This window comes from Anser cygnoides, chromosome Z, assembly GCF_040182565.1.
Source record: "Anser cygnoides isolate HZ-2024a breed goose chromosome Z, Taihu_goose_T2T_genome, whole genome shotgun sequence".
Classification (NCBI taxonomy): Eukaryota; Metazoa; Chordata; class Aves; order Anseriformes; family Anatidae; genus Anser; species Anser cygnoides.
In genome coordinates this window covers 34,697,580-34,767,265 of record NC_089912.1, presented here as the reverse complement: position 1 = coordinate 34,767,265, position 69,686 = coordinate 34,697,580, and the positions used below count along the sequence as shown (strand labels likewise).

Genomic DNA, 69,686 nt, shown 5'->3' with positions numbered 1-69,686 from the left:
TACAAATTGGCATATTATTTAAACACTATGAAGTGATTGGAAGATGATCTTCTGTTTCTTGTTTGACGGAGAAGTTTTGATAGGAAAATTCTTCATGAATAAATTTGGAATATGTGAAAGAAAGAAGTGACACAAATCGCAATAATCTTCTTACTTGAAAGTATTCTATTAAGTAACACTCAGGGAACAAAAAAATTGCACTTTTTCCACTCAGAAGCAACAAATCACGCATCATATTGTGCACTGAAGTTCTGCTGGTGTGAATTTACTTTGCGTTTACACCAAGTTGAATTTAACCCTAATTGTATAAAGTAATTTTGTAAGGCAAATTCTGCATGCATAATGAATGAGATCATTAGACACATTTTAGGGAGCAAGAACTTGTCTTGCATAATTATTAACAATCCTTTAAAGCTGCAGAATTTTCAGCTTGACAGGTGGATTTAGCGGTGTATGTAAACCCTGGCCTCTCTTTGTAGCACTGAGACTAGGGCTTTTTTTAAAAAAATGTAAAACACAGCCTACAGTGGTGACTGAACTGAATTTGGAATCTAAATACTAGACTTTATTCCTGGATGGCATTATCTATTTCCTCTTTGGTTTTTGCCCAAATCGTTTAAGAATTCTTTACTCTTAAAAGAGACATAACATTTATGTGGAGAGATATACATTTTTTTTTTTACAAAACTATGTCATTAACAAATTCTACTAGAATTAGCAATTGATACATAGCTTATTTGAATGTGTTTTTATGTGTTTGTTTGGTTTAGAAGTGTCTGTAGATGGTAATGCCACTATGTGCATTATTTTCCAAACTCTGCAGCAACTAATAATAAAAGGAACAGACAGCAAGAAGGATAATGATTTACATAATCTGGACAGATCAAGGTAATATGGGTATTCACCCACAGAACTTATTTAATGATCTGTTTTAGGGGAGAGAAAGTTTCGTACACCAAGACAAATCTGTTAACATGACTGAAGCTAGAATTGTCCAAATAATAGCATAAAGAAGCTATTTAGCAATATTTGCAACTTTCATAGGGGTAAAGGAATCAACCATCTACGTGATACTGTAACAACAGTTTTATTCAGACATAAAACTGCAGTTTCACAGCAAGAAACAATCAACTTGTGTCTAAAAAAGTCATGAACCTACAGGTCTGTAATCATTAGTCTGACGGTAAGGTCAGGAGTCGGTCATATGTTTGGTATCAGACACCTGCTTCTCTTCCAGAATAAAACAGGGAAAAATTCACAAAATTCTGAGGAAACGTGTATCAAACTGTGATTGCCTAATGTGTTTACTGCTTTGTTACCATCTTTTCAGAGTAACTCTGGACAGAAGACTGAAAACGCACATAAGCAGAGTGTTTCAGGTTAAAAGGAAACCTGCTGGCCATAGCCAGAGAAATACGGGAAGCCTAGCTGGGTCACAACACTGCCACACTAGGACTACCAAGATTTTAATGCCTACACATTTTCTGTATGTAAGATTTCTTCAAAATTCAGTTGCTACTTCTGCTTCTTTGGGAGATATCCCAAAAAGTTGCCCCATGAAAGAAATGTGAAGTCAGAGGTATTCTTATTTTATAAAACAAAAAAATGGGATGATACAGAATTCCCAAAGTAACAAGGAAAATGATAATTCAAATCAAGCTGCAAATCATCTGCACACAGATTAACATAATGACTTCAACCAGCTGGTCTGTGTTAGTTCAAGTTTCATTTCTGGTTTCAAGACAAGTCATTTAGGCAGAAGGCAGCAACCTGAAGCAACCAAAGAGAAAGTACAGTCTAGTTTAGCAATGTATTTACATTGCTACTCTAGGTTCTGTGCCACACAAGCAAGCACAGCAGAACTGACTGGTGAAGCGACTAGCAATGGTCTCCCAGACATTTTATTGAGGAAAAACAAATAAAAGACAATTAAAAGAATAACAAGAACGACGATGACACAGAAAAGACCCAGTCACACACCTACCCTTTCGCACTAAACTCATCAGAGGAAAAAAAAAAAGAAAAAAAAAAAGCACATTTGATGTTCCTCTTTTTATTTATTTATTTTTTTTCCCTGAAACACAAAAGATAGGTGACGTTAATCTCTTATTCCCACTTCTGTTCTTAAGTAAAGACTTGTAGACAGAAGGCTTCTTCTGACAAGTACTGCATTTTCTGCTATTAGCTGAGGCCATTGTTGCCACACCAGTTTTGAAATTGTAATCAAAATTCAGACTTGGATCATTACAGCAGCTTTTCTACAACAGCAGCAATATTGTTATAGAGAAGAAAATGCTTAAGAGCCAAAATTAATAGCAAGACGTAGCTACAGCTAGCAAAGCTCCTGGCAGTTCAATGATGTCTTTGTTATGCTATCTTTAAAAAGAATTTCCAGTTAAGCAAAAATAGAAGTTAACTAATGAAAGGTTAGAAGATTTTTTTTTTTTTAATAGTGTCATTCAATTTCCTTCTAAGCAACATTATGCTTTCTTCTCATGCAGGTGGCCTTGTATTTACATTCCTTTTCCATGTGAGAAATGACAGGCAACAGTATCCAAATCAGTATTATGAGATGAAAGTGATAAAATTCAACTTAAGTCATCCAAAAAAAAAAACAACTCTAAAGCTCAGACATAATTGTGTTTTGTTTCTTCTTTTCACTTCCTGTTTGCTGATGATAGAAAACTCCATCTAAAGTATTTAGAGTTAAGCTCAGTCCACTACAATTCAGAATAAATGATGACTGCAATGCAAGACGAAAATGTTGTTTCCCTTCTACTTAACCCTTTCCCTGCAGGCCTAGTCTATCACAAATATAAACAAACAGACATACAAAATAAGACAAAATTAAAGAGAGATTAAGCAGTAGTGTTTGATAAAATAACGATGCTGCAAAGGTAAGACATGCAACAGCAGGCAGCCCTGTGACTCCTTGCTTGTACTGAGGAGACTAAAACAGAGGTGCAGTATAAATCACCTTAGGAAGAAGGAGGGAGTACATTGAATTGGTAAAAGAGATTGATATGTATGTATAAACATACAATTCATATAAATGAAGTTTGAGAAATACCACAGCCTTCTCCTCAACCCGAAGGAAGTCACACTGTGAGTAGGATTAATGATCCCTCAGGTTCTTTACTCCATTCTATATAGTTGTGTCAGACTGAGACTTCAAACTCATTTACATTTTATTTATTAAAAAGAGCTTGCACCATTTTCACAGTAGGAAGTCATGAAGGGCAATTTGATAACTTCGCACATAATGGGCATCAGAGCCAGTACACATAACTGGCGTTTGATGCCAAAGAGGTATCACAGAGCTCATCAGAAAAAGATATGAAGAGTCACAAGGAGGACCACTTATGCACTGAGAGCTAAAAGAGCTTTACTCTGTCAAATGAAGGTAAGATTGAAAATTAACTGCTAACAATTAAGCTTTTCATCTGACATCGTTTATGAGACCAAGCTCCATTGAAAACACAGCTGCTTAATTAAACAAGAATTTTCTTTGCAACTAGAAGGAGTTGAGGGAACTGACTGATATAGTTGCCAAGCCTTTCTCCATCCTATTTGAAAAGTCTGGGCAGTGAGGTGAAGTCCCCAGTGACTGGAAAAAGAGAAACATCATTCGCATTTTAAAAAGGGTAGAAAGGAAGAACTGGGGAACTACAGACCAGTGAGCCTCACCTCTGTACCGGGCAAGATCAAGGAAAAGATCCTCCTGGAAGCAATGTCCAGGCCCATGCAGGACAACAAGGTGATCCGAGACTGCCAGCATGGCTTCACCAAGGGCAAATAGCCTGCTATGATGGAGTGACTGCATCAGTCAACAAGGAAAGACAAACTGATGACATCTACCTGGACTTCTGTAAGGTCTTCAACACGGTCCCACATGACATCCTGATGTCTGAATTGGAAAGATGCGGATTAGAAGGGTGGAGCATTCAGTGGATAAGGAATTGGCTTGAAGAATACACCCAGAGAGTGGTGGTCAATGGCTCTATGCCCAGGGGAAGCCTGGTGATGAGTGGTGTCCCTCGGGGGTCTGTCTTGGGCCCAGTGCTTCTTACTGTTGATAAATCAACACCACAGACAATGGGATCAATTGTACCCTCAGCACGTTTGCAGATGACACCAAGCTGAGTGGTGCAGTTGGTACCAAAAAAGGAAGGGATGCCATCCAAAGGGATCTGGACAGGCTGGGGAAGTGGGGCTGTATGAACCTCATGAGGTTCAATAAGGCCATGTGCAAGGTGCTGCACCTGGGCACAAGCAATTCCAGACAGGAGCACAGACTGGGAGAACTCATTGAGAGTAGCCCTGCAGAGAAGGACTTGGGGGTTCTGGTGGAAGAAAAACTTGACAGGAGCCAGCAGTGTGTGCTTGCAGCCCAGAAGGCCAACTGCATCCCGGGATGTATCAAGAGAGGTGTGACCAGCAGGTGGTGGGAGGGGATTGTCCCCTTCTGCTCTGCCCTCATGAGGCCCCACGTAGAGGGCTGTGTCCAGGTCTGGGACCCCCGGCACAGGAAGGTTGTGGGTCTGTTAGAATGGGCTCAGAGGAGGGCCACAAAGTTGATCAGAGGGCTGGAGCACCTCTCCTATGAAGAAAGGCTGAGAGACCTGGGGATGTGCAGACTAAAGAAGAGAAGTCTCGTGGGAGACCTCATTGCAGCTTTTCAGTCCTTAAAGGGCACATAAAAAAGATGGAGAATGACTTTTTGCTCAGGTAGACAATGACAGGACAAGAGGGAGTGATTTTAAACTAAAAGAGGGAAGATTTAGATTAGATGTTAGGAGGAAATTCTTCACTGTAAGGGTGATGAGGCTGTGGAATAGGTTGCCCAGAGAAGCTGTGGATGACCCATCCCTGGAGGTGTTGGACAAGGCCCTGCCAACCAGCATGGCATTCCTGCTCATGGCAGGGGATTTGGAACGAGGTGATCTTTATCTTTAAGGTCCCCTCCAACCCAAGCCATTCTGTGACAAACGTCAGAATTAAGTACTACCTATTTACGGCCTAATGGTGATTTGGGGCATTCAAAGTAATTCTAAAGCTCTTAGACAAACCAATATACGCAACAGAGGCCCCCACTTTTATAAACACCTAGTAGGCCTGTAAAACCAAGTCTACATTATAGATATGTAGTATGCCAATTCATTATTGTTATCCTCTCTCTATGTATATATATTATTTCTTTCCCACATGTAGCAGTAGGGGAATTAGCTTTTTCAAAATCAAGGGCTACATCCCAACAGCTGCCAAGTCTGTTAGCTCTTGTGACTGCTTTTAGTTCTCATCAAATTTTTACTGACTGCCTCTTACACCTCACAGTGGCAATGCTACAGAGCTTTTTTCCCTGCCTTTGATGTCACAAAGTTATAGAACTGATTACAACTTTTCCCTCAACTGTATCCTAAGTGTACAAGATAGTTTCACAGCAGAATTTAAGTATACATAGTGTTGATACACTCTCTACCAAACCCCATTACAAAGAGCAAAACACACCACCTTCTGGGAAAAAAAGATACTGCAGTTGCACAGAAAACTGATGTAACTTTTTTTTTTCAGGCTTAAAGAGAAAGTCAAGACTTTATTGGCAATAATCTTTCCTGTTCATAAATGCAAAAGTGAAATTAGCTTGAAAACTCACATCCAAAATTTAATTGGTAACTAAATGAAAATAACCTACCATACAATCAGTCTAAGCTGGAATGTACCCTTATTGATACCACTAAACGTAAGTTTTCTTTCTCCAGAGTTAAACTTACAGGGAACAAGTTCTGTATTTATGCAAACCCATACAAGGAAACCGGAGAGAAGCAGCAAAGAACTCAGAACAGTAACTATACACTAAGCAAAACCAGAGGTAAGTAGTAGCTAACTTTTGCTGTAATCCTGGGATGTATCTAGTTGAATATTACAAATTAAATGTCCCAATGTTTCCTTGATATTATCTGTCATAAAAAGGGAAAGCCTAAATAAGCATTGGAATCCCTTGTATACAGCCTGTTCCCTTTATAAAATCATCAGTTAGTACTAGCTGTTCTACTTCAGATAAGAGTTTTGTAAGTTTTTATTCCCATCAACAACTTACCTTTTTTGCCTGGAGAAAAGTACTCATAGTTGATTGTTGTAGCCTTTACTTCAAGAGAAAGTCATGTTTTCCATAAGAACCCCTTTTTCACTCCGGAAACACTCAAATTAGCATCAAAACAATACACTAGTTAAGACAGTTATATTTCTCTGTGAGATAACAACAGCATTAAAAATGCCTCTTTTACAAAGGTAGACAAATGAAACATTACCTTCTATTGAACAGAGTGCAGTCATATATGTTTACACAGCTATTAATTTTTCTTTTTGTATTTTACTGTGTGTTTGGACAAACATTTTGTTGGAGCATAGAACCATAGAACTATCAAGGACAAGGGGGAATGGTTTTAAACTAAACCTCGACAGGACAAGAGGGTATGGTTTTAAACTAAAAGAGGGGGGATTTAGATTAGAGGTTAGGAGGAAATTCTCCACTCAGAAGGTGGTGAGGCACTGGAACAGGTTACCCGGAGAGGTTGCGGATGCCCCATCCCTGGAGGTGTTCAAGAGGAGGTTAGACGAGACCCTGGGCAACCTGATCTAGTGGGTGGCATCCCTGCCCATGGCAGTGGCGTTGGAACTAGATGGTCTTTGAAGTCTCTTCCAACCCAAGCCGCTCTATGATTCTATGATCTTGGTTGGAAAAGACTTTAGAGATCGTCAAGTCCAACCATCAGCCTGACCTAGTGAGTCTCATCACCAAACCACGTCCCTTAGTGCCACAACCACGTCTCTTAAATACCTCCAGGGATGGGGACTTCACCACTTCCGTGGGTAGACCATTCCAATGCTTGACCACCCTCACTCTCCATGAAGAGCTTTCTAATACCCAATCTAAAGCTCCCCTGGTGCAACTTGAGACCATTTCCTCATCCTATCACATAGAGCAGGGATAAAGAAATCAGGTAAGATACAAAACAACTTGTAGCATACAGCTACAGTTGATTACACTGGGGTTTAGTAATGAACTTGCTTACTATAAACAAATAAAGCCATCTAAAATTGTGCTGCTTTTGCTAAGACCAGTCTGAAACTCAAACATCTATGGAAATAGAAACAAATGACAGGAATGAACACCTTGCCTCAGGAATGCTCACTGTTGTGTTGGGTTCACCTAGCAAGGTTTTGGTAGCTGGGGAGTTGCAGGGGTGGCCTCTATGAGCAGAGCCAGCTCCAGACAGCTCCAAAAGGGACCTGCTGCTGGCCAAAGCCGAGCCAGGGAGCGATGCTGGGTGGGCCTCTGGGAAAGCAGATTTAAGAAAAAAAAAAAATTTAAAGATTTAAAAAAAAAAAAAAAACCTGCTGTGAAGCAGCAGCTGGGAGAGCAAGGAGTAAGAACCATCCCTGCAGCCCCCCAGGTGAGTGCAGCAGCAGTTCCCCTGCGGCCTGTGGAGAGGCCCCTGGTGGAGCAGGCTGTGCCCCTGCAGCCCATGGGTCCCACACGGAGCAGATCTCCACGCTGCAGCCCCCCCGTGGAGGAGCCCCCGGTGGAGCAGGTGGATGTGGCCTGGAGGAGGCTGCGGCCCATGGAGAGCCCCCGCAAGAGCAGGCCCTGGGCCGGAGCTGCAGCCCGTGGAGAGGAGCCCATGCAGGAGCAGGGGGTCTGGGGGGAGCTGCCGCCCACCCGTGGGGGACCCGTGCTGGAGCAGTTTGCTCCTGGGGGATGGATGGACCCCGTGGTACGGAGCCGTGTGGGAGCAGGTCTTGAAGAGCTACTGCCTGCGGGCAGCCCCCGTAGGCTCAGTTCGGGAAGGACGGCATCCCGTGGGAGGGACCCCACGGGGAGCAGGGGCAGAGAGGGACCGTGAGGGAGCGGCGGAGATGAAGCGTCAGGGACTGACCGCAGCCCCCATTCCCCATTCCCCTGTGCTGCTTGGGGGGAAGAGGTGGGAGAGGGTGGATGGAGGGAAGGTGTTTGCAGTTTGCTTTGAGTTTCTCAGTTCTCTAACTTGTTAGTAATAGGTAATATATTTCATTAATCTCCCTATACTGAGTCTGTTTTGCCCATGACCATAATAATTGAGTGATCTCCCTGTCCTTGTCTCAACCCTTGAGATCTTTTAATCAGATTTTCTCCCCCTTTCCCTTTGAGAAGGCGGAGTGAGAGAGCAGTTGTGGTGGAGCTCAGCTGCCCAGCTGGGTAAAACCACCACAATCATACAACACTAGTGCTGTAAAAATGAAACTACTTGTTTCTTAAAATCTTCTTTTTCTGGTTTTCGCAGGAATTAATGCATTTTAGCAGATAGATTTCTAGCAAAGTTTTTCTAGTTGTATGCAGCAAATCCCTACCAGCTTTTATGTGCCAGGAAGATACAGTAAGTATGTCCTGTAAACTATAACTGATCAGTATCACATCTTGATATTTTGTATCTGTTATTAACTCTAGAAGAAACAATGTACATAAAAATATTCTTTAAGTAATGCTATAGAAGTAGTAATGAAGATGTCTATACAGCTAACTAGGACATTGCTTACTTTCTAAAGGTCATAAGCTAGCTAATGAGCCAGAGAATCATAGAATATCCCGAGTTGGAAGGGACCCATAAGGATCATCGAGTGCAACTTCTGGCACCACACGGGTCTAGCCAAAAATTCAGACCATGCGACTAAGCGTACAGTCCAAACACTTCTTAAACTCTGACAGGCTTGGTGCCGTGACTGCGTCCCGGGGGAGCCTGTTCCGGTGCATGACAACCCTCTTGGTGAAGAACCTCTTCCTGATGTCCAGCCTGAACCTCCCCTGTCGCAGCTTGACACCATTCCCTTGGGTCTTATCACTGGTGATTAAGGAGAATAGACTGGTGCCGGCCCCTCCACTCCCCCTCATGAGGAACCTGTAGACTGCGATGAGGTCTCCCCTTGGCCTCCTCTTCTCCAGGCTGAACAGGCCAAAGGACCTCAGCCACTCCTCGTACATCTTCCCCTTTAGGCCCTTCACCATCTTAGTAGCCCTCCTCTGGACACTCTCCAACAGTTTTACATCTTTTTTGCACTGTGGTGCCCAGAACTGCATACAGTACTCGAGGTGAGGCCGCACCAGCGCAGAGTAGAGCAGGAAGCACAAAGAACACAAATACAGTTTAGACAACAGCTAATAAAGCTATCATAAATAAATATGTAACAAAATAATAGAGCTAATAAGCTAATTTATGCTACCTTTACCAAATCTGTCAGTCTGCCTTCTCTCACCTGGGCTGGTGTAGATTATGGCAGTAACTACAATAGTCCAGGTAGCGTATTTTAACACAGTTCCAAACTAACATGAAAACTCTTGTTCCTAAGTGGGGCGGATGGGAATTAGTATTGACATAAAATCATATTTGCATTTACTACACATGCAGTACACCTCTTGAGTACACCTCAAGACAGACTCTGTAAAAAGCTAGAGCCAAAAACATTTATAGTGGCTGGTTCCTAGCATCAAATAAGATGGCAACCAATGGCTACATGCAAAATAATCTCTCTTATCAGTGGTGAAGAGCAGTAACAAACCTATGTAACTGACCCAGTTAAGTCTTTTCTGTAATCTACTGCTGCTAGACTTTACTATTACTTTTGAAAATGACATCCGAGGATTAGAATAAAGTTTCCCACAACTTAAGTGTTTATAGGAGCAATGCCCAGAGATACCCAAGACTAACGAATAGAAAGCCATTATTTCTAGAAATCAAATTTAGATGTATTCAGAATATTACAGGATATGAAAAATGATACTGAAAATATATGAAAATGTTTATACTATGTAAGAACATTTACATGTGAATAGGAAATTAAATCAACTTTTACTTTGAGGCTTAATGAAGTTGTTTAAGCCACCTTTACTGTCAAAACAAGCAGTCTCACTCCATACTGCACTACAGTCTCCATCCATATAACCCTTGTCCACCTTCATGTACTTGTACTGCCACAAATTTGAAATGCCATTATGTAGTTCACCAGAATAGGAAATGGATCTAACATGAAAGACGTTAAAAAAAATGTCTCAAGTCTGTCACAGAACTAACGATAGAAAAAAAACTCCAATGACAACGATTCTAGTCATGTTTTTAAAAATACTTCCAGATTAAGATGAAGATAACTGCATAAACAGTTATGCAGTCTGAATAAAGCTCTGAAGAATTCATTTTCCAAATGTCAAGTTATATTACCCATTATTTTAAAAGAAATCTTTACAAGTGCCACTATTCCATTCACATGGAAGTTTTTCCAGCTTCAAAGCTTATCAATTCTAAATATTCAGCAATCATTCAACTTTAGCTCAGTTCTATCACAAAACAAATTCCAAAAGCTTTATCAGAAGTGTCTATACAGAGATACTTTTTATTCAAAGCTTTCAGACATCAAATGAATGCAAAAAGGACAAAAACTTTCCACAATGACAAAATTACAATTGTTTTCCATACAAACGTAGACTACATCTCTAAAAGATTTGGTTTTGTTCCTAAAAACTGTAAACAAGCAAGGCATTCCATATTAAAACATACTTTTGTTAAAAAAATCACGTAAGCAAATTTAAGCTGGTTACACTATCTTAACAACACAACTAATGCATGTAACATGTATCCCCTTTCAGAATAAGAAATCTAAGCAAAGAGTACCAATAGGAAGTTGTACTGCATCCTTCATCAGCTGAGTGCTCACATGATCATCTGGGCTATGCTTTCTTTAAAATTTCTTTTAAAAAAAAACAAGCAACAACAACAAAAAGCTGTTCTTTTCTATAAGAAAGTTTCATAACCTTGATTGTGCTGTAGAAAAAGTCCAAGTCTTCAGTAAAAAAAGAGTTCATAGTATTGAAAATGCCTTTCCCTTCCCCAACAGCACCTAAATATAAAGAGGTCAACAGTACATGGCTAGAGGTGTATAGTCTAAGATCAATCCCCAATAAGCAGTGGTGTATTACCCTTCCAGCAAGGTTTCTATTACAAAAAACCTGGCATATAAAACTGGGTAAGAGTTTCATTTTTCAAACAGTACATTGTTCAGAATCAACAACTCACATCCTGCAAGAAAGTTACAGATAGTTTCTTTTACAAAACTTCCTTTTCAGTGACAAAGGAAATTAAGGCCATCACTCTCAGATTAAAAATTCACATAAAGGAAATACAAAAATATGTTGTGCTTCTGAGAAGGTTCTGTTCTGTAGACAAGAATTACCATTATTTGAGGAACCTGGCTGGCCGTAGGAGTTTACATGACCACACAGCTTCTGTTAGATGCCCTTGGGCCTCCCTGTTGTGAAGTCAGGTTTGAAAAAAAAAATCCATTAGTAAAAGGATTAGCAACTCAAAAAAATATACTGAATATTTTTAATATATGAAATTACTAGCCTGGTATGGTCTAGCCAAGAGTCAGAATGCCATAAAGCTGTAATACAACCTCTTACATTACGTTAAAATTAACAAAATTTTAAAAAATAACAAAATTTAAATTTAAAAATTTAACAAAAGAACACCCACCACACAAACATAACTTCAAAAATCCATTCCTTATATATCTGATTTTTACTGTCTAAATAACCTCTGTAGGACAACAGTTAACACATACCTGCTGGTGGAAAAGGTCTTCTTCCTCAACAATTACTTCTTCTTCACCTTCATCCTCCTCTTCCCCCTCATGTATAGTTGTTTTAAAGACAGTGCTTCTCTGAGCAACCTCCTGCAACAGAGTTACATTTTAAAGACTTGACTCCTCTAAAGATCTGATGCCAATCTACTTGTATTTTGAGAAATGGGAGTGCCATCTGGTTGGAAAGCTACTTGTACAGTTTGTCTATGCAGAGCAGTACATAAAGAGCACATAAACAGCATTCCTAGCACTTCGATTTTAAATCTCTGAAACATTAAAAAGTCTTTCTACCAAGACACGTGTCAAGTTTTTCCAAAATTTGTTACAAAAAATATATTGTAATTTACTTCAACTGCTACATGTCATAGTGACTTATCTACCCAAAATTAAAACTTTAATCTTACCAACTCCCCATGAACAGTTTTAATGAAAATCAAACTAAAAAAAGGAGAAAAGCTTACCTCGAAAATCTTTTACCTCAGAATACATTTTAAGGCACTGCCTAATTCTTGGCATCTGGGCAACACCTGAACAAGTCATTCTACTACTCCATACAGGGAGAGGGCAGGGAGAAAATAAAAGAATCCACAAGCTTCCAAACATCACATTCCTATACTGCAATTAAGTTTAAGACAGGTACAGTTTGCTGGGTTGAAAAGCAGCAGCAGAAAATCTTACTAGACACTCATGCGCACTAAAGCGCAAAGTTCTTACAATGGTTCTACCTTCATCTTTATAGGGGTAGATGCTGAGATGGCTAAACAGTCAAAGAAGTTTAAACGTATCTGAGGTACTTTACCTCTCCCTGAGAATTTTTCAGTACAACTTTCACGTCTTCACCAGTGCCCCAAGAATTCTGGTTCTTCCAGATGAGGTCAGTAGGTGGGCTAGCAGTTACTCCAGCATTTGCAGCCCAAATCTGTTAAAGGTGACAAATGAACATTACTTGCTAGTCTTATATAATACATTTCCATGCTATTGAGTTAATGAATTCCATTTAGGTGACACCAATGAATCTCCTCCTGTTAAAAAAAATACAAGTCTCTGCCTAGCCACTTCCAAAGATTATTTTTTTTTACTGTAAAATATATTTTTAATACAGACTTTTGAATACGTAAATGCATTTATTTATGGTCAGAATTATTGTTCCATAAAGAAAGCAAATTTCTGAAAAATGTAGTTCTCTTCACCAAGGAGTTATTTTTCCCAACAATTGATATAATGAATGCCAAATATAAATGGAAGTGATTGTTTTCTGAACATGTGTACGGTAAGAGCAAAGCTAAAGCCTTCATACTGATATATATACTGATACACACAAACTGGCCTAAAGCCTGTTTCAGATGAACAGCTGAAGCTCAACAACTTACCGTAACAGTTTGTCCTGCCTTCAGTACATATCTTGAGGTATATCTGTAACTAGCAGATGTGTCTCCTATTTTTCTGATCATCTCCCAACCTCCCATAGGTTGATCCTAACAAAAAGAAGAAAAAACGTTTTCATCAGCAGTCATTCTATTACACATGTTGGGTATGCTACATATAAAGACACAATGCATGTGGCACAAGTCATAGTAAAAAATTAAAGCACCAATCACCGGGAAGGGCCCTACCCTCTAATAACTCAGGGCCAAGGTTGTGCTTGTGTTTCAACAGGAACCAGTCCTACATGGGTGTCAGCACGATGGGTCCGTCCGGCCATCTCATCATCTGCCTTAACATGATCACAGCACTCTCCTCCATGGTTTGGATTCCAGCTCAAACAAAACACAGTGTAGGGGAGGGTCCCGCTGACATGCAGGACCCACAAACAAGGACTCCAGGAGTTGGAAGGGCAGCCAGAGCCACCCCCCGGCTGGGCAGCACTCAGTGCCTGCCTCTCCCAGGGATGTGGTTACAAAGTTTGTTGTTAAAGATAGAATTAGTATGCCTGGTAGTTTTTCCCTCTGTGTTTTAATTTGTGTTAATCGTGCTTTCTTAATTTGTGTTAAACAAACTTTTTTATGTTAATAAAGAAGAGGGAGATGTGGGAATGTGGCCATGGGGGTTGACAAGCCTCCTGGTTGGTGATAACATCGGACTCTTAACGATGAGTTTTGAGCAAACCGCTCAAAGAAGCTCATACTGAAAGTCGCTGGAAAGAAGCGCACCCGAGCTGGGAAGAAGCTCATACTGAGAGCTGCTGGAAATAGGCGCACCGGAGCTGGAAGGAAGCTCAAGCTGAGAGAAGCGGACCTGCGTACACAACTGCCCCTCACTGGCTGAAGGTAAGCAGTTGCACGCTATGGGGAATCATACGTCCTTAGAAACAAAAAATGTTCTGGCAACCTTCCAGCTTATTCCCTTTATTACGAATCAGACAGTTTACGATCCTGAAACACGGGACCAAATTGAGTTCAAGGTGTGAGACTCTGCTACTAAAAACGACAAGGTTGCGGTGGGATTCCTCAGCACCTGGCGAGCCTCTCTGAGGCCTTAAAGAGCCATGTGCGACCACAATCAGAAACGTGTGGTTTGCCAGATAGTGAGGGAGCTGCGGGCTCATTTACTGATCCGCCTGCTGTGACATTGGCCCCCCCGCCGCTACAGCCTTCGCAGGCCTTTGCTGTTACACCCCCTGGTGACCTGGACGTGCCTTTTGATCCTATAGGCCCTGAAAAGGAGCTGGATCTGTTTCCCTTCGATCCGGGAGGAATAGGATACACAGGGCCCGAAGGCCGAGTTGCTTAACAACTTAAAGCGAGACATATTGTTCCCACATCTAGTCCTGGACTCTCCGGTGTTTGTAATCAAGAAAATGAGTGGAAAATGGAGACTGTTATATGATCTGAGAAAAAATTAATTAAGTCACGGAAGATACGGGAGCACTTCAACCGGGATTGCCATCTCCAACTATGCTCCCCCAGTCATGGACATTAATAGTAATAGACTTAAAGGATTGTTTGTTAAACACTTGCTAGAATTCGGAAAACTTTGCTACGTTTATGTTTCAGTTGATACCTTTTCTGATTGTATTTTTGCATCTGCTCATGCAGGAGAAAAGGCAAAGGATGTGTGTAAACATCTTCTGTCAGCTTTTGCGAAATTAGGAGTTCCAAAGATGATAAAAACAGATAATGGCCCAGGATATGGGGCCCGTACAACCCACTTTGTTTTCAACAGTAGGGTATTCAACATCTGACAGGTATGCCTCATTCTCCCCCTGGGTCAAGCAATTATTGAACCCTTGGGAACCTATATGGTGCCCTAAAAGCTATGCTTCTAAAACAAAAAAGGGGGAGTAGGGGCATGACCCCCAGGAAAAGATAGCTAAAAGTATGCTATGTTCTTAAATTTTTAAATCGATGGGTAGAGGAAGGTCCTTCCATCTGTCCATGCAGGAGAAAAGGCAATGAACAGATCTGGGACACAGATCTGGTAGAAACTCAGTTAAAGAAAGGGCACAAGTCATGGTAAAAAATTAAAGCAGCAATCACTGGGAAGGGCACTTTAATAACTTGGGGCCGAGGTTGTGCTTGTGTGTTAACAGGAGCCGGTCCTACAAGGGTGTCAGCACGATGGGTCCGTCCGGCCATCTCATCATCTGCCTTAACATGATCACAGCACTCTCCTCCGTGGTTTGGATTCCAGCTCAAACAAAACACAGTGTAGGGGAGGGTCCCGCTGACATGCAGGACCCACAAACAAGGACTCCAGGAGTTGGAAGGGCAGCCAGAGCCCCCCCCCAGCTGGGCAGCACTCAGTGCCTGCCTCTCCCAGGGATGTGGTTACAAAGTTTGTTAAAAATAGAATTAGTATGCCTGGTAGTTTTTCCCTCTGTGTTTTAATTTGTGTTAATCGCACTTTTTTACGTTAATAAAGAAGGGGAAGACGTGGGAGCGTGGCTACGGGGGTCAACAAGCCCCATGGCTGGTGATAACATCGGACTCTTAACGAGGAGGCCATCAGGAATGTAAAGAGGGAACACAGAAGGGTGATTCAGGAGACACCTTGCCGTCCCGGGTTGCTTGTTCTCCAGCCGTTAAGGCAGGGTAGTTGCTGAGTGTCTGCTGTTGCCGGGGAAAGTTGTGGACCAATGAAGAGTTAGTGGAAAAGTACTGCTGTGGGGCAAATGGTATACGAAGGGAGCCTGTCCTCAATAAGGAAGGTGAAGTTATGCCCTCAGTAAGAGAGAGGGAGCTGAAGTTATGTCATCGAAGCAGTAGTGGTTACTGACCCTAAAAGAACCCTGGTGTCCGTGTGGTCATTACACCACAAATGAATATATAGAATTTTCAGTGAAAACATTTACTGCTGATTTACCTTCAGCATGTAAATAGCTACAGTTTCAGTCAAATTGATCTTACCTCTTATTTCAAGAGAAAGCTCAATACATCCTGCATTTTAATTCTGATGTTACTTTTTTTTAATTAATGTTTATCGTTTGCATCTTTTTTTTAACAGCTTGGTCTAAATAAATACTACAGAAATCTTACAAATACATAGTATGTTTTTGGAAGCACAATTTTAAGACAAGAAAATAATACGAGAAGATTTTCTAGAAAATAAATCATCCCTTTTGGTCTTCTTAAAAGATGTTTCTAAATATGCACACCTCTCACTATGTAATCGTTTTGTTAGACCTCCATTATTTTTTCCTTTCAATTATTTTTTGCCTACCAACTACATGATAAGCATATGGCCAATCTAATAGGAAAACATATACAGGTCATCAATGCGGGATGACAATTTCAAAACAGGTATAGATTTCTTAAATTCTCCCCCCTCCCAACCAACAGACACCTTCCAAATATTAAACGATGGAATCTGGAAAGTTAATAATTTAAAAATAAAGAATCTTATTTACCTTAACGGCTGCTGACATTCAGTTGGTCATTGCAATAAAAATATATAAAATCCTCTTTAAATGAGTATAGTATATTTTCTATCTATTTAGATACATACATTGCTCTGTCCAACACTTCTGAGCATCTCCAAGTACAACTTATAACACTGCTACAGACTATTGCTATACTGCTGCCAAAGTACAATAACCATGAATCAGCTGTTGCTACTTATAACTGAACCAATGGTCCACTCATGGAGCAATGAATGTGTAGTTAGATGTGGCCCACAATAGGAGGGAAATCCATGTGTTACACACAGGCATTGGGGGATTACTAAAAAACTCAGAAAGGGAAAAAATAACAGGTCCTGATTCATTAGAAGCAAGCTAAATTCAGGTAAATTAAAGACATCTAGACAACTGTCTTGGTCTAGACAGCTAAATGTTAAGGCTTTGTCCATTGAGTAAATAAGGATAGGCACACCCAGCCTGTAAGTCTTATCCCAGACAGGTAATTAAGATTAATTCATGTATTGACACCTGGGGGAGTGTATCTTCATTTATTAGAGGGAAAACTTAGATGCTGGGAACCAGATTAATCTTTGCCATTTAAAACATCAAGATAAGCTCCCTTTTGGTAAAGCTAAAGGATCTGACTACATTAGACAAAGCCTATGTAACACTGAAAACAAAGAACAGTTATCAATTCTGAACAAAGTTTAGGTGCAGGCAGCACATGAGAAAACATGAATTACTTAGACCTCTTCTGAAACTGAGGTTACAAGAAACCAGGTCCCATAATTCTGGCACACTACTGAAGCAATGTTCATTTTTTTTCTTCTCCCAAACTAAGGGAGGAAAAGAACCTCCCTCTGTCCAAAGGGATACCAAAGGTTTTCCAATACTCCAGTGTCCAGCCCTATCCTGTGATGATTTGTAGAATTTATCTGTGTCTTGGGAGGAAGCAAATTATTGAATGTAACAGTTAACATCCTTTGGATCAAAACATGAGTAACAAAACACTTCCTTCAATGAAATACCCTTTGATAAATAGATACAGTCTTGCTTCTCCAACTGATACGAACGTCAAACTACTCAGAGAAAAATAATCTGAAAGCTTTGGCACAGGCATTGAGGGCTCCTACTTCTAGAAACTGTGGATGCAACCAAGAAGGAAGGAAAACTATGACTCAGAGAAGTTATATGCAAATAGAAGGGACACTGACAATTACATTTAGACCTTAATTTTCCATCAGTATGTATTTCTTCTGGGACTTTTTAAAGCAGAGACAAACTTCAAAAGAGACTTCTGAGATACGAAACGGTGCAAGCAGACATTAGGCTGTCAGTGACAATGTTAACTGTGAAGCCAGATCACACTTGGCAAGGTAAACTCTGACGAGTAATACATCACTCAGGTGGGTGGGATACCTAGGGATAAAATAGTTGCCAAGAAAATTAAATCATAAAAACCAACCATCATCAACCCAGAATACTGTACTAGAGCTCATTTTGTGATACACTAACTTCTTCATGACATCTTTTATTGAGCCCAATTTAGCTCCAGAATTAACATGAAGCCTGGGATCTGACCACTGCGGAGGATGCCTTCCACCGCTAGTTGTCAGCCTACAGTAAAATCATGTCATGGGCATTTTCTAACCTGTTCAGAGGTGTTCTTCAAGCGGATGAATTTTCCATCAACATCTATCTCCTCAATAGAGACATTTCCAGTGGCAGAAGCTGAGTGGGAGATGCTGACACTACTGCTGGCTTCAGATTCCTCCACATCAATCCTCTTCCTCTTTCCTCTGGTTGTACGTACACTACGGCTTGATGAAGCCCGTGAAACTGTCACTCGAGAAGACGGACTTGGAGAAAGTTTGAGCCTAAATCAAAGGACACAAGACACACACAAACCACACTTGTTTTTACTTTTTTTTTTAACCTTGAATTATATAACATTTTTTCCTATCCCCTCCTCTTCCCAAAGATTTATATAGATAAAGGTAAAGGAATACTATAAACAAACAACATTACATCAAAAATTGAAGCTGTAGGTATTTTAACAAATTAAATAAAATGTTGTTGAATGGGTGATTAATGCTTTGGGAACATGGAATACTAAAGGACTATGTTAACATTATAAAGTATCTTTACGCCTTTGCTATTGACTGCATTCCTGGGTATCTGGAACAAGTGAAAAAAAGAAAAAGAAACTACCACCACCACAAAAAACAAAAACAGTCTTACAGGGGCTTATGCTTTTGTATGAAATTTATGCAAAAAGCCAATGGCACAACTCTTTGTATTTTATCCCTATACTTGAGAGGTATCAGCCCAGATGAGTGATGTCAGTCAAAAACACTGAAATATCAAACAATTTCAAATGACAACTGTGGCGTACCAAGCAAAATAATGCTCAATATTGCTGAAGCCTGGGATCACATGTGAAAACCATATCTATTTGATAAGCTGAGTAATCATAATAGCTATTACTGTATTAAAACTATTCTAGCAACGTCTCACATGTGGCTCACAATTAAATAACCCTGTAATTACCCCTGAAAAACAGTATTAGTAGTGGTGCCAAATAGACCCACAAATGACAATTCCCTATTTCCTCAGGGACAACTCTCGATAGTAGAATGATCTCTGTTCCCTGGGAGAACTGTTGGTCTGATACTCAAACAGGTTGCTCTCACAAAGACTTAAGGGTGTATCAGACACTTCATGAATGCATTCCCAGAACTGCCTCTTAAAAGAATTAGGCAAGTGAAGCATATAGAGACACCAACATCTGTTGCCATATTCTTTCATACCTCTCTTCTTCACCTTCCAGCAGTTTCCGGTACGCATTGATTTCCATATCAAGTGCCAGTTTAACATCCAGAAGTTGTTCGTAGTCATTCAACTGCTGCTGCATCTGATTTCTTATCTCTGCCATTTCCCTCTCTCTCTCAGATAGTATTTTGCGGCAGTTTTCCCGTTCCTTGACCAAGGTGTCCTCAAGCTCTTGTACTCTATCTTGCCATACTCTAGACTAGAAAGCAGTGAAAAGACATCAAAACATCAGTGGTCTAAAGGAAAGCTCAAATCTCCAAACATTCTGCTTTTCAGGTAACCTCAAACTCAAAAAAAAAATAGGTTAAGCATTTTCCCTCCCTTTCAGAATTCAAACTCACCCATATTCTTCCTCCTGTTCTCCACATTTTCTTCTAAAAATATAACACCTTAAGTTCCAGTGAAGTTTGCAACCTACTCTGGAAGAGAGCTACCTACTTAATTTCTCTGAAATCTGAAAGTGTTACCCACAGCTGAATTTACTCAGTTGAGAAAAACTGATCTAAAGAGTCAGACTGCATAAGACATGCTGGGCAGGACAACACAGAATGAAAATGCAGCTCAGTTAACTTCAGATCCTGTGATAAGTAAGTGTTCTTTCAGATGTCTCTTCCTTGCTTCAGCCTACTGCTTCCAATTCCAAATTCTATCAGAAAGTTTCTCTAAAGGAATAGGGTTTGTTCTATGAGAATGAGTGAATGAGAAAACTTGTCTGCCTACTTGCTGAAGTTAGTGGTAATTGGTCCACAAGGAAAGAGAATGTTACATACTTGAAAAAAAATACATCAAGCAAATAAAATTTATTATTTTACACACAGAACAGAATGCTTATCAAAGAATAACTCAATAATGACATCTTTAAGATTTACTTTCCCCAACCATGTTTTCTCTGTTTGATAGTCTCTGAAAATCTTTTAAAAGACAGACATAGAAACCAATCACAGAATCGTCTAGGTTGGAAGAGACCTCCAAGATCACCCAGTCCAACCTCTGACCTAACACTAACAAGTCCTCCACTAAACCATATCACTAAGCTCAACATCTAAATGTCTCTTAAAGACCTCCAGGGATGGTGACTCAACCACTTCCCTGGGCAGCCTATTCCAATGCCTAACAACCCTTTCGGTAAAGAAGTTCTTCCTAACGTCCAACCTAAACCTCCCCTGGTGCAACTTTAGCCCATTCCCCCTCATCCTGTCACCAGGCACGTGGGAGAATAGACCAACCCCTACCTCGCTACAGCCTCCTTCAAGGTACCTGTAGAGAGCGATAAGGTTGCCCCCGAGCCTCCTCTTCGCCAGGCTGAACAAGCCCAGCTCCCTCAGCCGCTCCTCGTAAGGCTTGTTCTCCAGACCCCTCACCAGCCTTATCACCCTTCTCTGGACTCTCTCAAGCACCTCCATTTCCTTCTTGTAGCGAGGGGCCCAAAACTGAACACAGTACTCAAGGTGCGGCCTCACCAGAGCCGAGTACAGGTGGATAATCACTTCCCTAGCCCTGCTGGCCACACTGCTTCTTATGCAAGCCAGGATGCTGCTGGCCTTCTTGGCCACCTGAGCACACTGCTGGCTCATATTCAGCCGACTATCAACCAGTACTCCCAGGTCCTTCTCTGCCAGGCAGCTTTCTAACCACTCATCTCCAAGCCTGTAGCTCTGCTTGGGGTTGTTATGCCCCAGGTGCAGGACCCAGCACTTGGCCTGTTGAACTTCATGCAGTTGACCTCAGCCCATCGGTCCAGCCTATCCAGATCCTCCTGCAGAGCCTTCCTACCCTCGAGCAGATTGACACATGCACCTAACTTGGTGTCGTCTGCAAACATACTGAGGGTGCAGTCAATCCCATCATCCAGATCATCAATAAAGATACTGAAGAGGACTGGCCCCAGCACTGCTGATCGCCTGCTTGCCCTGCAAGTGCCGCGTGATGACACTCAAGGTAATCTGCTCCATGAGCTTCCCTGGCACTGAGGTCAAACTAACAGGCCTGTAGTTCCCCAGGTCTACCCTCTGACCCTTCTTGTAGATGGGCGTCACATTTGCTAGCCGCCAGTCGACTGGGACCTCCCCTGATAGCCAGGACTGCCGATAAATAATGGAAAGCGGCTTGGCCAGCTCCTCCGCCAGTTCTCTCAGTACCCTCGCGTGGATCCCATCCGGCCCCATCGACTTGCGTACATCCAAGTGCTGTAGCAGGTCGCCAACCATTTGCTCGTGGATAGTGAGGGCCACATCCTGCTCCCCATCCCCTTCCACCAGCTCAGGGTACTAGGTATCCAGAGAACAACTGGTCTTACCACTAAAGACTGAGGCAAAGAAGGCATTAAGCACCTCAGCTTTTTCCTCATCTCTTGTCACTAAGTTTCCCCCTACATCCAGTAAAGGATGGAGATTCTCCTTAGTCCTCCTTTTGGTGTTGATGTATTTGTAAAAACATTTTTTGTTATCTTTAACAGCAGAAGCCAGATTGAGCTCCAGATGAGCTCTGGGGTTTCTAATTTTTTCCCTGCACAGCCTTGCAACAGCCTTATAGTCCTCGTGAATGGCCCGTCCTCTTTTCCAAAGATTATAAACCTTCTTTTTCCTCCTAAAAACCCTCTTTTTAATTCTAATGCCCCAGAATCACCTTGCCTGGTGTTACGTAGCCAAGTCTGCTATGCATGCATGCTGCTCAGGAAGTCATCATAGTTCAGAGACAATGAAAACAGGCAGTCTACGAGGCTGATGCAGAGGACCAATGTAATTAGTTACCAATCTTAAGACTCGATATTGAGTTTATGAAAATGAGTCCAGTGTCACATAGAAGACCCTAGTGGAAACAGCTGCAGTGTTCAATGCTAGTAATCCAAAATACAATCAGTGATAAGAGTTTTCTTCCAAGAGAAGAAAGCTAGCTGAAATCAGTGCTAGCAAACTGAAAAGAAACTTGTACTTGTTAACACCACTGGCACTACAAAAAGCACAGCAGCAAAATCTTTTTTAGGTGGACAGGTACAGTCAAACTTGCAGAGGGCGATTTTGTTAGTTTTGAAATTCCCAGCAAATAACCCTGCAAATTCAGAAGCAAGTTCTCTGAACCTAGCTGCCACTTAATGTAAGCAACAGAACATTGGTATTTAACTAAGAAAGAAGGAAAAAAAATCCCCTCAGAAACACATTGACTGAGCCACCAGAAGAAACACAATGGTATGTAAAGGCAGGAGTAAGAGCTAGGTAGACAGAAGTCTCAATCCACTTCTTGTGCAACTTCACACACACTGATTACATCACCTGATCTTTTCCAGAGACAAACTTGTCTACATAATAGGAAAACTGGTAGTGTTTGTACCCTTAAAGACAAATCCAAGTCGTGAAGTTGAACATAATTACAAGTTAAGGGAAAGAAGTTTTTTTATATTAAAGATCAAGAACTAATTAGCAGGACTGAAGAGTCACAAATAGCTTGTTACCTCTTTCTGAAGACTGTTGAGGAGGGAAGAGAGCGTTTCAATTCGTATGCGACTTTCATCAAGCTCTTCTCTGACTGAGTTGGCTGTACAATTGCTCATCTCAGAGGACAGTTTAGCATTGTCAAGCTGCAGTAGATCAAGTTAAGACATTTAAAAGAAAAATTATTCACCAAACAAAAACACACGCTACACTAAGCTGCAAAGTTCCTCTCTGCAGCTCTAACACAATGAAACATCTCTCTTTAAGGGTGAAACATGGCAATTCAATTACCATTTCATATTGCTCTATCTGAAATCAGAATCCTCTGAACATTTATACTAGGATAAATAAATACCCATTAATAAATACCCATTAGTAACATCTTCAATGGAAACTTTGAAAGTCGGACTGCTAAGTTCTGTTTTCATGCTGGTCAGTACTTATCTATTTAAATACTTTCTTAAGTATGCTTAAATAGAAGCTAAACTAAAATTGCTAGTTCTCTACAAAAAACTAGCAAACTGATGCTAATTATCAGCCAAGTTAAGCACATTGGGAACATGCCTTCAGATTTCAGTGCCAGTGCCACTGCTTCTTCATTTTAATCACTTCTTCACACAAATATTTTTATGTATTTAAGCTAGCTACAACATCCTGCTGATCACCACCTCATCTACTTGAGCAGCACCACAGACTCAGCATTGAACTTGTAGATCAGATGGTATGATTTCTTTCTAATTAAGATAAATCTGAAAGCACAGAAGCAGTACACCTGAGAAAAAGGAACAAAAACCACTCAATTATGAAAGGTTTTTCATATTAGAAAACAGGAAAAGATTTTTTTGCTAGATCTTATTTTAAATTACCTCCTTTGTCTAGTTTTCTCAAGTCAGATTGAAGCCCTGAGGATAGGCAACGGCATACTGTCACCCCACCTTGTTTTTAAAAACACTAACTGCAACAAGCAGCCACAGAAACCGGGTTCAGTTGAGACATCAGGATCCCTCCTTACAGAAATGCTGAATCATTTAGAGGAAGGAAATTATGAAGTATAACTGATTTCAGTTTGAATATGCTTTCACTCTTCTGTAGAAGTAGAAACCATTGGGTGTGGTAAAGTTTTCACACAAGAATTCTTATATAGGGTCTGAGGACTCAGGATGCTGTCTTCTCAGAAAGCTATTTTATGAAATAAGCTCTATACAAAACACAGGACACCTTACTGATCAAGATTGTTACAATATAGTTATAATGAACACATTAACTTCCTTGAATTTGTAGCAATCCCAGTACAAATCTTCTTCCACACAGTTCAGTCACTCTGTGCTTTCTACACTTACATTGTTGTGCTGCTTGAGTTTTAAATCTGCTTCTAAAATAAGACCTGAAAATTTACCTTCAAAAAACACTGTGATTTTAAACCAAGCTTCAGAATTAAACCCTTTGAAATGCAAGTAATTATGTTAGGATACTTCCATTTACCAAAGCAAAAATAAAGAATATCAGACTCACTTTGGCACGGTAAGTCTGTTCAAGCTCTTCTTTGTACAGCTTCACTTGTGCATCATGCTGCTCTCTTATTTCCTGAAGTGCTTGGGTCAGTTTATGTTCATACTCAATTTGGCGACCAGAGTCAACCTCAACTAAGCGAGTTTCATGTTTCCGTCTTGTCTCATTGATTTCCTAAAACCAGAAAAATAAAATAGCCATTCAATAAGTGAGGCAAAACAAACTACAGAAGACTACCTACTGAGTAGCTAGCAATACATTTTTTAGCTAGTCTTGTGGGTCTTCATTAGAGTAGTTTAACACCGTTTCTACTGCAGGTTTCTCACAGGGCCACTTTCCTGTCTGACCAGCATCCTGTCTGACCAGCAAAGCACCTTATTTTGCAATTGAAAACACTTAGGATACCATCAGCATGTGAAGTCACATTTCCTTCTGAGAGCTGCCTACATTTTCAACAAATATACCTCAATATGATTAGATTTTAGAAATAACCCCCAATTCTTATCTATCTTTCATGCTTGATCAAAATCAAAGTACTATGAAATTAAACAGTCACTTTCACTATCAACATTTTCCCGTTTATTTGTATGCTTGATCTTGGTGGCTAAAAAAAAAAAAGAGGATTCTAAACACTAACTAAGCTGAAAACAGAACTAGCAGGAAACGCGCACGTGGAATGAAATACAGTAGGGTTAGGTTATTTTTGTTACATTAGCTTTTCTCCTGAAAACCTTGAAGCACTAACAAGTGGAAGGAAGTGTGGCAAGAGGAGTTCTAAAAGACATACCCAGCAACTGTTTATACTCTTCAAAAGTATCCTATCAGAAAGTTCTGAAATTTAAAAAAAGTTCATAGCATGTGTTTGAGTGTCACTCACCACTTCTCATAGAAGCACAATGTGAGAAATGATTAATCTACTTACTTACACTATGAAGAGATTGCACATTGCAATACCGTTGGCAGAATTTAAACACAAAACAACGTAACATGTGAAGCTATTTTACCATTTATAATAGCTCTGAGTTCACATTTTTCTATACTAAAAAGATGGAAATCTTCCAGCTAGAATAGAAATAAATCCTGCTCTGAGTGGGAGTTTAAAATAGATGGGGTCCATCACAACCCAAATTATTCTACTACTCCAGAATTACCCCCCAAGTTTCTTCTTTCCGTTATAAATACAAATATTTCACACTAAGGTAATTTACCTCCTCGTACATATTTTTACGGAATTCCAAATCCTCAATGAGACTTTGACAACGATTTTCCAGATCCACCTTCAGTAAAGTTTCATCTGCAAGCTGTTTCTTGGCAGCAGCTAAAGAAGCTTCAAGCTTTAAGAAAGAAAAAATCTTTAGCACAACAAATAGAGCAAAACTCACATAACACAATAACCTCACCTACCTACATGTACAGTTAATTAGCTACATTTTAGGGTTCAACATGACAATCAAATCCAGTATTTGAAAGCACTCATGCATTTTTCCCCCCTTTGTGATTCCTTGCACAAGTGAATTCTAGATATTGCACATTGATAAATTGCATTTTAATAATAGTTATCAAATGTCCTTACAAACCTTCATTTTTTTCTGCTTGGCAAATACCAGCTTCCCGGTTTCAGATGTCTGCTAAACTCATTCTTATGAGGTAGTGTTGCTTAAAATTGCAAATCAGATGCTTCAAAGGGTCAACCAAACTAGCACACGAATTTCTTTGTTTTATCAGATGCCCAGGACCTAGACAGCCACAGGCAGAACCACATGGAGTGCACAGAGAATCACAAACTCAAAGGTAGGAGGCACGTTGAAGTATAAACCATACTGATACTTCTGCTTCCATGGAAAATGGACTCTATGTTCTTGGTACACGTGTCTTTCCCCATTATGAGGAACAACTACAGTGTCTTTTCTCCAGCACTCTCTCACTGCCTCACCAACTTTCCTATTGAACAACTATTCTTAACCTTTATATGGAATCTTGCTGCAATTTAAAACTGACACTTTTTGGTCTGCTTTTGACTTACACAGACAACTGACTGCAGTAGTCTTGAATATCAAGACTACAACCATGCCGTCCATGCAGTTTGTTGTCTACTGCAACTTCCAGATTCCTTTGGAAAACTGGCACTGAGCTAGTTATTCATTGCCTATGTTTGTGAAGTCTGTCTCTTCCCCACAACCCGTTCTCCAGTTTGTCAAGTTTATTTTGAGCTCTTGATCTGTTTGTCAATATAAGTGTTATTCCTTTCTATTTCACAGAGTCTGCAGTTTTAAAAGCACTATTTCACCATTCATGCTGTTCATAAACCAAACCATACTGGACACAGACACTGAATTCCACCTGTCTCCAATTCTGATACATAACTTTCTTCTAGTTTTGACCATATGACAGATTTGTATTCATATTTTGGCTACAGAGTTGCATTTTACCACAATGACATGCTGTTTATACTATAGATGTATTATACACAAATCACCTCATCTATTGACAGAAGCTTAATAGTTAAATATGCCTGCTCACCTGTACAATTTGGTCTCTTAAATCGTCAAGTTCTCCTTCCAAACTTTTCTTATCACCAAGAGCTGTGGCTAGTGCAGCTTCCTTAGAATTGAGTGCTGCTTCAAACTCTCGAAGTTTGACTTGGGCTCCATTAAAATCAGACTCCTTTTTTGCATAGCTGGAATAAAGGAGAGAAAGATGTAAGAAAATGTAGAAATGCCCCAAAATAGGCTGGTGACTAATAAAACAAGGTCTAATCTGAACATCAAACTTCAGACACTTAAGACAAACACTGTCTTGGCTTAAATTAATTCAGTTTATTTAAACTCATCAGATCTGTTTTGTCATCCTGTCCCTGGGGGTGTTTAAGGAAAGGCTGAATGTGGTACTTAGGGACGTGGTTCAGTAGGCGATATTGGTGGTAGGGAGGCAGTTGGACCCGATGATCTTGGAGGTCTTTTCCAACCTTAATGATTCTGTGATTCTACATAGCAACAGCTGAATACTTTGCTTGAGCTGTAGAGACCTTATTATAGGGGAAACACAGCATGTCAAGGGATCTTAAAAGTAAGACATATATGGAACGGGGAAGAAACTGTGTCTGTTAAAGGTTTTTCCACTTTCTCTTTAGCAAGCCTCTGCAAAAATGCCCTGTCCACACCAGTTTTAATAAGTTCCTACCAGAAATAAGTTCCCACATCAAGAGGCCCTTTCCATAGGGTGGAAATAAATAATCTTTGTTGTCTTTTATCCAGGTAGGAATTTGTGGAAATACACTGTCTGGGCTGCAAATAGCCCTCTTCCAAGCAACAGACCAATTTCTCAATTAAAATCAATGTTCACTATGAAAAAGCTGTAAGTAGAAGTTGCAGCATAGTGAGCTGTTTTGCAACACATAATGGTAAAGTCCACAGATCAGAGGAAAGATACCCATGTCCCGTCTATACGATAGTCCATGCCATCAGTGAAACTGCACTGGTGATGAGGTACAGATGTCTTTTTCTTTAAGACAAAACACTCAGGGTTTCCAAATTACCATTCAAATTGGTTTTCAGGTCAATGCAAGTGGTCAAACAGTGTCTCATGGGGTTACTCTGTAGAAGGATGTACGCAAATAAAGCAATCAAATAAGTAGTAAAATAATTCTAAAATGTTTATTCTTTTCTCTCTGGGATATCCAGATTTTTCTACTGAAGGAAGTAGCATATATAAATGCTTATAATCAAACGAACATTTTACAGGAATGGATAGATTAGGACAACAGCTAGCAGGTTCCTGTCCAGTTTTCACACTCCTCTGAAAAGAAATTAGTATTCACAACACTACACTGAGGAGACTAAAAATAGGTGAAGATTCTTAAGAACTAGATTCAAAGGGTTAAAGCATTAGTACATCTACTACTTTTCAAATCAAGGCACAGAACATACAAGAAACAAAAGCAAAGCTTCTCATCAAAATGAGACCAGTCAAATAAATCAACCTACAATTTTAAAAATGAGAGACTTCTATATTTAAAAAGAGGCTTTTCCAAAATAACATATAAGTCATGCAATTAATATCATGCTCAAGAGAAAAGTGTGCAAAAAGGCTTGCAAAAAAATCTTTACAAACGGAAGTAATTTGGGGATGATTTAGGCACTACAGCCACAAGATGGCAGGCTTTATGTAACAGACTTAGTACAAGCTAATCCCATCTCTGTTGGGTAACACAATACTCACTGCGGTCATACACAGCAAAAGCCGAGACACACAGGCTATTCTAAACTCCAACATATTTTCAAGCATTTATTGTCACTTCTGCTGCTCAGCACCACCCAGTACAACAATGCTATCTAGTTCCTCAATGGCACTTTACCCATCACTTCTTAGACCCACCAGTTCTTAACAGTTAGGTCCATAGGTCGGACCAGAGCACAGAATTTAGGTTTTGGCCATGTGGGCTCTTACTTACATCTCCATTACTCATTGGAGTAATGCCACCCTGTCATTCCTCTCCCCCCAGGCCTGCTAAGAACTTCAGCATTCAAGGATACTGTGTGGCAGAGGAGGAAAAACAGGGAAATATGTCTTACTGTGGTGTACGCCTACAGTAAAAATCTCTCAATCGTCTATTGGGATGGATGAGGGCCCACACCAGGTCCTCACTGTTTTATCACTGATGGATAACATTTATCCAAAAAATGCAGAAACTCTCACTCAACCTATCTCATAATGCTTCATGCTAAAGTCAAGCCTGTCAAGCTGGATCCTGAGACTAGAAGTCCTATATGAATAGACTGCTTTGAGAGCTGTAGTGTGGCCCTCTCTGAATTATTCTGGACTTCAAAATGGGAAGATTCTCTATACTCCTTAAATAAAGTAACTTTTTTTTTTTTAAGTTTTTATTCTCCCCCAGTGCAAATACCTCTATCACTTACAAACTGGTAGGCAGCTGAGAACAGAGTTCTTGCAACTGAGACAGAGAAAGGTATGTGATGTGGACTAGCAACAACAATTATTAAAACCTAATACACTACCTGTACTACTAAGTTAAGCACTGCCAGTTACATCAAGCACGCCCCTTGCTTGTTTGTAACAAGACTGGCTGTGAAGCTATCCTATAATTTAATATGACTGAAGTCATACTCAGAAAGAAAGAAAAAAAAGAATTAAAATTTAGTTATTAGTTATTAGTGTTATGAGCTAACTATGAGACAACTCATCTGAACACATTCTCAAGAAGAAAACAGAAACTGAAGCTCAACACTTCATTTGCTGAAAGCCAGATGAAATCTCAGCAACTCAGAAGTGTCATCCCAGCCCTAAAGAAATATGGGAAAGAAGGTCAACAAGATCAGAAAAACCTCTGAATTACGGAAACAAACATCAAATATATACAATACATACTTCACCCTTACACTCAGTAATTTTAACAGGAAGAGCTTTAGCTTTCTGTAGAGGAAAAAAAGCTAACTGTTGATATGCTGAAGCTGCATTTTAAAACAAACCAAACAAAAATGGAAAACAAAAAGAAAACCAAACACCTTGTTGCAGCGTTCAGAACTGTGCTCCTTCAAGTACTTCTGCTCTTGAAAGAAACAAAAGTGAAGAATTAATTGTTGGCTCGCCTCTTCTTCAAAGAAGAAACCTGCTTTTCTCTCTTTGTAGCACTTGGATCTTTTTATCCAAGGAATTGTGTGATTTATGTCAAAATAATGCAGAACTAAGATCTGACCTAAAACAAGACAGTTCCCCTTTATTTTCTCTGTACTTCAGGGAGAACTTGCACTTCAAATAACCTGTATCACTCAACTCACAGAGACTCTGCAGCATGCCTCTCAACTGATACTGCCAGCACTGCTCTCATTAACAGAGTTGCAAGACAACTCAATCTGTTTTCCCTAAGCAAGCTGACAGTAGCAAGCACGCCACAGTGCCACTCTCGAGAGTGCAAGCAACTCTGACGCTGGGGTACATCTGCCTACAACACCTTTACACAAGATAGTTTCTCACACCAGATGCAGCCTAGTCAATGAACAGAGTTCTAGATGGTTTGATTTGCCCACCGTTCCCACAAAATAGCTCGTAAAACAGAATAAATGAGCTCATACAACTCTAAGGTACTGTGGTTACCTGTGGCATCTGATTCAAGACTAATTCAAAGCTCTCAAAAATACAAATGCCATGGTGCTGTCACTGCTCTGGTGAGTTAACTAAACCACTCGGTTTGCAAACCAGTGAAATGGCCAAGACACTGAATAGCTCAGTGAAAGAGGAAGGCTTCCCTTTCATGCTCTTGCAATCACCCTTCCTCTTTCCTCATCTCTAAAGTTCACGGAACACCCTAGAACTTCTTGCAATCTCCTTGAATTTCCTACTAAGCTAGCAGAAAAGCCATCCTGCAAACAGATAAAAATAATTTTACACCGGTTTAGTAAGATGAATAGACCCCTGGGGTCAGATAAAACCACACACTTAATGACTGCTCCTTTCAGTCAGCAGCTAGATCTTAAGCTGAGCTTGGGTGCGATTTGAAGTTCCTTTGAAGCTGACCAAGTGCAAGACACCAAGCACCCTAGGGAAGATCCCTTCCAGTCTCCCAGCAACCCTCAATTCATTTCTGCCTGTATTTAGACAGCTAGATCACAAAAGCAAGCATTACCAGCAGTAACCTCAAAAAAATTTAGTTTTCAGCTAATTCAAGAAACAACTATACAAGTGTTGTAACTAATGATAACGCAGACCATGCTTACTTCTCTATAAAATTACATGTTATTGCACATTGTGTTCATTTTCCACCAATTGTGGAAAAACGTGAAAAACTAAAGAATAAATCTAGTCATTGACGGCTAGGTAAATAAAATATGAAGCATTCGTTTTCCATGTTTTGTTTTTTTTGTTTGTTTGTTTTTCCTTCTCCCCTAAAGGAGAAGAAACAATAAAGCTGTGTTTTGCAAGTATACAATTTACAAAAACGTAAGAGACATCTGTCTGAAAACATTAATGATTTTGTAAACATATCAACTTGACAATAAGAGTGATAGGACACGCTTGCCACTTCTGTAAGCTAATATATGTAACTTGGTTTCAGCTTTCTCATTTTATCCAGTTTATTTGACTGGAAATGGTGAGTGTTTAAGACTATTGCTGAATGCATATCCCCAGTCACTTACTGCTCAACCATGTCTCTTCTTGAAGAGCTCAGCTGACCACGTGAATCCAACTACTCTAACCACAAGTCTTGGCAGAGCCTTTATGCAAGTACTGCATGCATCAAGCCACTGCTCAAAATTCATTATTTTTACGGGATCTGAAAAAGAAGTGTAGAAGCGTATGCACACATGGTTTCATAAAATCGAATGAGTTTCTTTCTGTATTTGCCCAATCATGAGATAGGTTAGGATTCAACGACTGATGACCAGTTCACTGAACAGACCTGGGTCTGTTCAGCCTGGAGAAAAGAAGACTGAGTGGGGATCTTATCAATGTTTATACACACCTGAGGTGTGGGAGACAGAGGGATTTGGCCAACCTCTTTTCAGTGGTTTGTGGGGACAGGACAAGGGGCAATGGCCACAAGATGGAGCACAGGAAGTTCCGCACCAACATGCGAAAGAACTTCTTCACGGTGAGGGTGATGGAGCACTGGAACAGGCTGCCCAGGGAGGTTGTGGAGTCTCCTTCTCTGGAGATATTCAAGGCCCGTCTGGACGCCTACCTGGGCAGCCTGCTCTAAGGAACCTGCTTTCGCAGGGGAGTTGGACCCGATGATCTCTCGAGGTCCCTTCCAACTCCTACAATTTTGTGATTCTGTGAATCCACAAGAGTGGTATGAAGCCATTTTAACCATGATTAAACATTCCAAATGAGCAGAGTATCTAGTCTTTTTTCTACAGCACTTCATGTTTATAAAAAAGAACGTGATTAATACTAAATCCCCATATATTTTTTCTTTTTTCAATAATTGAGGGGGAGAAAGGCAGGAAGAAATCAACAATAGGTCTGCTGTTAGAAGGTACAGGCTCTCACAGGTGCACTAACTTTTGAAAACTGATTAACGTGACAAGGAAAATAATCTCCTCTGATTTAAAACACAGAACTCACTATCTGCAGCAAAATTAAACTGAGGTCCCACAGTTGTGCAGAACCCTTTGCCAGATTTATATATATATATCAGTCACAATCCTGTCCAAGTACACCTTAAAACATGAGTAAACAATTTGAAGTACTTCAAAATGCTGATTAGATTACAGCTCTAAGATGCAATTGCACCTTGAATTTTCAATAAAACCCCCACACTACAAGTAATCTGTTTTCTAAATGACAGTAGTACCCATAAAATTTCTGCAGAACATGCTTAGACAAGAGTTTGTTTAATAAAACCCTCTAGAAGGTAAAAAATAAAAAGTACCGAAACTTTTCAAATGAGCTGAAGAACAAACTGTTTATAGTTGTCTAAACAACTCTAAACTAGGGTAGCAAGATACAGCAGGAATTTGATGAAATAACGTTCTGTCATAATTTCACTGTCTTAGACAGCAGCAGTCGCAATTTCTGTACATGGCTGAAATTTATCACTAGAGCTTACTTTCCAGATCTACAGCTCTGACTTATCATTACATGTCCAGGTATCTGAGAACAAACCTTTAGCTCTCAGGTCCTACCCCACAGCAAGTCACAGGATGTCGTTACATCCTACCCTGCAGGGAAGACACACGCTTGGATCACTCAAGAAACATTCTTACATTTGACTTTAAGTTATTGTGCAACACGTTAATTACTCCCCTCTTTACCTCTCTGGGATGCTGTCTCTACGGGAGAGATCAGAACTGTGACAGGGTTCTGATTAAAGCCCGGCAGCTCCCAAGCCACTCATCTTTACCTTACCTCCCAACGCCACCCACCATAACAAAAATTGAAAAGTGTTAAATCAGCTGCACAAACTGTACCTCTAGCTCGTTGCAGCATACCACATGCGCACCACGGGAAACCCTTGAACAGCTGTTGCAACTTTGCCTGTGTTAACATTGCTCTTCTGAGCAGTTGCTCGGGGTACCAGCTGCACAGTGCTGCCTGCTGGCACAGCAATTATGACAGTAATAGTTAGGATGATACATAGTTATTACTGGTATTTATTAGGCTATTACTGCCTGATCCCATATTAGATATTCACTTCTGAATAAGGATGAAGAGGGCAGACTGAAGACACAACTCAAAAGAGATAGAGATAACCTCTTTAATATTAAAAATGCTTAAAACTAATTCCTTGCCACAACTACTTCACTAGATTTTTGCACTCTAGAACAACTGACAATCCATTGTACCCTTTACCAGTATCTTTGATACAGCAACACTGAGCCCCACAACTGAACTGTCCTCACATATTTTAACATTACCAGGTGACACAGCTGTGTCAAACTTCACAGCGTGAACTGCTGTCAGGTTAATTGCTCAAGTTACATGAGGACTTTCTTCCACCAGTTTTGCTCTGCAGTTCTCCCTGGTTTGCAGCTGTTGCAAGTTATGAAAGCCTGACACGCTTCCACCCAAAAGCAGAAACTTCATCCAGTCAGAAGGGTGCTGGAATGATGGAGCCCCACGTTTCTGTCTGCCACTTCAGTGATCCTTAGATATTTCACATCAACACTTCTTTCCCTACTTTGCCTGCATCGTCTGCTCACGTCTTTCCACCCAGCCCAAATCTGCAGTAATCCAAAATCCCAGCCAAGGCTGTCCTGTGGTGGGAGGGTCGTTCTGAGTGAAATTAACAGCTTAAAGCTTGGTGCTAATTTCTGAGTTTCCCAATTCAGCTTACTGGGTAGCCACGCTAATACTTGTTTCAACAGGGGTGAAACAAAAAAGTGGGTGGCTACAGAAGCAAGAACAAGGATCCCACAGTTCCCAAAACTGTGGTTTTAATTAGCAATGAACTTATGTTGCTGAACTACAGATCACATTTCCTACAGCCCTTGAATCCAGAGATGTAGTAATCACAGTTGAGCATACTACTTAAAGGAAGGAAGGAAATGCAGGAATTTCTCTACAACAGCTATCACCAACAGGAAAGCATACAGTAAAGTCTTGCCTAATCAGGAAAAAAATGGAAATACTGTTAAATCAGTAACTTCTCCCAATTCTTTCACAAGTGAGGAACAGATTTCCCTTTTTTCCAGGAGTTTTGTACATCTAAGCTTAAGGATACGTGGATTTTTCCACAATACAGTCTTCAGATGTGAGATTTATTTCAGCTTATTTCCCCCCTTCTTGTTATGTCTGTTTTTGCTTTCAGAAAACAACTTATCCTCCCTCTTGTTTCCTCAGAACAGAGTAAGTTTATTTTCTTCACCTCATTTTTTTCCTGTTTCTTCAATATTTCAACTGTTAAGAGAAGCCTTCATATTCATTTAGTTACAGCAGTACCCACTGCATGGCAGGAACTCTGCAAGCAGAGCATGCGAAGACTCCAGCATATATAGCAGCATCAACTTTAGAAAAAATGCAGCTTTTCTTGCGGGACTAAAAATGAGAACAGAACGGAGTTCTGGTACTCAAGTTCATGAAATCACACCATATGTCTGAGACTGAAGTCAACTAACAGGAAATAAATAAGTGAATGAGCCTTGAAATGTAGAAGTGCTGCAGAACTTTGGAAGTGACCAGAAGATCCAGTTCGATGCACTCATTAGGCAGGAAGCCAAGGGACTGAAAGAGGATTGGAATAATAAAAAAGTGCAGCAGAAGAACTTTGTACTAACTAAAGAAAGCAGAGCTGTGCGTGTATCTGGAGAAACAATAACCACCTACAGAAATATTCAAACGGAGCACGATGGCCATGAAATCATTTTGCCCAAAGTCAGCCAACTAAATAGCCAGTCATCAGTGCTCTTTCCACAGTCCCAAGATGACTCGATAGAGGAATTCATTCTACCATTTATCTCCAGTGACTTTAAAGGAAACCAAATAACCAGCCACCACTAGTCTGACTCTCAGGATGTGGCTGCCAGGACACCCAAGCCAAGACAATGGTTTGCAGCTTGGCAGCAGACTCAGTCCCACACAGCCTGCCCCTCTCCCTCAGTAACAGCCTATATGCCAGCCCTGGTACTTTTCTATATCAGAAGTGAGCAACTTTCTGCATTCTTAATGATCTAAATTAATAAGTGAATAACCAAGATGAAGGACAGAATTATAGGAAGGTGGTAGGAAGATAGGGTACTGTTTCCTTCCACAGCAACACACCACACAGGGAGCTTATTTGTGTCCATCTACAACCTTACACAACCAAAAGTAGGTGAGATGAATCCCACTCCAATGACCAGGATGAGTATTTTGCAAAGAAGGCCTAGATATTCTGCAAGAACTAGTATGGTTGATCTACCCAGTATTTAAGCCACAGCCAGCACATACACCACACTTCCACTTAGCTTTCTGAAAGAACAAAGAAATTTGTGTTAAGAGAATGTGAATTCTCACTACACTTTGCAAATGGAAATCTGTAGTCCTAAAGTACACCCATGCACATTTGTGCAAAGTATTTTAAGTGTGTTTTTGCCGGTTTTTAATACATTTAAACAGCTGTAATAAAGAAACCGTCAGGGACTTTTCTCCAAATACAGGAATTTTCCATATGGGAAGAAAAAAATTCACCTTTTCTTTGGAAAACTTTGGCAACAAAGTTACAGATTAGCCTAGGTATCTCCAAGATATGCATCTTAAAAATACCCAAAGATGACCTAAGAAACTACATGCCATAATAAGGTCTGCCAAACTACAAATAACCACAGACACATTTACATAGAATCTTGCAGTTTTATGCAGCAGTGAGTCTTCATCTCACTAAGCTACCGAGTAGCTCTAGCCCGGAACTAAAATCTCATTGTGCTTTGTGGTGCAACAAAACGATCTCAGACAGGTATTAATATCAGGGAATATTACACTCATCTTCATAAGAGGCCACAGCAGCAGCACAAGAACAATTTTTAGTCATCTTTTTGCATTGGTTATCAGTGCACAGGAAAATGAAAATGAGAACATGAAGAACCTTCACGCTCACATTATTAAAATGTCTCAATTACAGCCACGGAAAGGGAAGAAGCAGTAATGGCTTTTCCTATAGATTGTGTCTTCATCCTAAGCCTCCACCTATTCATCTGTCAGCTTCTGAGAAGAACATATCTTTCCCCATCAAGTCACAAAGAGATGGAAATTCCTGGCTAGTCTCTCAAGTCATTTTGATGCCCATCCGCAGCTGCACTTTGCTTTCCTTTCCACTGTCAATATCGCTTGTAATAGATGTCTTCCATGGGTTGACAAAGAGCAACCACAAGGACTTGCTGTTTATCAGCACACAATAAAGCATGCAAAGCAAGCCACGTTAGGAGTCCAGACAATGTAAGAAATATCTGTAGACACATGAAAACATCAGGGCAGTATCTTTTCCATTATCAAAATCAGAACCGAGACTGTATTTAACTGAAAATAAAAATTATCAGATTATACGAGAACAGAGCAGGATTAAAACGACGGCTCTTTGTTTTTCTTTCAAGATTAATCCATAGATAAGGTATGGCGTAGCAAGAGCGACATCAGGTGCACTTTGCTAGCCCAAATGGCGGGAAAAAACGCCCAAGCAGCAAATTTTCTTTTGTTAACGGAGAACTACAGCAGGCGCAGAGCCGAGCCTCGAGTCACATAAAAACAAGCAGGGTGCACGGGGCTGTGGGCAACCTGGCGCGGTGGGAGACGACCCTGCCCGTGGCAGCGGGGTTGAATTAAGATGGTTTTTGGAGGGATTGGGGGGGGGGGGGGGGGGGTGCATAGCTACGATGCCTCGCCCCGCCTCGGGGCCGGGCCGCCGCTTCCCGCCGGGGCGGATCGGGGCGGCGCTGCTTCCTCCCGCCGCCCGCTCATTCATTCCCTGCCCGGACGGGCCCGGCGCCGGGGGGAGCCCTCCTCCGCCTCCCCCGGGAGGGGAAGGGAAGGGAAAGGAAGGGAAAGGAAGGGACCCCCCCCCCCCTCACCTGCCCAGCAGCTGGTCGTTCTCGGCGCGGACCTTGCCGAGCTCGATCTGCAGCTTGGCCCGCTCCCGCGCCGTGTCGTCCAGCGCCTGCCGGGCGTCGGCCAGCTCGGCCTCGTAGAGCGCCTTGAGGCCGGTGACCTCGCGGCCGCGCACCTCCTCCCGCTCGGTGACCTGCAGCTGCAGGGCGCTGTTCTCCGTCTCCAGGCTGCGCACCTTGTCGATGTACACGGCCAGCCGGTCGTTCAGCTGCCGCAGCTCCTCCTTCTCCTGCAGACGGGAGATGCGCGTGGGGCTCAGCGGCGTGGCGGACGCGCTGCCCCGCGAGCGCGGGCCCAGCGGCGTGGCGGACGACATGGCGGCGGCAGGCGGCGGAGACACCCGGGCTGCAGCGGCGGGCTCGGCGCCGCGATGCAAAATGGCCGGCGCCCGCCCAGCCCCGCCGGCCCGCGCCCCCGACCCGCCGCCGCCGCCGCCCACGTGACCGGCCCGCGGCCAATGGCGCGCCGAGGCGGGCCGCGCGCCCGCCGCGCCAGGCGCGATTCAAAACCCGCCGCCGGCTGCAACTGTCAGACACCTCCCCGCCCCCCTCCCCCCCCCTTCCTGAGGGGACCGGCCCCATCGCCCTTTGTTGCCCCCCTCCCCCGGTTCCTCCCAACGCCTCCCTGGCGTTGTAGTAGTCGAAATGTAATTAATGTAATTATGCGGAGCCGGCTCGAGCCAGGTTTCGGTGGTGGCGTGTGGATGCGCCTGATCTGGTGCCAGTCTGGCTCCTGAAGGCGCGCTGCGAGTGAGGCGTCGTGTCCCTGACTGCAGGCTGAGCTCGCCTTCCTCAGGGCGAGGATCGGTCCCTCGGTGCCACAAAGTGCACGCAGCAGATGGAAGAGCCCAGTTCCACTCCGTGGACCTGCTGAAAGTCCGCTTTATGGCTTCAAATCAGCAGCATCCCTTCATGAGCACGGTTAACTAGGCTGTGCCTCCGTAAATCAGTTTACACCACGACAACTCAGCAAACAATTCAAAGGATTGCTTCAAAACCCTGTGGCTCTTCTCACACAAACTCCTGTAGGAAGGGCTTGTGAGCAGGAAAACACTAAGATTTTCTCCTGCTTGCTTTTCCTCACGTCATTTAACAAGGTTCTTTCTACAATGAGCCACAAACGGAGGCTAAAAACCTGGTAGTTTTCCACAGGACGTGATGTTGGCCCCATCTGAAGCTGGGGACCGCACGTCCATTCCCCAACATTCATTCCCAGCTCAGTTTGCTTTAGCAAATTAATTTTTGCAAATTTCAGCTATTAAGAGACATCCCCTCAAGGAAAAAAATATATTCCAGTCAGAGGGGCTTATATGACTACAGGTAATTTAGCCACAGTGGGGAGTCCCTGTTTTTTCCTACATGGTGCCTTTGTTGTTGACACAGATTGTTCTCTCTTCCTTTTCCTTCTGCCTGTTAACACAATCCTCTCTTTCCCAGCCCTTTGGAAAACAGCAAAGCTGGATAGAAAGAGTGAAAACAGATGGGAAAAAAAAAAAAAAGAGGAATTTCATCTCTGTAGCACCTGCTGCAACATAAAATTGTCAGTAAAGTAGGATTATGACCCAAGGTAGTTTTACACTGCAGCTGGCACTAGAGTGAAAGGATCTGTATTCACAGGCAGTACAAGAGACAAGTAAAATTTGGGATACTTTACTGGTGTACAAGCTGAGCCCTCTGCAGGTGTTTAGTGTTGGTTTTGGTTATGTCTGCTTCACGGATTTAACACAGCACTGTGTTTTAAATCACTGAGCTTTCATTCTGTTTTAGAGATGTATATTACAACTCTCCCCATATTTGATTTGCAGTTACTATGCTTGAAGTGAAGCATATTGTTATTACCAAAGGAGTTATGGGAAGTTTTTCATTTCATCTCCCAGATTAAAAGGACATATTTAAACACTTAAAGCTCCCTGTCATTTGCTTACACCTGAGATTTCTTCCTGGTATTTATGTGATTGAGTTCATCTTGTTCCACTAGGCTGAGACAGAAAATAAGAACAGAAAAGCGTGTAAACCGTGCCTCGGCTGATGTCAGACACTTTGCTTGTGAAACTGAATATCGACATTGTTCCCCTTTGCTCTTGGCAGCTTGGGCCTGATAGAAACCACATATGTGGTATACTTCCTTTGTGTGGAGAAGCCGGTAAGTGCCATTATTAAATCAGCCAGAGGGGTCACTGCTCAGAGGCACAAGACAGCCAGAGAGGACTGAGCATTGACACTCCCATCCCTACAGACTGCTGCCCAAGGGAATCAGGAGTGTCTTCTCTACCTCAAAGCAAAGCAAAACAAAGGAATGCGTTGCTTACCCTTGTGGCTTACAACTCGACTCAAAACGATTTCAGCTTATTACTCTGATATGCTTTACAACTCTTAGAACTGATCTCTGAACAAGAACTTTCACACAGCTTTGAAATACCGCTACTGTCACAGTCTGATACATTTACAGCCAGCATAAATCGTATATATCAGGCATCTGTATATCTTACAGACACAACAGACTACACAGTATTGAGACCTCCCTCCCTCAAACAAGGAAAATATTTCATTGAGATAATATAGAATTTTTTCCTTTTATTTTAAAAGAAAAGTCTCAGCTTTCCCACACGCACCATTTAACAGCAAAGTTTTAATTTCTAAACTTTTTACATAAAAGTAATTTACATAAACAAAATTCTAGAATCTGGGGGAGTTTGTGGAAGATTAGCACAGATTCCATGATTCCCGGAAAATAAGCCATTTTTACCATTCCTGACACTATATTGTTAAAATGCATATTTTTCAATATATATATAATCATTCGTATTTATTTACTTTTGAAGAGGGCAAGAATCATGGTGAATACATTCCATCAGTGTGTCAGTACTACAAGGGTAAATGTTACTTTAGGGAGTCAAATACCACTCTTCTAAGCAGGAAACTGATAGATGCTTGAAACTTTAGTCTGAGTATTTATCAGTGAAATATTGCCTATTTTTTTCCACTCAGGGAATGTCTGCTACAGGAGAGTCCATCTGAGTAAATGCTGCAGTCTGTGCTTCGAAGAAGTGAGCAAAACCAACAAAAATTGAATGCCAATATTTTACCTGTAACAAGTTACAGAAAAAAGCAGTTACAGTCCTGCTAGATGTAGCAGGGATCTAGAAGGGTTGTTCCTGTCAGCTACAGTCAGTATCAAGTAAGTGAAACTTTACTAAGCATTTTCACAACCTTGGAGCACAAAATAAACTTGTACTTGTACGCACAGCGTATCAGGACCTCATCCCAACTGCAATTAACTTTACAGTAAAGTGCTGAAAAAACTCCCTTTCAGCAGATTTGCTTTTTTTTTTTTTTCCCCTGTTATCATATATATCATATACATCATATATATATCGTATACATCATAAATATTACAGTATTTAATTCTGGAAAGTCAACGAAAATGTTAATTCCTTTCGTTATATAGTGCTGACTAGAGACCACTATTGGGGACACAGACACTCTGAAACAGAATCTTGCTTTATTTTCCCTTTGCAATGTTGTGGGGGTGAGGGGGGAGAGGAAGTGGCAAGCAGGGAATAGGTATGTCTACAGATGTTTAGAAAGACAGCAAAATCTGGAGACTCGTCACATCAGCAGATAGGATAATAGTAATACTCCTCCCTGTTTTTTTGGCTTTGATAATGCAAAAGTGATGCCAGTCAGATAACTGTAAGGTCTGCATGGTCCATGTGTTTCTAATTACTACTTTGTATTGTAATAACTCACGTACAACTACATTACTTTTAATAAGTTTCCTCATGTATAGCTAACTCAAAGCCTTGCCTAAGAAGTACTTTTAAATTATTAACTTTAAAATGTAGCTCATCAGGATTCAAACAGAGCTATCAACATTTCCTGGATAGATATGAAATGCAAAAAAAAAAAAAAAAAAAGTATATAAAGTAAAATAAAATAAAATAAAATAAAATAAAATAAAATAAAATAAAATAAAATAAAATAAAATAAAATAAAATAAAGGTTCTGGGATTTTTTAAGTTACTGTTTAAGGTACAAATATGTATTTTTTCATTTCTGCTGAAGCCACCACTTTGAAAGTTTTTTGAAGACTTTATTTTGTGTTCTGTGGGATATATATCCTCCAGGAGAAGCTGAAATAGCATGAATAGAGGTATTTGGGTTGCGGCCTTGCTGTATCTGCATGCTTATGGCACACTAAAAGATTGATGAAGGCAGGGGAGGAGAAGGGAATGTAGCCTGAAGCAGCAGTGCAGGAAAGACCGAAGCAAAAAGAATGTTGCAAGAATTGTAGCACTCCCCAGTATCCATTACTGAAACCACCACTGTTCATTTTTCTTTACTCAAGCAGATCCTAGAGTTTTCGAGGCAGAGAAAATCACACTGTGATGCATGTTTAGAGGAAGGAATGCACAGTGGTGGTTGATTTTGACTTAGATAATGTCCAGGGAATATTCTATACCCGCCGCCCCCCTCTGTATACAAGTACATGTAGGAGAGATGTAGTGATATTACTGTTAGTCCTTGCTAAAGCCACTTCCCACAGTGATTGCAAAACCCCAGAACAGAGAGAAAGAAACTACAGATGGTAAAAGAGAAGCAGGAACTGATGATATATAGCTCCACGTGAGCTATAAGCTCAGAGTTTTTTAGGGACAATTAAAAAACTTCTGTGCAAAACTAGAAACATCCCATTTCCACACAGGCAAACAGCTATAAGACAAATTACAGAGAAACTCCTTGCTTAATAATATACCAGTTAGCACAGGAGACTTATGCTTATACAGAAATAATAGTCTTCGGGAAGAACTTTTTGTTGAAAAATTAGAGAGGTATTAACCATTCTAATACATGAGAGCACTTTGCTGTAGCTGGTGACAGAACAACTCCAATTCACTTAGTAAGGACAATGGCTAAGAGAACACATTAATTATTGCCAACTTCTGTGACTTTGTCATCAGTTTTATAAAGCTGTTTATTTTTGTTTCAAAGACTAATTATGAATTCTACTGAATAATCACAACTCAAAGTTTTAGTTAAAATATTGTTGTCCCTTTAGTGGTAGAGGAAAAAAAATGTTGAAAGTGTGAGTTAGTGCAAAATTAAACATCTTAATTAAATAAAATTAAACACTTGCTTTAACTCTAAATTAGTACCTGAGAGGTGACAGTAGGCATAGTGAGTTTCCTGGTTTCTGTGCATTAATGTGGGCTCTCATGTGGTTGATCTGTTCCACATCTCCAAGCAAGTTTAGTACTGATTTTCAGAAAACTGGATTTTGGTAGCCTGTTGCTCATTCACACATGCAGCTCTCTCACCAGTCAGAGTTCATTTATTCAAGAGAATAAACACCTGGAAAAGCTATAGGAGAAATATCGAACTCTATTTAACACCATGAATCACAGTGCTCACCAGACTGGCTCCTCTCTGTACAGGCAGAGCATTAAAAAACAAAACAAAACAAAAACAAAACAAAACCAAAACAAACAACAACAAAAAAAAACACAGTGCTAGGTCACAGAAAAACCACAACAAAACCCAAACACCACAACCCATGCACATTAATGATGGGATGGAACAAGAAGGGCAGCTCAGACTGGTGCACAGTATTAAGATTTTTTTGCTTCCATCAGAAACAGCTCCAGGCTCCACAACAGTAGTTAGGATAGTTACTGGGTTAGAGTGCTTTTAGAGAGCTTCATTGAAAATGCTGAAATCCCACAACATGGACTGAGCCTGTCTGCTCCTAAAGTAGTTGCTGTGCGTGACAATGCACAACATATAATAAACTTGCAGCAAATTTCAGGTGTTGACATGCCTTTATATTTAGTTTTATACCAATAGCTTCTTTTATGTGGCTGGGAAGATAAGGAGTGTCAGTATTTGTTCTAAGGGTGTTGCAGCCTCCATACAGGCATTGGAAATACCAGTTTTCACTTTATACATTTGAAGATTTAGAGGCATGTGAAAGCCTTATGCATTTTAAAAATAAATTAGAAGATTATAATTATGATTTTAAAGTTTGTTGTCTAGGTTGTAGAGATCTTCTTTAATAATGTTATTCATAAAGAAGTCTTACAAAAACTGTACTATATTTCAGAGTTAGGAACTGTGATTACCTCCAGATGTCAAGGGATTCTAATATGGAGCACTAGCACGAGGAAGATAGTGTAAATGTTAGGACAATTTCAAAGCAAATTAAGATTAGTCTGCTTCCTAAGCATTTTGCATTTTTCCAAAAGGGGAAAAAAACAAACAAGCAAACAACAACCCCATAACACCCTGATATTCCCTCAAAGTAAAACCAAATAGTAAATTCCTTCTTCCCCAGGACTCAAATCCGCTCCAGTTGAAGTCAGTATATTCAATAGCAGCAGGATCCAGCCAGCCAAAGGGATAACAAAAAGGTCACACTTGTACATCACAACATTATCTCCAATTTTTTTAGTATTTTCTTTATTAGTGTCTGTGTGGTTAGTGTGTTGATACAATCTCGATTTAATTACTCTTTAATTACTCATAGGTGGACTGCAATAGTGTTATAGTTAAAATATGGAAAAAATCACCATCTGTGTTTTTTTCTCTTACAAGGCTTGAAGAACGTAGGTTTGATGAGTCAGGGGTTTTGACCAACCATTAAGACATTGCATTAATCATAAATCCAATAAAATTAAATTATAGGACAGCAAGTCATAATACTAAAACTGTATTATACTCAGATAATCACGTTTAAAATCCACAAGAAAACATAATTTTCAATACTTCATCTTAAGTCCCGTATTTCTAACCTACATGGAAGTACAGAGATGTACTACATGTTTCTGATCTCATATTGAGGGAGGTAAATACAGCACACTGAGACACATAAACACATATCCTACAATGGCAATAGTACACTTCTGTCCATTATGACTTTTTGCACTGGTACAATTGCAGTTGGCAGAATCCCGAGTAAACATCATTTCTTAGCTGTGTAATATTCTCTGATAGAACACTCTCTCTGATGGAAACTCTCTTTATGTTTTTTATGACTTTTTGCTTCTGAAAAGAAAATTCAGAAAAGGGAGGCTTGCTCCAGACTCCTCAAGTTGATAGTAATAACCTGTTCCATTTTTAAGTGTTGCTTTACCTATATCTGTGGAATCATTTCCACTTTCTTGGAGGAGGAAAAAACTGCAATCTTCAAAACTGTCATAGTTTGTCTTTTCGCAGCCTGGATACTTGTAGTCTGAATGACAAGACAGAAGAGATTACGGATGCCAAGAACACCATACAACTACTCTTGTAGCCAATTCCAAAAAAAAATATTTTAAGAATGTCCTTGTTGTAACTAAGATAGGGTTAATTTCCTTCGTAGTAGCTGGTATGGTGCTGTGTTTTGGATTTAGGATGAAAATAATATTGATGACATACTGATGTTTTAGTTATTTCAGAGCAGTACTTGCACAGAAACAAAGATTTTTCAGCATCTCACACTGCCCTGCCAGCGAGGGGGGTGCACAAGGAGCCAGGAGGGGACACCACCAGGACAGATGGCCCGAACTGTGACCAGAGGAATATTCCATACCCTGTGGCACCATGGTATTGTGTATCATTTTTTGTTTCTTTGTCTGTTTGTTCGTTTGTTTGTTTGTTCTTCTCCTTTCTTGTTAAACTCTCCTTATCTAAACCCACAAGTTCTTGTACTTTTTTTTTTTTTAAATAAAATTAAAATTCAGTTCTCTCCCTTATCCCACTGCTGGAGAGTGAACTAACAACTATGTGGTGCCCAGCTGCCTGCTGGATTAACCCACAACAGAGAGCAAAAGAAAAGATTCGCCAAAACACCAGTAGGAAGTTGCAACATGTTTTTGTCTACTAAGTTTTCAGTTCTGGAACTCTGTGAATAACATGCTGTAATTACAAGTGAGTATAGAATATTTTCAGCTCTGCAAATTAAATAGAAAGGATGCTGTAAGGCGTGATGGTGTATGACCTCTACATTTTCTTTCACTGTTGCCATATTTCATTCTGGCATTCTTCTTCCTACTTCCTGAAATCAATGCAGACACAAATATTCCTATATTTTACTATTTTATTATTCATTATTCTTTAGAAGTCAAATGCTGATTCTACTAAGCAGGTTCTGCCGGTTGGTACTTGAAGTACTGTTTAATTTCATGCTACTCATAGTTGTAATTAATAGGTAGAGCTATATTTTAATAAAAACCTCAAACTGCATGCAGATTCTAACCCTGTGGATAAAGGCCAGCAGAAAGAGTGATGCAGAAGACTTTATCTTGCTGCATGTAGAAATCTGAATGGTGAAGACAATGTGTGTACGTGAGCAGAGGACTTGGAATGCAGAAATTCTGTTACTGAAACACCAAAGTCAAACTCAGCAGTTCAGAAAATCCCTTAATTCTCACAGAGCTGTGGTTTCTATGTGGCACATTAGTTGTGTACCTCACTGGAGCACTAAGCCATTTGCAGTGGATTTTATTATCCATATGGAAGCAGAGGTAGGAGGCAATCTTCCCAGAAGCATGGAGCAGAGCCCACTTAGGCTCTGCCACTCTGAAATCATTACCGTGACCCAGTGCATTCTTGGTAGAAATTTCAGCAGTCATTGCTCCCCTGTGTACGTTCACCACTACATGCACACAAAGAGTCACACTGTAAAAAAATATCTTGCAATAAATAGCCTCTGTTACATATGAGGGCATTATCAATGTTTATTGGATGAGAAAGATGATATTGAGGTGTACATAGGTGATACAGCTTTCTGGTCAAGAATTCACTATGAAGTAACAAATATTTTGTGCACTGGAAGGATATAAAAGTAGATTTTTAATTAGGTGCAGAAATTACAAGCAGGTTCTTACCTTTTAAATTGTCAGCAATGTCGTTACAGACATTCTTTTTTTTTGCATGCTAGAAGAAAGTAAGAGGGTATAAGGAATGTCTTACCAGCCCTTTCTTCCTGATGAGACTTCCTAGAAAACCACACACTTTTTTCTCTGTACTGATATGTACAGGGTAAACTATTCATTAAGAAGGGCCCATACTAGGGTGCAGAGTTTTATTGTGCATATCCTCTGTACTTCAGTAAAAGTGACTTGACCCTGTCATTTTTATTAATAACTGACTTTTGTGGAACAACAGATGAGTGACACTCATAAAATAAAATAACAATTCTTGCTGTTTTCCTTTCATTCATAGAAACATAGAATCATTAAGGCTGGAAAAGGCCTCCAAGATCATCTGGTCCAACCATCACCCTACTACCAGTACCACCCACTAAACCATGTCCCTAAGCACCACGTCCAACCTTTCCTTGAACACCCCCAGGGACGCTGACTCCACCACCTCCCTGGACATCCTGTTCCAGTGCCTGACTGCTCTTTCTGAGAAGAAATGTCTCCTAATTTCCAACCTGAACCTCCCCTGGCACGACTTGAGGCCATCCCCTCCAGTCCTATCACTAGTTACCTGTGAGAAGAGGCCGACCACCAGTTCATTGACGTTCACACTACATGATGCAAAAATGTCTAAAGTAAACTGCAGAAAATCAAGTATTGCTTATTTCCATTTGGCTTCAGTGACTGAAATCATGCATTGCTTTTGCCTCTAGTGTGCAGGAAGCAAGTTCTATTAAAGTCAGCTCATTACCCCAGCATGAATGAGGGGTAAGACTAATAAAGATGAAGCAAACCGCAAATTAACAACACAAATCTGACCTGTCCGTGTGCACGTAGGCCCCTCTCTTGGGGACTACATCCTACCACAATGCCGAGCTCCCAGACTGAGCCCAGGCAGCTCGATGACACACAGCTGTGCTGGCTGAAGCCTAAGGTCAGATCCGAAGCTGCAAGCACTAAGGTTTATGCAGCTGTGCCTAAGGCCTGTAGGGCAACAGTTGTTAGCAATAAAGAGGAGTAGATGAGCATGATCGTCGATCACTCTCAACCTCTTCTGGATCAACTTGACATCACCATCTCAGGGGTGGCAATATCTAGGATGGGATGGGATGGGAATGCATCACCACGCAGTGCTGCTTCCAGGCGTGCCAGGACAGTCTCCCAGCACCCAGCGTGCCCCAGGAAGAGCTGCTGCCTCTCGGAAGTTCTGGTTTCTCCTGATGAGCATTGTGCTCTGAGTGGGATTTCCAAGGTTATGGGCCTCCCTTTTGTTCCCAGAAGAAGCCATCTACCACTCCCCTTAGTTGCTAAATTAACAAAGGACTGACCAAATATAGGATTTTTTGTTCTTTATAAGGTTTATTTATTTTTTTATTTTTTAACCACCAACAGCTTTCAAGGAATGATATATCAAAAAAAGTATGCTTGTACATTCATGTTCCTGTATTTTACCTCTTATCAAATGAGGTAAAACTTATGAATACTTATGAACTTATGAATATCATGATCTGTGTGTGCCTCATGGGGAATTTCAATCTTAGTGATCCCAGATGTGTAGGCACCATTTGAATTAATTTCCCCAAATCAGTTTCATTTTTGCATGTACATGAGTCTCTGAGTCATATTCAAAAGCTGTTCACCTAACACTACAAAGCTCCCTGCTTACCCATTAGAAATTGCATTTAGAATTACATTACATTTAGACATTTCTCTAAGCAGGTTAGACAAGTAGGAAGTGTTTTTAAGTCATGCATTCCTAAGTTTCAGGTACTCTTCATTTTTCTTGGGCAATAATTTTATTTGGATCAGTGTAAAATTGTTTTACATTCATCATCGGCTGCCTGGCACATGAAGAATTTTTGGAATCCTAAAGCTTAGCTCCTCACGGTTTAAGAGATTTTTGTATTAATTCCAAATGGCCAAAGGGCCAAATTCCATCCAGAGATAAATGGCTGCTCATCCACACCAACTTTAATGGAATCTGCTCTGTTCAGCAGAGGACAAGATTTGATAAAAGGTTCTTACCTGATTCTGCACTCATTTGCAGAAGTAAACACTGCATACTTCTCTTGAAGCATTATTGAAACATTGCAAAGGGCTGACGAGTACTTCATAAGTATTGAGTTAACATTCTCTTACTGATAAAAAATATTTTAGAGTTAGAAAGAAATCTTGAATGAATAAAAGTTGCTATGTGTTGTAATAGCCTGTGAATGGGAAAGTAAACAGCTTTTTATAACAATGACTTAAAAAACAACAACAACAAACACAACAATGACTTACTTAAAAAACAACAACAACAAAAACACACACACAACCACCTTGCTTCCTGTTGGTTCTTATAAAGAAAGTAGTATAATGCCAATAACGTAGTTGCTAAGATATTGATATGCTGGCTGCAAAATAAAACTGATGCATTTCTGGAACTACATTTGCAAACTCTAAGAATCCCTTTCACTTCCAACTTTCTTGAAGGTTCAAATAGTTGCTCATAGGTTCAAAAAGTTCAAAGACGTCTGAGTAATTCTTTCAGGCATTGAGCCAATAATTGCTTCAACATCTTGAAGAAATTATCTAGTTCTGAAAATATGCATACAACTAGACAATGGTTAACCCACAAGATAACCTCTCCAGAGATCTGGGCTAGAGTCCTAAAAAGCAAAATATATTGCTTTCTACCCTGTTTTTCTTTTCAGAATCTAGCTTTCTTTTTGTGACTCTGATTTCCACTAAACATGCTGTTGCAAAACATCACCTGTTCTTCTGTATGACGATATCTAATAACATTATGGAAGAGAAATATAGTGCGTAGAAACAACCAGGAGGAAATAAAGAAGTCTTTTTTAAAAATTATTTTTAATTTTGTGTGTAGAACAAAATTCATGTTTCACTTTGAATCAACTACCAAGCCTCACAATACCCTAAATACAAGATAACTTAAAAATATAATAAATTCTTAGCTCTTTTTTTTTTTTTTAATATTTATTTACTTACTTTTAATTTTATCTTGAAAGCACCTTCTTCATTCTTTAAGACAGAAAACTTGGTATTCTTCCACCTCCCCTGGTAACTCTTGTGTAACTAACTGGCTAAGCACAAAGGTTGAAAAAATTCACAAAACATCAAAAATTTACAGTGAAAAAAAAGGGGGGGGGGTTGTCAATGTAAAGGAAGTGTTCATAAGCGTGGGACATAGACTTAACTGAGGTCCTTTATAAAGGGAAAAAGGAAAATATCCTGAGACATTGTTAGGTAGGAACATGACATGCAATCCAACTGTACCTTTAAAAACAATGAACACAGACTGTCATTTTAATCTTTACTCAGAAGAATTCCAGCCAGCTCTGTGATGTTTTGTACTGTTCTTCTGTCTTCAAATCTCTCTGACTTTCAAGAGACTGGAGCATACTACACAGTTTAAGAAACTATGCCTGCTTTCCAAGACACAGAACATCGTTGCACAGTTACACACTGGAGAGAATAAGAAAAGAAGAAAGGAAAAAGTGCTAGTTTGAGCAGTTTGCTCCTGGGGGATGGATGGACCCCGTGGTACGGAGCCGTGTGGGAGCAGTTCTTGAAGAGCTGCTGCCTGTGGGCAGCCCCCGCAGGCTCGGTTCGGGAAGGACGGCATCCCGTGGGAGCATTAGGGACTGACTGCAGCCCCCATTCTCTCACACCACTCAGGAGGAGGTGGAAGAGGGTGGATAGGGAGAAGGTGTTTTTAGTTTTCGTTCTGACTCCTTTGTCCTGTTAGTAGCAGACAATAAATTATATTAATCTCCCTACGCTAAGCCTGTTTTTCCCTTGACAGTAATTGTTAAGTGATCTCCCTGTCCTTATCTCAACCCTTGAGCTCCTTCCATTGTATTTCCCCCCCACCTTCCTCTGAGTTGTGGTTAGCTGGCCAGCAGTGTGAAACCACCACAAGATGGTAAAACTTCTTTTAAAGAACTGGCTTGGAAGCACAAATTAATACTGATGCGTTATCTTTTAAAATTATCATTATTTTAAATAAATAGAATTACTGTTGGTCTCTGACATACACATACAACCCACATGAACTTTTCCCCGTGGCCAGCACTTTTTGAGAAAACGCTGTTCCTGCGTTTTGGCTTTGCTAGGAAATGTTGGGGCAAGTGCGACACTCAGAGGAGGAAAGAGATCATGCACTTTTTGTTAACATTTTTTTTGTTACCTTTGGCTATTTTTTTTATTTTCCACTTGATGCTGAGTCAAAGGCACGGTGAGCGCACTTGTTTGGTCTTCAGTGAGCCCCCAGTGCAACTTTAAAACAGGGCTTACTGAGTTTGGCTCTGGGTCCTGCTGTAAACACATCCTTAGCAGGTTTTAGACAATAGAATGTTGTTTCCTCAATTGCTCTTCCTCTGGGGAAGCTTAGCCACAGACTAGATGCAGATTTCCTCCTAGATGTTTCTCAGTCTTGATTCAGTATGTTTTCCGGCACCTGGGGAGAATTTCCTTCCATGAACCAACTGCTCACTTTGGTCTCTCTCCCAGCTCTTCCTGAAAGCTCTGGAGTTGCTGAAACAAACTCCTTCCTGTATTTCCTGTATGTATATTGAAAACAAATGAAACAAACAAACAAACAAACAAACAAACAAAAACAACAAACCAGTTTCTTCCAGGCTTCCTGAATGACCTCTCTCAGCCTTCAAGCACTGCAGCTTAGCTCCTAGTCCTGTGACCCTTAACATTTTTCCTTTTGACCATTAAGCGTGAGTAAACTCATTCCCCAGTGAGGCTGAGCGCCACCTCTGTCAAGGTCCAACTCTTCTTTTGAAACACTCTACAATAAACAGAGTAGAAACAACTGCCTTGACTGCTTTGAAGCATTTAAAGATGTCCCAGGGTCTGTTTTCTGTAGCTGAAGTCTGATCACCTCGGGAGACAACTGGAGCAAACATGCGGTTGGGCCTGTGTTGGAAAGAGGGATGACGGACAGTTGCAGAGATGCACGAGTAGCACGCTTGTGGAGACAGACATAAATGTGAAGCAATGCAGGAACAGCTGGGCAACTGGAACAGGAACAAACAAGTGAAATTTTCTTACATATTGCTCTTGACCATCCCTCCCACCCCTGTTACATACACAGCAGTGAACATCTTTTCTCAGGCCCACTGTACCTGCTCCCTTGTAAACTGTGGTTTGCAGGCTCTGGATAGGTTAAAGGCTTTTGAAAGGGGTTCATTAAATGAATTCATGTTGTTCTCAATTAAAAGGTTAATAATATTGCATGTTGAGCTGTCGACATATAACCACATTCTCTTGAACTGAAAGGTCAAGACATACAAATCTACTTTTAGTTATTTTAAGTGTTTCTAAAACAGCTGTTATCATTTCTGAATACTTGGCAGTATTGAAATTGCATGTAATTATGTCTTTAGGGAAGAATCTTCTGCTATTGCCTTTTTAAACTCATTTCCTTGTAAAAATAAATTATTTAAAATCTTTTTATTCCTCAACTCAAGTAATTCTGCAGAGACGATTTGGCAGTATTATTAGATTCAGTTCACAGCCAGGAGGTTCAAGTTTCCCCAGAGAGATCTGGCAACTACAGAAAGGATAAAGTATTTTTCTTTCCCCCTTTTTTCAAAGGCTAATTTGAGGAGCCTCTTGATGTCACTCTCAGAAATTTCTTGGATGATGATCTTGTAGATATCGGCAGAGTCATATACCAATTACATGAACATCCTCTTTCGTATCTGCTGTGATCTCATCTGTGTAACTCCTCACATAATCGCTGATGTGAACTCACGCTTAGCATTACTCCAAAGCTTGTTTCATATACATGGTCCTCTACTGTGGAAGGCAATCCCATAGAGAATAAACTGCTGTGGGCCTATGCCTTCCTCCTACCTGTGAAATCCTCTGGTGAGGATTCATTTGCTTGCGGACTGGTGGAAAAAAAAACAGACAAAACCATAGCAGGGAGGAAGGAAGGAAGAAAGGGAGGGAGGAAGGAAAATATTTTTCAGAGGCCAGGCAAACTGGCATATTGCCTATCCAGTATATGCTTTTATACCTATCTACAGGAAACCCACTGGGGTGTTAACACTGCCAGACAGCTGCTGAGCACAGAAAATTATTTAGAGCTGAGGCAGACTGCCATGGCAGGGAAAGCAATGCAAGAAAAATTCCTCTGTTCAGCTACTTGACTATCAAGGGTAGGGAACCCTTAGGCCCTTCTCTTCTAGCTTGCTTGGCACCTGCTTCTTTCCAATAATTCTGAAAAATGACAAGAAGATAACAGCTTTACAGCTGTGGTGCTCAGGTATTCATCTGCTCTGTGCTCTTTGGGCTAAACTGGTAAAATACAATCCTGTGTAAATTGAAGGATGCTGAGTATGTCTTTAATTTGTAACCCACAGAGGAAAGAGACTGAGATGTTAAACTGGAGTAATAGTTACTATCAGACAATTCCTGTGGAAATTTCATAAGCATGCTTGGTATTCTCTTATTCCCAGTTATATGTATTTTGACAGGGGGCCATAATAATTAATCCTTTAAAAAAATAAAAAAGGAGTATGACACTGCTATTCTCCTTCCATGTGCACACATTCTGATTTCTGAAAACACCAAAACAGAGCACTGTATAATCAATAATTCTTTAAAAAAACAATCAAAAAACAAAACAACAAAAAAAACCACAAACCACCACCACCACCAAAAAAAAAACCACGAACAAACTGATCAGTTTGATTTCATTTTTATATTGAAAAATAGCGTATATTCACAGAAAACACAACTTATTTTAGTGACCAAGTATGTAGATATCATACATAACAGTGCTGCAAATGCTCTTCAATTATATTAAAAGCAATGTTCAACATAAAAGTTACCTTCAAACGTAAGAACTACACAGCAGTCTTCTGCATCAAGTAAAAATTATCTTTTGCATACTATTATTTTCTTAAGATTCAGGCAAAGGAAAACTTCTGAATTTATGCAAGCTGCACGTATCTTCATTCTACTGCACATGAGAAAAAGCGTGGAGACAAGAACTGCAATATTCATACCTGCACGCAGAGCTTACAGACCCTCTGGGGGAAAACATATTAAATTTCTGCTCAGAAAGAATTCACTTACGTTTTAGAACAAAAAGATCTGTATAAGTTGTCTGTGGATTCATGGAAAAAGCTTAGACAGAACAAGTTGGAAGCTCAAACCACTATTATAAAATGGAGTGAACTGCTGCAGAAATTTACAACATCCACTGTTCAACAGTACTTATTTACAAGGTTGTTATCAAAAAGTCAGTAGCTATGAAAATTTGGTTAATTTCACAAGCCAACCTGCTTTTACAGGTCTTAATCCTATAAACACTGCTATTCTTGTCAACTCACTGTCATATTAAGACCACAGGATCTTTTACATCAAGACTGACTTTATACTAGTGTTTCTGTCCAACTGTAATTAGGAATATCCCCCACTTGATTGCAACTTTGTTAGCTTCAGCACACTAAGTAGGATGTATTTGGTTAAAACAGACTTAATACCTAAATTTAATACATGGCTAGAAAAAAGTTCCTAAGGGACAAACACAGTGATGCAGTTGTTATCTAGAAAAATCTTAAGAGTTTTTGAAGACTTAGCAAACAACAGGACAACTAACATGTTCCATGCTGTTAAATTTAGCAAGAATTATGTCACTTTCTTCACCATCGAATATTTCCCATGTTTCTGCAATTTAGAAAACATGAAGTCATGGGATAATAAGAAACACTCATTTAATGTGTTTCATAGAGACTTCGTTATCATTGTGAATTAAAAGATCTCCAGATCATGAGCATTATCAATTTCTATAATATCTTCAGATTCCATCTTTGCTTCATGGTGTCCGTCCTGTAAATCATCCAGGGAAGCCAGAGCCTCATTTGTATCACTAGCAAAAGTCTCACGAGATGCATCATCGTATTCTTGCAGGTTAAGCCCTTTGATGGCTTTTTTCATCTTCTTTCCTAGAACTTGTATTCTCCTCTTCTTAGCAGCTTTTTTGTTTTCATACTCCTTTTGGTTTTCCAGATAGAATATTTCCTTGAAAGAAGAAAAAAAAAAAGGTTTGGTATATTCATTTTATTAGGGCTTCCTAAAGAGAACATGAAGTAAAGTCCTTTTTATGACTAATACTGCTGAACAATAACTAATATATACATTGTTCAGACTAAAAGTATGAGTAGAGATAGCAATTAAGAAAAATGCCCCATAAATAATTCTATTATATAATTTCTCAGTGATTTCAAACTACCATGTAAGTAATGCTTTAAGTTTTCATTTCAAACATGCAGATAACACAAAACTGGGAGGAGTGGCTGATACGCCAGAGGGTCATGCAGCCATCCAGAGCGATCTTGACAGGCTGAAGAAACGGACTGATAGTGGACTTACGAAGTTCAACGAGAAGAAAATATCACACCTGCAGAACCCCAGGCACCAGAACATGCTGGGGGCCAACTGGCTGAAAAAAAACAGGTTGGCAGAAAAGGACCTGGGGGTCCTGATGGACACCAAGCTGAACGTAAGCCAGCAACGTGCCCATACCACAAAGAAGGTAACTGTGTCCTGGGCTACGTTAGACAAACATGGCCAGCAGGTGGAGGGAGGTGATCCTTTCCCTTTCCTCAGCGATGGAGAGGCCACGCCTGGAGTGCTGTGCCCAGGTCTGGGCTACCCACTGCAGGAGCCATACAAACATACTGGACAGAGTCCAACAAAGGGCCACTAAGATGTTAGCCTGGAGAAAAGTAGGCTCCAGGGGTCCCATATCTCATTAATATATACAAAAACCTGAAGGAAAAGCGTGAAGAAATCAGACTGAGGTTCTTTTCAGCAGTGCCCAGTGCCAGGACAAGAGGCAACAGGCACAAACTGAAACACAGAAGGTTCCTCCTGAACACTGGCAGATGTTTTTTGACTGTAAGGATGACTGAGTATTGGCATAATTTTCAGTTGGCTGAATTTCTGAAACAATCAGAACCTGTATGGATGTGGTCCTGGGCAACCTCTTGTAGTGGGGCCCTGCTTTGTGCAGGCCACAGGCCTTTGTGTAGGCCTCTGGTGTGGACCAGAGGGCCTACTTCCAGAGGTCTCTTCCAACATACGCCACTCTAAGAAAAATATTTTATGCCAAATTGAAAGAAAATTTTTAAAGGTGACCTGTAGAGAAATCCTGACAGAAAGCTTCTATTACAACTTTAAATGCTTTCTCCCAGAACTGAAATTTGAGGCCAGGAATCATGATTATTACTGCCAAACTTTTGTAAACCCCTGCGTTTAACTCCTACAAAGTATTACTCCTACAGGTTTCCTCCTTATGTTAAGGGGGAAAAGATCATGTAACATAATTAAATACAGCTACATGCCTTTTTTTCCTGTTCATTTTATGAAAAATGGAAGTTGCATAAGGAAAACATTAATGCTTTTTTCACCCCAGGAGTTGCAAGTCAATTGCTAAGGACAAACAAATCTGTGAGAGATCTGCATAGAAGACAACTGGCATGATGACAGTATTACACTTAGTTTTTGCACAGGACTGTGTATCAAATGATGTCGCAGACTATCAGTCAAGTTCATTTAGTAAAAACTGCTGCCTCATTAAACACTTGCCAGTATTAGCAGGAGAGGAATGAGGCACACAATTACTAGGGCACAGAGGAGGGGTAGAAGAGGTGTTTTTTTTTTTTTTTTTTGGAAATGAGGTAAAGTGATTAAAGTCGCATCTTTTTGTGACTACTGTAAGCTATGGAAGATTTTTTTTTTTAAACTACAACAGACAATCACATTTATGTTAGTTCATCTCTTTCCCAGTACAAGATACTGGGATGATACGTAGAATGGGCTGTAGCCACCAGCCACCTACAAACAAACGAGTCATTCTTTAAACAAACTTAAATAAATGGCAAATACTGTTCAAGAACAAAGTTGTTTTAATAGCATGAAAAATACCATCTCAGACTATTCCATACTGTAAAAGGAAAGGCAGTAATATTTACAAGCTCACAAAACTAAGGTGGTAAGCACCACAGATGAGGCCAGAGAGCAGTTAAGGCTAGGTTCAGATCACAGTGTGACAGCCCGTACTGCCTGGTGCTACAGCTCGAGCTGTACAGGACAGAAGTATTTTATAAGAGAACATCATTAAACCAGTATAGAATGAGGCAGACGTCCAAAGGGAAAAATACTGTAATGACTAAAATAACCATAGGTAACATTACTGTAAAGCATATACAAAGTAAAGAAAATACAGCATTTAACTCTTCGGACTCTACAGTCTCATTATCCCTAGCAAGTTTTTGTGACTAGCAATACATAAAAGGTGTTCCTTTTGCATTGTGTGAATGTACTTCATCAACTGTTATTTGCTTGTATTTTGAATATGAAAAGCTGTTTTTTTTGGAATATACTTCCTTTGGAATAACAGAATTAAACTTGCGGAAGTTATGAGAAAGATTCAACTGTAATGTTTCTGGCAGAATACCCCCCCCCAAATTTACTTTGGGCAATCATCACTTGTACTCTTGACAATTTTACCTTGATTTGTTCTTCTTTGACACTGGGTGTATTCTTCAGCAGGTTTAAATAAACACCCCCTGGTGTTCTCCTCCTGGTACCGTTCTTAATAGGGAAAAAGGAAATTAGTGATGACAGGAAACCTAACAAGAACTTGTTGATACAAAAACAGCACAAAAGACATTGCTTTCTACTGAGACAAAATCCAGAAAGTTAAGTTCTGCTGTACTACATGTTATATAACCATGACCCTGGTTCTTTTTCACTTGCGGCTGTTCTAGTCATAAAAAGGTCAACTACAAGGTTGCTACATTTTGACAGGTAATGTATAAGGCTTCAGAAAAATCTGCTTTAGAACATCACACCAAATTGTTCACTTACACTCTGTTTCTGATCTTGGTAGTGAAGACATAAAATGCTAACATATTCTAACTACTCTCACAGCTGTCTGCAATAATGCATGTATTAGGTTAGATATTCAGAATATTCCTAACATAAAAGCATAGTACAAAGTCAAAAATTAATTTCATAAAATTATGTAGAATCTCATGTATTTATCTGCAGAATTTTGCATTTTTGCCTAAGGTGTAAGTTTCTCCCCACAATGCAGTAGTTTTCAGTGGAACAACAGTGGTGTGATGCATCATACTGAAGCATGAACAGACCCAACTTTGAAATCTTTATAAATTATAAATACTAATTATCAGAATATTTTTCAACTACGATTCACAGCATATAAGGTTGAGCTGCTACTCTAATGCCCTAATACCGTATTAAATGACACTTTTCTACTAAATAACAAACACAATCCGAAAGTTCTAACAAGGAGCCTCGATTTTTGTAACTGTTCTTGAAACAGCAGATGCCACATACTTCTATCATCCTAGTCGCACAAAATCCCAACCAAGAAAAACAGTATACTAAATCTGCCTTTCAAATGGTATACTCTGATCTGCAGCCAAACAGTCTGTGCCACTAGAAGTTGTGTCCTTTCATCTCCTTTGTAAATACTTATTAAATACTTTAATCCTTCAAGACAATAGACTGCTTTTAATAGAATTCACTAGCTAGAAAGCTTTCTCCCTGACCTGCAATGATTGAATGTAAAAAATATAAACTATACACAAGGCTCTTCCTGCTCCTCCTTCAATTTTTTTTTCATTTGCCTTATAGACCATTATTTAACAAAAACATGAACAAAAACTTACAGCCTATCCGTTACATATAGGATTTTTACTATAATTTGTGACAGAAATCAGTGATTGTTTCTGCTCTCCTGGCGCACAAACTAACAGTCCTACAACAAAGCTAACAGATTCGCTTTTTAAAGTTACTTTTCAAACGTGGTATTAGAAATGCTCAGCATAGTATGCTGACCTCTGATTGCATGCTGATTAACCTAAGTAGGTTAGTGCTGTGAAACAGCTTAAAAAATGAAGCTTTTATTCATGATTTAGAATCCCTTACTCTTAAGTTTGTCAGGGAAACAACCCAAGAGAAGCAGGTAGCACATGTTAACACTGTAAAACATACACTGATCTGAGGACACAAAGTTGGGCAATTTCCAGTTTCATTCATCTCACTGTTTCCTCTAACCCTGCTGGCGGTTACGTTATTATTTACTGCTAAGTGGCTTTCATGGCTCAAATGAAAGATCTCCTTCCTGAGAGAAGGCCATAGGTTAATGCATGGCATCTGTGAGAACCTGTTAAATGCGAAGGCTACGCAATAGTATTACTTAAACATTCTGCAAGTAAAAAGCATCCTCCCCAACCTCAAACCCACAATATCACATCCTCCTTACCACTATGAACAGTCCACCATTTTGTTCCACTTCAGCTGTTTCCATGAGCAGTTCAATGGCTTTTCGCTTTCCAATTATTTTCACTACTCGGGCAATTAAATCTTTCTTTGGCTCACAAAGTCTTAGAGAGAGAAAAACAAACAAACATATGTACAGTCAGTAGAATTTCAAGTAAAATCACCCAAAGATCTTCCATAATCACCAACTTATTCCACGGGACGTGAAACTGTGCTAAAATCTGTGTCTACACATTTAGATGTGTTTCAGCGGCTTCTAAAATGTAATTTTATAATATCGAGTTTATAAGCGCTAGTAACTTCTAAAGTATGCATTTTAAATAATTATTTCAATAAAAATGCACTGTTTTCCCTCTGTTGAATTGTGAGAAGTTAAATCATATGAGAAACTGTAAAGCCCTTTTTAAACATCTGAAATTACAGTATAAAAGAAGTGTTACACCAAACTGTAACTTTAAAAGAGTTATGAGCACAAAGTCAGCAAAGAAGACAGATGTTACAGTAAATGTAACATTTAGGCTAGTTAGAAACAGTTAAATCAACAAGTAATAGGAGACAAGAGCAAATGTAAGTCACCCTCTAACATGTGCAACTGAAACAAACCCACATAGTAAAATAACAGGATGTTGACCAACCTATGATCAAATCTATCAAATTATCTACCTAATCTATCAAATGCCAACAGAAAAAAATATCACATTACTACTGAATTAAATTGCCTTTTTTTTTTTTAGCAACAACATCCTAAGTAAATAAGTTTTCTATTGTGAGTCTGCATGAAAGAGAAGTTTTACACAGCATCAAGTCACTGTGCCAAAATGTGTACTCCTACTGGAAAAAAGCCTAAGCCCACAAATCAAAACCACCTGTCAAGATCAAGAGTTCTTGCTCTAAATTCTCTTTTTTTAAATGACAAATCTAATTATGCACAATCCCAAGCAGTAGGTTTAAACTTTGAGGAGCAACAGATCACAGCAACTACAAAAGTTTCTTGAAAACCATCTCCAGCCCTCAGCGCTCTACGTGACATGACTATGCTACAATTGTCCTAACCATGCAAATGTTTACCAAGCCAGCAACACTTTATGTTGTGCTTAATCTGAATTCAGAGAACGATAAGGCATCAGAAATTGAATTCTTTCTTATATTTTTATAGGATTGAGTTCTAAATTGTGAATTATTGGATGAGAGGAAAAGGTTTCTCAGAGATGCAGACGACTTTAAGATAATCAGGACTCCTTACAGAGGTTTCTGTTACCAGCAGAGGCAGCCTAAAAAGTCATATCTCCACCTAGTGTTCATTCTACTCCTGTACAACCTTCTTCTGGGCACTTTAATGCTACGCAGAGCAACAGGGACTGAGCAAGGTAAGAGGCAAAAATGGCACAAGACTGACAGAAAACCTCTTTCATTTCCATTCATTGTGTGGGCCAGCACAACACAAGGTTATGGATCCAGGCACAGATGGCACAGCACAGCTTAAATAATGGTGCTGTCACCTCTATAAACACAGTTCTACTGACATAGTTCAGTGCAGCTATTCCTATAAATAATTAGAAAAAAAAAAAAGGGCTTCTGCCCTTATTGTCATGAAGCTAAACAGAACAAAGAAAAGTTTGTTAAAAGAGACATGCTCCAAGTTTTCAGATTCACAAATGAGAAGATACTGAGAACTGATAACAGCATTAATCACTGCCTATTTGCTGTATTTCAGCATCTGGCAATACCAAGTATCATATGTCAGAAATCAACAATGATCAACAAACCCAGTTGAGATGTCAATATACAAATCAGAAAGTCCTTTAACTTGTTTCCTAGTTACCAGTTTTGTTCCTTTGCACTGCTGAAAAGAATACAGCAGCTTAAATCAATCTTAAATCACTACTGCCATGTGCCCCCATATTCCCTTGCATCAGTCCAGCCCTGCCAGTGCAAGCTTAAAGGAAACTGAGCAGCAAACTGATTGGGGAAACAACCTTACCTGAAAACTAACCCTTAAAAAAAAAAAACACAATAGGATTTTGAACAGGTTATTTCTCAGACTGTCAGCTCAGTGTACAGTCAGTAAAGAGCAGGACTGTGAAAAGAATTTGATAATGTTGTGCGTGGCTGGAGCTTGATAACCCTAATGCTGGCTGGCATAGATTAGCACAGAACTGCAGCACAGTTTCACAACATAAAAAGAGAGGAGGCTTAATTTCAGTGCTGGTGTCTAGCCCTGGCACAGCCCTTAGTTACAGCAGCAGTGAAACATCTCTGCAGACAGGGATGTTCGATGCATGTGAAGGAAACTTGTGTCAGAAGCCGTGCTCTCCAAAGCACTACACTATCTAAGTCAACTACAGCTTCAAAGATTTATAACTCAGATTTTCATGGTGAAAACAGCATGTGTACATCGGCATCTAACTTTAAATTCTCATTTTTAAATACAGGGTATTTCCTAAAAAAGCTATTGTTAAATCTAAATAGTGAGAAACGGTATTTGTCCTTGCCACTGCTGTCAAATAACACATCATTCCAGTCAACCTCTACCTACCCCTTTCAAAAAAGAAGCAAAAATTTGTACACCATTACTGGATGTTTCTAAAAGACAACAATTATAATACTGTATTTTAATTTCAGGACTTTGGAAATAACCACAAGGCACTCATGCTTTTTGTATGTTGGTATTACAGGTTTAGCAGCCAGAAAGCTTTTTTTTTTTCTTTTTTTGCCTTTTTTTCCATCAGCATCTCACCCATATTTAAGGCAGATGCATCATTACCCAACTTACCGATAAGCTATTTCATCCGCCACTTTTTCGTCTGAATCTTCTTCTGTTATTTCATACCTTCCTTTATATTTCATTTCTTGTCTTTCACCCAGTCTATCTTTTACAGGCCGCTTCCGTTTGAGAAAGCCTTGTCCATTTTCTTCTTCCGCTGGAGCTGTTTTCTTGTCATCATGCATGTATTCATCCAGTTCTTTATCTAATGTCTCTGCCTCCTTTTGCTGAGCTTCCTTCATCAGCTTCTTAGCCAATAAATAATTGTAAGTCTCAGACTGCCTGCTTCTGTCAATACTACCATCCATTCCTAGAATCCCAAGTTCAGTAGCCACTGCATCCTGATTCTGCTCCTGGAGCACAACACCCCAAATATTGTTGACCTTCTTACCACCTAGAGCAGTTTGTTTTTGGTGGCTCTGGTTAAGTGGAAAAGGCTCAGACTTCGCAGGAGGAAGGTTGAAACATTTCTGTCGTTTTCGTTTCCACAGACAGCTGTCATCATCAGATTCGGAAAAGCTTTCATCACTTGAATCCACACTTTTGGTTGTTCGATAAGGAACGCTTGGTGCACAGGATGAAATGCTGCTCTGGAAAGGTCTGCCTGAATTACTGCCGTCATGTGATTTCTGGAATGAAGAAATAAATATCTGTTAATCCAATAACTTTTGCAAAGAAAAAGAGCTATCAAGTCATGCCAAAAATTTCATTAGTTAGCAGTTATTAATCTTGATTTGTGGCTGTTTGGGCAGTCTTCTATAAGCATGTTATGGACTACAGTTGACGTGAGCATCTTATGAAACTCCTCTGTTTTGAATGCTTCTACAGCATGGTTGCTACAGAAAAAAAAACATTTCAAGAGTCACTGAACTGCTTAACATAACCTTTATTGAATCACATTAAGTAAGATTATTAATAGACTGGCAAAGCTATTACAAATCCCAATTCAGACAATGACAGACACGCACAGTAGTTTTAAAAAAGCAAACCACCAGATCAACTTAGTGAAAGTTTCTGTAACAGTAGAGAAAATAACGTTTTCTCTGGAGTCTGACCTGCCAGAAAGAGATCTGGACTAGTGACCTGTAATGACAATAGTGCTTCTTGGGTCTCCAGTGAGGAGGAAAAGAAAAAAAGAACTATAAATCCACAATGGTTGGACGCTGCTCAGACTTTGAGAATTGAACTGGGTGTGCTGATTCTGATTCACACAGGACAGGACATGAACAGTTAGTGATGGTAACACCTTAGAGAAGAACTCGGTTTTCACAGAACCACAGAACGGCTGAGGTTGGAAGGGACCTCTGGAGATCACCAAGTCCAACCCCCCTGCCAAGCAAGATCACCTAGAGCACATTGTGCAGGATGGCATCCAGGTGGGTTTTGAGTATCTCCAGAAAAGGAGACTCCACAGCTTCTCTGGGCAACCTGTCCCAGTGCTCTGCCACCCTCACAGTAAAGAAGTGCCCCCTCATATTCAGCCGGAAACTCCTGTGCTTCAGTTTTTTCTTCTTTTAAAGCAAGAACATGCTACTGACTCACCATAGCCACTTATAAATTTAGACAAAAGACCCAAAAGGTATTAACATGTTCCACAAACAAGCCCAATTGCTATAATATTCATAAGATAGTAATTCCCCATTTATCTGATAGGTAAATTTAGAACATTGAATCAAATCTGAGTAATCTGTGGAAACACCACAGGCAACATAACCCAGGATTCTTATTCACAACTGGAAGGAAATTTTGGCCATGCTGCCCATGCCATTCTACAACAAGCACTTCCCTTATTGCTAATTCCAGGTTTCCCCTGGCTGATTTCTTATCACAAAGTTACGTACTGTGCTGCGATATTTAGATTTACACTTCTCTTAACCTGAGGTTAAAAAACCCTTACTGCATTCACCACAATTATGGTAACATTTCTTCTCTTCCTATAAGCAGAGAGAGAAGAAAGGCCTTCAACTTGTTTTATATTACAAAATACCTATGTTTCACGTTACTGCATATACCTCGAGCACTAACAACCGCACACCCGCAGGGACACCCGGAGCACCCCACACCTCCCCAGCATTTCGGGGAGCAGCCGAACCTCCACCCGGGGCAGGCCACCAGCTGCTGCCCGCCACCCCCACGTGTGCCCGGGGCGCTTTGTGCCTTTTGTTCCCGACCAGACGCCCCGGGAGCACGGCGGGCTGCCCTCCGCCCAGCTCCCCCAGACCCCGAGGACCACCGGAGCCCGAGGGGGGCTCCCCAAAAACGTCCCCCAGCTGAACGGCCCGGCCCGGCCGCGGCCTGCACCCACACCGGGAGGCGGCGGGGCCGGGAAGGCCGCGCCCGGTGCCCGCCTCGCCGCCCCCTCACCTGCTGCTGGCCCCCCGGGGAGCCGGCTCCGGGCATGTCGGAGTCCGAGTCGGAGAGCTCGCCGTCCTCCACGTCGCCCTCCATCCGCCGCGTCTCCAGCGCCATCCCGACACCGCCGCCGCCACACCGCAGCGCGGCGATGCCCGGGGCGGCGGGGCGGGGACGCGGGGCGCGGGGCACGGCGGGAATGGCGGCGGGGCGGGTGGCGCCGCCATCTTGTGCGCGGCGGGGGGTGCGGGTACCCTGCACATGGAGTCGGGAGGCCGCTGTGGAAGCGGCTGGTGTTGTGCGACCAAACACAGCTACAGTCAGTAAATAAAATATAAACCCTGTGGCTGCCCGGCGGCACCGACCGCAGCCCGCAGCTCCTCAGCGGCAGCAGTAGGGTGGGAAGATGGCCCGCGCTGATCTGCACGGCAGATTCTCGGATTTCTTCAGCTAACGCTGGAGGGAAAGCCCCACAAAAATGCTCAGTATCAATAAAAAGAAACAAATAAAAGAACAATCTAGAAGCGTGGAGAGAGAGGGTGTGTATGTGTGTGTGTGGTGTGTGTGTGTGGTGTGTGTGTGTCAATGAATATAGAGTAATGGCTTGGTTAAGAGACTGATAATCAGAAATATATATTTTTTTATTATTATTATTTTTGTCACTATCACAACAGTCCAATCCATTTAAAATCAGTCAAACTATTAAAAACTCAGTGAAAAGAGCCTCTGGTTGTTTTAGCTCCAATGATTGCGAGGTAGATCTATTCAGCTTATGTCTTCCTTCATAATTAGTTTATTATTATATATCACTAAATGTATAGTCCCTCAGCTGTGTACACAAAACGGCGGGATGTGCATGTTCAAGAAGCTTACCATGTTTCTGGGTGGCATTTGAAAATCTCGAGTTAGGCACTGAGGTCCCTCATGCAGTGGAGAGCTAAGAAGAAATCTCATCATTAACACCCGAAGCAAGGAGCCACTCAGACCTAGCTAATGAGAACAATTAAACCAAGAGACTGGCCTTTGCTCTTACCTGACATCTCAGACTAGCATTAGGTGTGTTGCTATTGGCACCATACAGAAAAGTGATGGTTCGATACTGACAAAGAAAGATATGTTATCTACCAGAAATACAATTTTCTATGAGATTTAATACACTATCGATGGTTCCTGCCTATGTATATACTGTGACCTGTCATATTTTGAAGGATGACAAAATCAAAGGCTGCTATTGAATAAATAAAGCATGATACAGATGGTGCCATGCTGTTCTAAATGTAGATAAAGTTCAGATTACCATTAGTTAAGATAGAAGTAGCTGGCACTGTGGGATGTGGTTAATTTTTAGAGCTTCAGAGAATCTTCATAGCACCTTGATGCAGAAAACAGAATCCAGTGGTTACTGTCTGATGGATGGGTAGTTAGTGTGATGCCCCTTTTTGATACAACAGAAAACTCATGCAAATCAGAAAGAAAATACAATTAACAAAAATATGCACTTCCATATGCATATCCAGCTTCCACAGCGATTAGCAAGATAGGCTATTCTACCTAAACAGTGGTTCAATTTCTGTGCATATACAGATAAATGTTAACTTGTTAAAGATAAGTTATTCTTGAAATATGAAATGAGTTCAAATGTTCAATGAAATATGAATATATGAAATATCTTTCAAACACAAGGATTCCACACAAAAATCCTGTCACACAACAAACAACATATGATGTGGGTCACACAACTCTCAAAGTGCAAAGCCTATCATGAAATGTGTGACACATCCCACCACACAACACAAAAAGCGTGAGCTGTGTCATAAAAGTAGTGCATATCATAAAAATGACAGACTGGAGAAGAATTTCCATGCCTTCCCTGAAATAGCATTATACTTTTTGTTTCAGGTTACACAGGAATTATTTCAGGAAAATGATCCGGCTGAAAACTGGCCTAGCCAGAAAAGATGTTATTCTTCAGCCAGGTCAGTTCCCTGGCTCTCCAGATAGAAGTGACAATGCAGACACAAATAACTGAGAGAAAAGAAAAAAAGCTAAGTCTACCTCTTTTGGCAGCATGTGCATTCGTCCCAGAGGTAATTTCAATAAAGGCAATATAGTAACTCAATTACTGAAGCCCTCCAGGTGGTATTTCCTGCAGGAAAACAAACAAGCAAACAAAACTTCCATTGGATTCCAGCCACAGAGACTTCAAAACGTTTTCACTTGTACCCTTATTCTTGAGCACACAGTACTTGGCCGCAGAGCTTTTTAGTCCTCAGAGCTCTTCTTCTGGCTCCAGTGACAATCTCTGTCCCAGTGATCCAAGATAACCCCAACATTGAACATTCTTGCATGCATTTTGCATACATTTGTTTGTTTATTTTTTTCTCTAAAAACAGCAAATTTGCAGAACACATGTGAACTGTTTAGTTTGTCTAACATCACAATAAACATTATCTTTAAGAATGTGGTCAAGACCAAGTATATCACAAAGACCAAAAAAACTCAAACCCATGCTCTTTACTTTCTATCCTTGACTTTAGCTGACCTTGAGAGAGTACAGATGTCTCTGATCTGAAAATTTATAAACTCCAGTGTATCTTGTTGTTCTTGTCAATGTTCTTCAAATGGTAGAGAATTGTGCAGTTGTGATTCAATGAAACAACAATGAGGTGCTGAAACTTTATTGTTCTTTGCCCTTTAAAAGTACACTGTGTGCAGCAATGAAAAGAAAGAAATATTGGTTCAGTGTATGTGTTTAATAGAAGACAATTTCTTTGACTGTTCTTCTCTGAGACTGCTATCAACCACCAAGAAGGCAATGATTCATAGCAGTGATATTCATGGGATTGCTAATCCAGACTGTGAGACAGCAAATGAATCCACACTAGTGGAACTATGCTGTCTTTTCAAAGTGCTAAGCAAGTAGGACTCTCAAAAGTAAATACATATATATATATATATATATACAAAAGATTTTAACCATGGGAAAAACTTCAGGAAAATTTAGGGCTATTCCATACAGCTCTTTGCATAACAATATTGCACTCAGCAGTAATGTATTTCTCTAATGCACATGGCTTTATATTCACAACCATTCACATGAGCACTGACTCTGTTTTCATGAGACTAGCTGTTTTAATGAGCATCTCAGTACCCACTGCTTTGTATGTAAAGTTGTGTGCGTATCTTTGTCACATGAATCTAGAGTGTTCTAGGCTATTCCAAAGACTGTTGCAATGCAAAGTATATTAGCTCATTCTAACAGCATTCCTGTTGTTATTACCTTCTCAACCATCTATGAAAATTTCTTTACCTCAGTAGCAGGTAGTTTCCTCTCTAAATTTATGAAGTAAAACCAAAATCACTCTATTACAGTATAGCTGTAAGAAATTGCTTTACAATTTCTAAAACACTCATTAATATCATGTCTCACCTTACTGAGTCTAGTATCTATCACTACATAAGGTAGCTTGAAAGCCAGCCTCTCAGATACATGTATATATCACATGTGTGTGCATGTCTGACTTCTGTGCATTTTCAAATGATAAAGAAAACAATCTTTTAAGAATATAGTGGACATGGTGAATTAGCTTTCATCAGTAGTAAATTATTTTGTCTGAAAGCGAGTTCAGTTTACAAAGAGAAAAAAAAAGTGGATTTCTTTCTTTGCTTATTAGCTACATACAGCAGGTGATGTATACTTTAAAACTGTTTCATGGACTCACTGATTTTCCATAGTGGGGCACAGCTTATCAGCAGAACAGCTCTTGGATTTTGTAAATAAAATCTGCAGATAATATACCGAAAACATCTAGAAACGTACATCATCATTCAGATGCATTTTCTAGTGTGTAAGGAATAGTCAACATTCTACTCATCAGCACAAAATTCTCTTTGGCTTTAGCAATGTAAGATTTGCAGACGAAGTGTGGAGCTGGACCCCTTCAGGAACAGCAGAGCAGACAGCTCAGTTGCCTCATGCTCACCTCCATCCAGCTGAGTCTGGACACCCGTGTCACCTTTGTGAGAAATAAAGTCGTGTTTTTGCAACAGAAGGTGTTTTTGCAGTGTAAAATTCCACTAACCTTGCATAGTCAAAAGTGATTGTGCAGGCATGACAGTAGTATAGCGGTAGGGAGTATCTAAGAAGATAAGGAGAAGGTCCCATTGTTCCAAAATAAGGAGGATAGCTAAGAAAAACAGGACGAGCAGTGCAAAATCAGTAAAAACAAAAGTTACGGGCCCTCTAGTCACGAGAGAAGAAGGAAAAAAAAAGGAAAAGGAGAAATTAACGGTTGGTCAAATAAAATTTTACATATATGGTATACAAGTGCGTTGAGAAACCAGTGTAGATAAATGGAGTGGGATGCCTGTGCCAAAAGACACACACACAACTCTACATACAGAGCAGTGGACACTAAGATGATCATTATAATAGTATATTGACATGTACATGACAGTGCTCACATGGGATTCAAAAGCAAATGAAATGTTAGAAAGTACTAGGAGGAGAAAGCAGCACAGAAAGCATAATTTTCACACTGTATAAATCCATGATGCATATACAGTTTACACGTGTGCTGCTTTTTTTCTTCTCAAAATACAGAAGACCAAGAAAAACTATAGTAAAACTCGAGAAACTCTAAAGCATTTAGGAAAGTTAAATCAAAGATGACCATGGAACTACAGTTCACAGAAGCCTGTAGAACAGTGATTGGAATGGAAAAGATGGCTTGAGGATATTTGTTCACTGTCCTGCCTTACAGAAGGAACATGGGACTAGCATGTGTCAGGTTCAAAACAACAAAACGGAGGTGATGGTAATCCATAGCTACACTCAGTCTTTGTCAGAGCGTGCTGTCAATGACAGAGGATTTACATCACTTCAAAAGGGATTAAAAATATAAAATCAGTCAAAAAGCTATATCAATTCAAAGATACCTTTGGCTTGGCATGTATTTGAGGACTGAATCTGAGCATAATCACACACTATGACAAGGATAACTGGGAAGATTTACTTTATCTGTCCTGTGCTTAACCACTTTCAAAGCCAGCTACTCTTCACTATTTTGATGAAAAGTCAGCCTGCTCTAGTATGGCCTTTTGTTTCTTCTCATATGTATGAGTGGGAGGAAGAAGTACTTATGTCTTAAAAGTAGCTATTTAAAATGCTTTAGATTATAATAGATTCAGTTACAAGGGACCTTCAGAGAACATCACGTCCAACTGCCTGGCTGCTTCAGGGCTAACCAAAAGTTAAAGCATGTTATTGAGGGTATTACCCAAATGCCTCTTAAACACTGACAGGCATGGGGCATCAACCACCTTGCTAGAAAGCCTGTTCCAGTGTTTTACAACCCTCAGCAAACTTGCTGCAGATGCATTGTACTCCTGCTCTAGACCATTGATAAAAATGCCGTGCTGTTCCTGCGTGTCCTAGTGACAATGTTAGTGGCCGTCCACCAGCAAGGTGTTCACTACACTCTTTGACCCCTGCCATTCAACACATCTGTGGCATCTAGCAGTGCAGAAAGTCTGTTCCTAGATCCACAGAAAGTTTATTCTGCAGAGCTGAATGCGAAGAACTAGCCTTCTACACCCTCTGTCCAAGTTGAGGCTGTGACCCTGAAGCCTGAGCTGGGCAGGTCACCGGCATCTCAGAGGACCTCAGCAGGGACAGACACTGCTTGTTCAGAAGGCCCCAGCAAAACCAGTGGATGCTTCATGTGGGTGTACGAATCTGAGTGCAAGGTCCAATGATAGAAGTAGTGCTGTGGCTTCTCTGGAGAAAGAAGATAATAGGGCTTTAAACTAGAGTCGAAGGGGGAAGGGCATAAAACCAGGCATGCTGGTGATGAGCTAAGGGATGGTGCACTAGAATCAGAGGAACCGTGGGCTAGTGAGGCCCTTCGGTCGGCTACACAAGGTGCTATGTGTAGGGAGGCGCATTTGAAGTGCTTCTACACAAACACACGCAGTATGAGGAATAAAATGGATGAGCTAGAAGTTTTGGCCCAG

General features: G+C 40.4%; 2 protein-coding genes and 1 long non-coding RNA gene across 3 annotated transcripts; 1 reads left to right on the top strand and 2 right to left on the bottom strand.

Moving 5' to 3' along the window:
• Positions 1 to 10,399: 10,399 nt before the first annotated feature.
• LMNB1 (lamin B1) lies at positions 10,400 to 37,700 on the bottom strand. Its single transcript, XM_048051206.2, has 11 exons — positions 37,272 to 37,700; positions 26,794 to 26,950; positions 25,482 to 25,607; positions 24,277 to 24,447; positions 22,785 to 22,910; positions 19,315 to 19,535; positions 18,156 to 18,381; positions 13,038 to 13,142; positions 12,467 to 12,586; positions 11,647 to 11,757; positions 10,400 to 11,331 (listed from the first exon to the last, which is right to left on the bottom strand). The coding sequence occupies exons 1-11, from the start codon at positions 37,622 to 37,624 to the stop codon at positions 11,290 to 11,292; spliced, it is 1,758 nt and encodes a 585-aa protein (XP_047907163.1). The 5' UTR covers positions 37,625 to 37,700; the 3' UTR covers positions 10,400 to 11,289.
• A 918-nt stretch (positions 37,701 to 38,618) lies between these two features.
• Positions 38,619 to 44,870, top strand: LOC136789077 (uncharacterized). Its single transcript, XR_010827854.1, has 3 exons — positions 38,619 to 39,450; positions 40,296 to 40,485; positions 44,732 to 44,870. It is a non-coding gene; the product is annotated as an uncharacterized lncRNA (long non-coding RNA).
• An 8,048-nt stretch (positions 44,871 to 52,918) lies between these two features.
• On the bottom strand, positions 52,919 to 63,857 carry PHAX (phosphorylated adaptor for RNA export). Its single transcript, XM_066988139.1, has 5 exons — positions 63,684 to 63,857; positions 61,329 to 61,948; positions 58,539 to 58,659; positions 56,756 to 56,839; positions 52,919 to 54,262 (listed from the first exon to the last, which is right to left on the bottom strand). Exons 1-5 carry the CDS (start codon positions 63,786 to 63,788, stop codon positions 53,993 to 53,995), a joined length of 1,200 nt encoding a protein of 399 aa, XP_066844240.1. The 5' UTR covers positions 63,789 to 63,857; the 3' UTR covers positions 52,919 to 53,992.
• Between the last annotated feature and the right edge of the window lie 5,829 nt (positions 63,858 to 69,686).

Excerpts from the sequence above, each read along its gene's own strand:
- LMNB1 (XM_048051206.2), bottom strand. The coding sequence starts at position 37,624 with ATGTCGTCCGCCACGCCGCTGGGCCCGCGCTCGCGGGGCAGCGCGTCC. Across the intron at positions 25,608-26,793 it reads TAAGAGACCAAATTGTACAG|CTTGAAGCTTCTTTAGCTGC; the intron begins GTGAGCAGGCAT and ends TCTTTCTTAAAG. Across the intron at positions 13,143-18,155 it reads TGAAGAACACCTCTGAACAG|GATCAACCTATGGGAGGTTG; the intron begins GTTAGAAAATGC and ends TCTTTTTGTTAG.
- PHAX (XM_066988139.1), bottom strand. The coding sequence starts at position 63,788 with ATGGCGCTGGAGACGCGGCGGATGGAGGGCGACGTGGAGGACGGCGAG. Across the intron at positions 61,949-63,683 it reads CCCCGGGGGGCCAGCAGCAG|AAATCACATGACGGCAGTAA; the intron begins GTGAGGGGGCGG and ends TCTTCATTCCAG. Across the intron at positions 58,660-61,328 it reads GCGGATGAAATAGCTTATCG|ACTTTGTGAGCCAAAGAAAG; the intron begins GTAAGTTGGGTA and ends TCTCTCTCTAAG.